The sequence below is a fragment of the Coenobita brevimanus genome, chromosome 71, assembly GCF_032717465.1.
Source record: "Coenobita brevimanus isolate Jiangsu-jjx chromosome 71, ASM3271746v2, whole genome shotgun sequence".
Classification (NCBI taxonomy): Eukaryota; Metazoa; Arthropoda; class Malacostraca; order Decapoda; family Coenobitidae; genus Coenobita; species Coenobita brevimanus.
Genome location: NC_137024.1, coordinates 23265982 through 23338070, shown reverse-complemented (window position 1 = coordinate 23338070; position 72089 = coordinate 23265982).

Here is a 72089-nt window from a genome sequence, read left to right as displayed (position 1 = left end):
GAGGAGGGTACAGGGAGGTGACCCCCACCCCACAAGGAGATGACGGGGAGGCATTTTCACTTGCCGATCCTTCCGAGCGTAAACGACATATCTCCCCCGTGACCCGATGCCCCTCTTCCTCAAAGCCAGACCACCAGGCAGTACGCAGTCTCAGTGCACTACACTCCGACAGAGGAAGCACTTGCCAGAGTCGGGATGGGACTTGTACACACAAAGTCCCAAGCAAGCCCTCGGATGCCGTGTCCACCGGATCGGCCTCCATAAAAGAGAAGGACTCAGGAAGCCCCTCTAGTCTTGCAACACCCCAGGGGAGCAGCGGCACAGTAGCGCCCACTGGGTCTACTGTGGGTGGAGTGACCACCAGTTCTCCATCCTCTGCCACCCACCTTTGTGAGCTGACACGTCGGCACTTCCTACAGACGACCTTTGTTGGGACTCCCCAGGAGGAAGGTGGGCCCAGGGGTAGACTCCACCAGAGTTACCATTTGGGACAGGCTACTGGTCGTCCCCCAAAGCTGACCCAGCCACGACAGACTCCACCGGAGCTGCAGCAGTCACCAGGAGAGCCCACCTGGCCTCCTCTTCCCTTCATTGCCAGGTTCTGCGGCACTTGGAGGAGTTCCCTCAGGTTCTCCCTCCACCTCTGTCCCGAGTAGGAGCTCAGGCAGTGCCCAAAGGGTCTGTCTGGCTGAAGGAACACCCACCGGGTCTCTCTCTCATCCCCCGATCCAGAGTTACAGCAGGACCCATCAGGTCCGCCAAGTCAGGGAGCAGGGCACTGGTCGCTCCCCCTACGTGACCCCAAGAGTTCCTACTGAGGGTGACGCCTCTTGCTCAGCCCACCCTTCCTGTGGCAGAGCGAGGTGCCCCCCCTCCCTCAGAGAGTGGTAACTGCTCCCCCACAGGTACCCCGCCAGAGACCAGCCAGGGCGAGATGATCCCGAGGCCAGGTGTCCTGACGTTGCGGCTCCTCCCTCGCCACCTACGGGTGCTGCTGGACTCCCCCAGAGTGAGAGGCCACAGTCCACCCCTGACAGCCTCCTCCTCCAGGTGAGGGCGCATTCCCCAGAGCAGACAGAGCACCACCGATGCCCACCGTAGCCGCCGGACCTCTCCTGGCATAGGTGGTCACAGCCAGCCCCTAACAGCCACCCCTACCAGACAGGACCGCAGCCCCACTAGGGCGCCACTGTTATGCTGAGTGTTTTTAGGCCGACTCCTCGTACTAGAAACACTAGCTACTGAGCGGGGTCCTCTTTCTGGACCGGAAGTAAAGCACCAACAAAGGAACAGGACATAAAAACTAGGCAGTCCACCTTTAACACATCTATTACCTTAATTCTAACACCGTGACAATATTACATAGAATGATATTCTGGACAGGGGATACAGATATACAAAGTTACGTTAAGATAGCACGGGATGTTCACACACTCTGTAATTACACTTTACAATGGGTTAGGGCTCTATAAGTGGATGTGACTGTCTTTCATTAAAGTCCAAAAGGTCTTAGTGCACTGGTACAATAGGGTTGTATAGGCTTAATGGTCCAGGGGAGGAATATTACTATAAAAGAACAGGGGGAGCAGATCACTATAATTTACTGGCTGGGCTCGGCATGGCGACTCTCGCCCGCACATGCACTGGTAAGGGGGAACTCCTCTATTCTGGGCTGGGGGAACAACACTAGATTCACAGGCCCAGAATTTATAGTCTTTAAGCAAGGGAAAGTAATCACGGGCACTTATAGATGGGATCCCTCTTATTCACTCTGTCGCTATATCACTGTCCCTGTCTCACTTCCTCGGATGTAGGAGGGAATGTCACTAATCCTGCCCGATTTTCTGGGGCGATATCACTCTGTCACTTTAAGGGGACCTCCGGGGGCTCTACCTGTGGCGGGAATCACCGTACCCGCTGGGGGGAGACTCGACCCGGGTCCGATCCACTGAGGCATTGCAGGGAGACCCTCTTGCCTGAGGTCTCGACCTGTTGTAGACACTCCTCTCTGGTCCCGTTGTCACGGTGCAGGGAGACCCTCTTGCCTGGGGTCTCGACCTGATGTAGACCCTCTTCTCAGGGTCCCGTCGTAGTGGTGCAGGGAGGCCCGTCTATGTGGGGCCTCGACGTGTTGTTGTGGCCCTCAGGACTGGAGCCAAACAGGTGGAGCAGTCGTGTCTGGCGTCGGGGGTTCTGCTTCAGGAGGAGAACAGCGTTGGTAGGCTGCTGGGCTCGCCTGGGGGTCCGGGGACTGTGGAGGTCTGTCAGGGGACGCGCCGTCAGGTGTGGGCTGCGGCCTCATCTCCTGCTGGTGCCTGGGGGAGACAAGAATTTCCCGGGAGTGGGAGGTAGGTCCCGACTGGGACTGGGTCTTTGCTCGGGGGACACCTTCGGGGCAACTCTCCTGAGTGGTGTCCAGCTACTCCTGCAGGAGTTGGCTGAATATAGAGGACACACGGAGGCCATGATCTCTCTCTTACACAGGGAGGGTAGCATGGAGGCGACTCTCTTGTCTCTGACACAGCCGTGGCGCCAGGTCGATCGGCCCTGGGACCCACTTTTGGCTTTATACAAGGGGCTCTTATCCTTGGGGTGGCTAGGGGTGTTGGCCCCTTATAGTTCACTATTGGGCCTCTTGCCCTGTTTGTGATAGAGGGTATTTCTCCCTCATGTTCACTAAAGGACCTCCTGTCCTGGTAGTGGCAGAGGGTATTTCTCCCTCGTGGCTCACTGTGGCAGAGGGTACTGGCCCCTCGTGGCTCACCAGAGTAGTGGCAAAGGGTGGTGTTCCCTCGTGGCTCACTGTGGCAGCAGGTGCGAACACCTCGTGCTCACCAAGGGACCTCCTGCCCTTCTGGGGTGAAGCTGTGGTCGTCACCACAATACTACTAGGGACTGATTTTAGATCAGTCCCACGTCACTGCTGTCGATGGTCAACCCGCCGTTGAAGTTGTTGCGGATCTAGGCTCACCTGGCGTTGGGACAGTTGCGGGGAGAAGGGGCATAGGTCAGTGGTGGTTGGGTGACCCTTTTGCCCTGAGTCATTAACCTCCCCGTTATCTCTTCCTTGGGTGGTGGGGTGGTGGTGGCCCGGTGGTGGAGTGGGGGTTGGCGGGGCCTAAGGCCCAGCGGAGGGCATTTTACCACCGTCGTCTTTGAAAAAGTCACGACCCCGTGACTGCAGGTGGTAGGTGATGGAAGTGAACGTCTTGTGGACCGGGGTGAGGTGTTGCAGGAGGTTCGTCCAGTGGTTGGTCATGGTGTCTGGCTCTCGGTGGGGGTTGAAAGAGAGACGGATGGAGGATGGGCGGTTTGTCTGGCGTAGGAGGCGGAGAAGCTGGGGTGTCCGTCGGATCCTGATGGGTGGGCGGTCGTGGAGGCGCCATAGTACGCTCTCAGTTTTCCTCGTTGGTAGTTTCCACGATGCCTGATGAAGGGGGAGGGTAATGGGGGTGGTGTTTGGTGTGTGGGTGGCATGTGTTTGGAAATGGGGAGCAGGATGGGGGGGAGATGGAGGTGTGGGGGTGTATGTAGATGGTGGGCAGAAGGTGCGTCGTGATCTGGTGGTCGTGGTGGTGAGGGTGGGCGTCGGCGGTGATGGTGGTTGGGCACGTGGGGAGTTGGTGGGTGATGTGTTGCGTGGGGCGGTGCGTGGTGGGGTGCGGGTGGGGTGTGGTGGGAGTTGTGGTGGTACGGTGGTGGTGGTTGTTTCCGCGGCGAAGGTGGGAGTTGGTGATGGGTGGTGTGGTGCGGTGTTGGTGGTGGGTGTAGCGGGCGGTGATTGGGAGTGGTGGGTTGGAGGAGGTGGTGCAGCCGGAGGAGATGCAGCCGGAGGTGAGGCTGAGGGGGAGGATGGTGTGATAGGGAAGGCGAATGAGTTGGCTGTGTTGGCGGGGAAAATGAGTGGCGGGGAAGTGATGGTGGTGGGTGGTGCGGGGTGGTAGGTGGGAGGGAGTAGACAGGAGGAGGCGGTTTTGGGAAGTAGGTTAGGGGAAGATGAGGTAAAGGTTCTAGGGGGTCTGTGAAGGGGGAGGCAGGCTTTGTGTTGGGGAGGAATAGGCAGGGGGGAGGCGGTAGTAGTGGAGAAAGTGGTGTGTGAGGTGGGAAGGTTAGGAATAGGGGTAGGAATAGGGGAGGGCAAAATAGAAGAGGCAGTGAGAGGAGAGGAAAAGGAAAGATGATGTTTTTCCCTGTCGTAGACTGGGAGAGATGTGAGGTGGCCCCCGTCATTACGGTGGGGCGCGGGGGCAGTGAGGGGGCGCCTTCTGTGCTTTCCTCATCCCGCTTTCCTGCTGTGAGGCTTGGGGCAATCGGCGCATGGTGGGGAGGCCTGTAGGCGCTCTTGTGTTGCTCTGCTGTGCCGGGCTGCTTTTAGCTGTTCACGAATGTCGTGGATTGGGCACTCCGGGCAGCAAGGAGAAAATTCCCACGGATTTACAGGGATGAGGTCCGTGGGGAATTGTTTGATGTCACCGACGCGCTTGGGGGAGGAGTGGACGGCTAGAAGGCGCCTTATTTGGTTGATTTCTTTATCCAGGTCTCCCGTCGGTTCATGTATTGTGAAGTTGTCTTTAATGAAACCGGGGAGGATCCTGAGGAGTTTGTGGAATATGAGTTGTTCCCAGGTTTTTGCGTCTGTGCCCGGGTACGGAGTGGTGACGAGCCGCCTAGCCTGGATGAAGGTGTCATCGAGGCTTCCGTCGTATGTGAGGGGGTCTAATTGCGATAAAGCTACAACTGTGCCCAGAGATGGCGTCACTGCCTGTTTCACAATTTGCGTGAACTGGTCCCATGACAGTTCTGGGACTACTTTTGGTATGACATTGGTGATAATTTTTCCCAGGTTAGGTAATGTGACTGCAATTTTCTCCTTATCTGAGTCAAACCCTATGTCTAAAAGGGGTTTGATCATATCCAAATAAACATCCATGTCACATTTGTCCGGGTTGAATTTTGGTAACTGAATGTGCGGTTTAGCTGCCATTGTGCAAGTTTCCTTTTATGTTCCTCCGTGCTTTTACTCGGATCCAGAACCACCGCTTGCCACCAGTGTTATGCTGAGTGTTTTTAGGCTGACTCCTCGTACTAGAAACACTAGCTACTGAGCGGGGTCCTCTTTCCGGACCGGAAGTAAAGCACCAACAAAGGAACAGGACATAAAAACTAGGCAGTCCACCTTTAACACATCTATTACCTTAATTCTAACACCGTGACAATATTACATAGAATGATATTCTGGACAGGGGATACAGATATACAAAGTTACGTTAAGATAGCACGGGATGTTCACACACTCTGTAATTACACTTTACAATGGGTTAGGGCTCTATAAATGGATGTGACTGTCTTTCATTAAAGTCCAAAAGGTCTTAGTGCACTGGTACAATAGGGATGTATAGGCTTAATGGTCCAGGGGAGGAATATTACTATAAAAGAACAGGGGGAGCAGATCACTATAATTTACTGGCTGGGCTCGGCATGGCGACTCTCGCCCGCACATGCACTGGTAAGGGGGAACTCCTCTATTCTGGGCTGGGGGAACAACACTAGATTCACAGGCCCAGAATTTATAGTCTTTAATCAAGGGAAAGTAATCACGGGCACTTATAGATGGGATCCCTCTTATTCACTCTGTCACTATATCACTGTCCCTGTCTCACTTCCTCGGATGTAGGAGGGAATGTCACTAATCCTGCCCGATTTTCTGGGGCGATATCACTCTATCACTTTTAAGGGGACCTCCGGGGGCTCTACCCGTGGTGGGAATCACCGTACCCGCTGGGGGGAGACTCGACCCGGGTCCGATCCACTGAGGCATTGCAGGGAGACCCTCTTGCCTGGGCTCTCGACCTGTTGTAGACCCTCCTCTCTGGTCCCGTCGTCACGGTGCAGGGAGACCCTCTTGCCTGGGGTCTCGACCTGTTGTAGACCCTCCTCTCTGGTCCCGTCGTCACGGTGCAGGGAGACCCTCTTGCCTGGGGCCTTGACCTGATGTAGACCCTCTTCTCAGGGTCCCGTCGTAGTGGTGCAGGGAGGCCCGTCTATGTGGGGCCTCGACGTGTTGTTGTGGCCCTCAGGACTGGAGCCAAACAGGTGGAGCAGTCGTGTCTGGCGTCAGGGGTTCTGCGGCAGGAGGAGGACAGCGTTGGTAGGCTGCTGGGCTCGCCTGGGGGTCTGGGGACTGTGGAGGTCTGTCAGGGGATGCGCCGTCAAGTGCAGGCTGCGGCCTCGTCTCCTGCTGGTGCCTGGGGGAGACAAGAATCTCCTGGGAGTGGGAGGTAGGTCCCGACTGGGACTGGGTCTTTGCTCGGGGGACACCTTCGGGGCAACTCTCCAGAGTGGTGTCCAGCTACTCCTGCAGGAGTTGGCTGAATATAGAGGACACACGGAGGCCGTGTTCTCTCTCTTACACAGGGAGGGTAGCACGGAGGCGACTCTCTCTCTTGTCTCCGACACAGCTGTGGCGCCAGGTCGATTGGCCCTGGGACCCACTTTTGGCTTTATACAAGGGGCTCTTACCCTTGGGGTGGCTAGGGGTGTTGGCCCCTTATAGTTCACTATTGGGCCTCTTGCCCTGTTTGTGATAGAGGGTATTTCTCCCTCGTGTTCACTAAAGGACCTCCTGTCCTGGTAGTGGCAGAGGGTATTTCTCCCTCGTGGCTCACTGTGGCAGAGGGTACTGGCCCCTCGTGGCTCACTGTGGCAGAGGGTACTGGCCCCTCGTGGCTCACCAGAGTAGTGGCAAAAGGTGGTGTTCCCTCGTGGCTCACTGTGGCAGCAGATGCGAACACCTCGTGGCTCACCAAGGGACCTCCTGCCCTTCTGGGGTGAAGCTGTGGTCGTCACCACAATACTACTAGGGACTGATTTTAGATCAGTCCCACCCCACTGCTGTCGATGGTCAACCCGCCGTTGAAGTTGTTTTGGATCTAGGCTCACCTGGCGTTGGGGCAGTTGCGGGGAGAAGGGGCACAGGTCAGTGGTGGTTGGGTGACCCTTTTGCCCTGGGTCATTAACCTCCCCGTTATCTCTTCCTCGGGTGGTGGGGTGGTGGTGGCCCGGTGGTGGAGTTGGGGGTGGTGGGGCGGAAGGCCCGGTGGCGGGCATTTTAGCCACCCTCCCCGCAGCCTGCCCTCGGCCTGGGCCTAGTCAGGTCCACCCCTAGGACTCCAACCAGGATGAAGGGCCGGGTTCGTGCTGCGTGCTTCCTGGCCCTAGTCTAGAGGGCCTCACCTCACCCAGGGCCCTACAGAAAGAGGGCCACCCGCCACACCGCCCACCAGCTTCTGTAGGACCTGTGGTGACCTCACAGACGACCTACAGCCAGAATACACTCCTGATGGCCTACCCCCAGTGCTCAGCTGCCACCTGCAGCTACTGGTCTAGGGACCTCTTCCCCAGCATGCCCTAGCGCCCCTCTCCGCCTGCCCTGTAAGTACAAACACCCTGAGGTTGTTGTTTGTCCCCTAGTTACATAAACACATGATCCTCAGTGAACCAGCCCCCCCCAGTGCTACCCTTCCCCCCCTTCCCCCTTGCAGATTTAGTGAACTTGCCATCACAGGGGAAACCCACGTACAGGGTATGAGACAAGAGGCTCTGGGCTGTCCCCCAGTGTAACCCCCCCCCCAGTGCAATACACAACAGACTCTCAGTATCAGTGCCATGCCCCCTGTCCCCATAATTGTTGTATGCCCCCCCCATAGACCAGTCTGACTCCGTGTATGCCGAGGGCATATACGTAAGGTATACTCACTGTGACTCACCCACGTAGAGATACTGTGTAATAATAGCTCTCCTCCGTCCCTGTCACGTGAGTAGACAACAAGCGATATATTCTTCCATTCTCTGTCACACGCACGTAATATCAGGTAGCTAGGATATTGCCCATGTCACGCAGATGTGTATAACCAGCATAAGGTGTCGTCTGTGTCACATGAATGTGTATAGGAATAAAAATATAGTTCCGTCTATTTCACACACTATGTATACTGAAATAGACTGTATTGTGAATTGAAATAACCTCCAGCAGCAGCACAACACCCCCAGGAGGCGACAACGGGGGGTTAGTCAGAGCGAGAGGGACATCCGTGTTATATGGACGCAAGTCCCTAGTAGCCGTGCACCCCTACTCCCAGGAACTGGCCTGATCCAGACACCTCAGCCCAGGCACATTACCCTCTTGCCAGCCCGGCCTGCATCAGGATCAGGGTGAAGCTGAACCTTAAGCCCCATACAGTGCCCCAGAGATGGCCTCCAGCTGCTCACACCAGGAGACAGCCTCCAGCTGCTCCCCCTTAGAGATGGCCTCCAGCCGCTCCACCTGGACCACACACTCCACCTGCAGGGCCTGTGACAGCCTCCAGCTGCACACGGGGAAAGAAGGGTACGTCCCCTTTCCACCTGCAGGAGACACGGAGGACACAACACCGGCGACGGCCTCCTGCTGCGCCTGCAGATGGGAGATGGCCTCCAGCCGCTCCATGCCCACACGTCACCCTTCATACGGGACTCAGGCAATGGCCTCCAGCCCCGCCCCGTCTGCGGTCCCGTCAGGAAGTCGGGCCCCGACGATGGCCTCCTGCCACGCCAACAGGGTTGGGACGGCCTCCAGCCCCCCTCCTCCTGTTGCCCAAGGGACCTCAGCGATGGCCTCCTGCTGCACCAGGGAGAGTAGCTACCAAAGTCCCTCGCCCCCTGTGACTTCACAAAGTCTCTCCCCCTACAACTGTAGCAGAGTCGAGTGGGGCAGCCCCCAAACAGAGAGTGACCCGATCGTGGACTGGTGGCAAGGCCCTGTATTATCCCCGGGGCTATTCTCCCTGCAACCGGTGCCTGAAGACGACCTGCCCCTGATGGATCCCTCCCTGGGACAACGCCGCAGCCCTGCCCTGATGGCGGGACACCAGGAAGAGGACTGCGGTCTCTGGGATCCCAACGGCACCTCCAGTACCCCGGGGTGAGGCCTCCCCAGTTCCCACCCCAAACGATGTCGTTCTCCCACCAGGCATATACGGGAATGCCTGGAGAAGCTGTTTGGCCTGTGTCCTGTGGGCCAGACCTCTGTCCACCGTCCCAAACACGAGGGGCCCCTCACCAAGCCCAACACGAAGGGGACGACCCTCACCCTTGCCCAGGACTAAGTGACTCAGGCGTGTGTATATGAATAAGTGACTTATAGTGCCGTACAGTGCCAAGTGGAAAGATGTGAGAACTCCCATTCAGTGCAATAGTGACAAGCCATCTGTGATCTCTCTCTTTCCCCCTCCCCCCTTGTGATTGTGCCAACCTATCGTCCAACTTAACTCTCCCCCCCACTCCTCCAGTTATCAGACAAACTCGGTAAGACTCTTAGAACAAGTGTTTAACAGTGAATCAAGGAACTCCCACAGAACCAGAGCCACCAAAACGAGAGACTGTGTGCAGGGGAATATCTAGAGCTAACCCTCCCCCAGCATACGGCACTAAGTTAGAGACAGTGAGCTAAGGTATCCCCACACGCACTCACCCTGATATAATAATACCGATTGTGTCTCTCATATCCTGCGCAATATGCTCAAACTGATCAGCAGTCCAAGGATTGATGAAACATAAATATTGTGAGATTGCCGTTCCTGTAATATAAAATTGGTGAATACATGTGTAGGTTGTTGCCCAAAGTTTTTATGCCCTGTTCCTCTTATGTTTGTGTCCTAGCCCCTGTCTAGAAAAGGACCCCACTACACGCCAGGTGTTTCTAGGACGGAAAGCCGACCTAAAAAGACCCAGCATAACAGTGGGTAACTGGGGAAGTGATAAAGTAACCCTGTCAACACCGAGTAGGACCACCCACCACCTTTGCTATCGCCCTGTTCCAGTTGCCCTACAATAACATGTGGTATAGTGACAATATTGAATGTTTTACTAGAGATCTGGTATTTTAGCCTGACTTACCCTGCAGAGTTAAAGGCTATATTCAAACTAATGTATTATAATCCGCAATTGCACTGCATATCTGATTGAATAACATTTAGAAAATAAGGTCTTACTGTGTACTGATCATTAAATGCTTATTTGCCATATCGTTAAACTATCTATCTATCTATCTATTGCCAGACGCCTCAATCCCGTTTGGGGTGGCCACAAACAAATCGCCTCCAAGTCGCCCTGTCCCCCGCCATTTCACTGCCCTGCTCCCAACTCACACCCCTCTCTCTCACATACCTCTCCATCCCATCCCACCATCTCATCCTCGGCCTCCCACTCCCTCTTCCCCCCTCCACCTCACTCACATACACTCTCTTCGTCAGTCTTTCACCCTCCATCCTCTCCACATGGCCAAACCACCTCAGTGTGTTCCTCATAACGCTTCCTATCACATCCACATCAACACCACAACGCTCCTTTATATCCGCATTCGTCAGCCTGTCTCTCCATGTGACTCCACAGGCTCCTCTTAAATAACTCATTTCCACTGCTCTCACTCTTGACTTGTGTCCTTCCAACAACGTCCAAGCTTCACTTCCGTACGTTAGAGTTGGTATCACAATACTGTCATGTAGTAACTTTTTCACTTCCATGCTCACTTCCCTGTTTCTTATCACTGCTTTCAAAGAACCAGCAACCTTTCTTCCCTGCTGTACCCTTTCAAGCACTTCACCGTCCAAACTTCCATCCTTACTCATCACACTACCCAAGTACTTAAACGTACTCACATTTTCCAATTCCTCACCATCCAACCTCGCTATACATTCACTGACTTCACCTCTCTAAGACCATCACTTTACTCTTCCCTACATTCACCTTTAGATTCCGTTTCTTACACACTCTCTCAAACTCATCCACCAAGCCTTGCAGCTCCCCTTCGTCTTCACTCAACAACACAGTATCATCTGCAAACAACAGTACAGGGAGTTTCCAAACACTATCCTCTCTCACCAGGACCACTCCACCATCCACTACCCTACCTTGTACCTCTTTTATTACCCCATCCATGTACAGATTGAACAACCATGGAGACGTGACACATCCCTGTTTCAAACCAACTTTCAAAGAGAAAAATTCACTTAGTTCACCATCCACACGCACTGCAGCCTTCGCACCATCGTACATACTCTTCACAGCATTCAACAACTTCCCATCTACTCCATATATTCTTAACACTTTCCACAATCCTTGTCTATCCACCCTGTCATATGCTTTCTCCAAATCCATGAAAGCCGCATACAACTTCTTTCCCTTCTCTAGAAACTTTTCCACTAAAGATCTAAGAATGAATATCTGATCTACACAACCTCTTCCCGTCCTAAAGCCTCCCTGTTCTTCTCCAACTAATTCCTCTGTTCTTTCTCTAACTCTGTCAATAAGTATCCTACCATACACTTTTCCTATTATACTAAGAAGACAAATGCCCCTATGATTACCACACAGTTCTTTTTCCCCTTTTCCTTTGTACAAGGGAATAATTATACCTGACTTCCAATCCTCCGGGACTCTACCTTCCTCCCAGGCCAATCTGCACATCTTCCACATCCATTCTACTACTATCTCTCCCCCATGCTTCAGCATTTCACCACACACTCCATCAATTCCTGGGGCTTTCCCCACTATCAATATCATTTATATGGTGCAGTTGACAATATTGTAATGCACACTTCATGGTGATAATAAAGACGTGTTTATGAGCATTGGTGGAAAACACACACACACACACACACACACACACACACACACTATCCACCCCGAGCAGAGCCGTCGCCCCCGGGCCCATCTCCCTGTCCCCATGCCCCCACCACAACGTGTGACGGCCAGCTACCCCTCCCCCAACACAGCCCACTACAAACATCTACATGTAGCTTCCGACTGTTTAATGTTACACACTGACTGGAGACAACCGTCAAAATGATAAATTGTATGATTACATACCTCACTATCATACGATTATATTACTATTTTATATCACCCTGTGTTCAGATCGTGGTGTATAGATAACTATACTGGGGAGTAAAACATTGTGTAATGTGTTTTTATTCGTTATGATAACAAAACCATTATTTCCCAAGACGGATGATGAAAGAGTGGTTGAGACAATGTGAGTAGACCTTACTGTCTTGCCCTTGGATGTGGGGAGGGTGGAGGGTAGACGAATGAATGGGAACGAGGCAGGGGAGGTGAAACTGACGGTGCAGCAGTGCCACATATACCAACCTGCTCGTCAGGACCTGGAGCGGTGGCGTCTTCGTCGTGGGTCTACCCCCCAGAGGCTGTCGAAGAGAAGAGGACAGCATGGGGGGCAAACCACCGCAAACCTCCCCAGCCCCTCACGGGGCTCGAGTACCTGGGAGTGGCTTCGGTCACCCGGGCAAGTACTCTCCCGACACAACACACACAACAACACCATTTTTTCTACACTTAGAAATGACTCCCCGGCTGTCATTTCTCGACGACTTCTTCTAGCCGGGGACATTGAGAGCAATCCAGGACCCACCAACAAATACTCGTACATATGTCCAACATGCTCAAAACCTATCACATCGAGCCGACAGACAAAGGGTTCAGTTCAATGCAATTCCTGCAAGAACTGGACCCATTACACCTGCACAACACTTGCATCCAGAAAACATTACACAAACACCTGGACCTGATCCTTATGCTCCTTCCCCACACCCATCAACCCCCCTTCCAATCCTACTCCTACTTCCTTCACACCTCCACAGCCAAACCCACCGACCCTTCCCACACCATCCAGTCCCCCAACTCCTCTCATTCCAACCCATCCTAATCCACCTCAACCCTTACCTCCATCACAGTCTCCTCCTACCCCTTCCCCTCCACCCACACCACCTCCCCCCCGTGCTGCAGCAGCCAACACACATCGTACACACAACATAAACATCCTTCAGTTAAACATAGATGGCATAGACACCAAAAAACATGAACTCACACAATTCATCGAACAATAGAACATACACACTGCCATCTTACAAGAAACAAAACTACACAGAGCACAGAAAACACCGACATTTCATAACTTCACCACCATTCGACAAGACCGGGCCGATGGCGGTGACGGTGGACTCATCGCCCTGGTACACAAATCCATCAACTTTGCAGATACCAGTGCACACATAAAGTCACTCCTCCCCCCACATGACACCACAACAGAAATATAATCAATTAAAATACACACTGGTAACAAATCACACAACAATCGCTAACACATACTAGGCTTCTGAAAAGCCTAGTATTCCGTCAGATGGCTCCACTGTAGCAGTAAACACATTCCCGCAGTTTAAAAGCATAATTTTATTTGTTAAATATTTACACTGTTGTGTGAAATTGTGAATCATGGTAATGTCATATGCCGTAATATAAATGATACAAATAGAACACGTATATATAACATATCATGAATTGTTTATATTTATCATAAACTGAAATTAAAATATCACTAATGGCATGTGATGGCAATCCGCCATTTCAGTTGTCCTATATTATTTAATTTCTGCTACATTTAGTGCAAGTTAGATTCTTAATACATAGTTTCTTCAGAGTGTAAAGTACGCCTAGTGGGTATCTTGACTTATCCAGTCTCTATGTGGGCAGAAATTTAATGTTGAGTAAATACTAGGATTCACCATCATAAATCATCCGGTCTGAGGAACCGTCCCAAAACCAAGATCGTTTACGTGTCATTTTTTGCCCGGTCTCACCGAGGACAGACGACTGTGTAAGGTAAACAAGCCAAGACATCGCCTCAAGTGATCCACAAGATTCACACGGAGTCAAGTTCAGTATTCACGATTATATATATATATATATATATATATATATATATATATATATATATATATATATATATATATATACACGCAAACGTGAGAACACATGAATAAATACTACTGCATCCTCTTAAATGTCTACCCCCAGTGAGATTGCATCCAGGTCAAGAAGACTGGTATGTGCACGAGCTACTGACTCAGTCAGTGGAAGATCTTACGGTAATTTTTTACAAGTGCACAGGGACGTCTTTTTTGGTGAAACCAAGGTATTTCTGATAGTTTTTGATGTGTTTTGAACGAATCTGACCTTCATTTCTGCCGCAAATCAGTATATTTCAAGATATCCCCCACCCCCCCTTCCCCCCACAAGAATGGGGGAGATGGGCGAACCCGGGGTTTTTGGGTGGGGGAAATCACATAATATATTGATCTGCGTTAGAAATGAAGGTCAGAATAATTCACAGCACATCAAAAACCATCAGAAATACATTGGTTTCACCAGCCAGGCCGCTGCGCGCCGGGCCGTCTGGCCTACTCCTCACCGCCTTGCACCAACAATCGCCTGCCCGCTGTCACCAGCAAACCATTATCTCCTAAGCTAAACTAAGCTAAGCCATAAAATTCTATTTTTCCGTGCCAAGAACAATTGGGGACCTGTGGGAAAGCGGGGTTTTGGGTGGGGAAAACACGCAAAAATGACTTATTTCTGACTGAAACTGTTATTAAATTCAAACCGAAAACACTAAAATCCTTCGGAAAAATGGAATTTTAAGCTTCTTAGGGAGTCCGTGTTTGCTAACTGGGGGGCTTCGCCCCCCAGACCCCCCAGCCCTGGCCGTGCTTTCTAACTGGGGGGCTTCGCCCCCCAGACCCCCCCTGACATTAACCAAACCTCATCTAACCTAACCTAACCGGGTTTAAATACGAAATAATGCCTTACTCACCAGTTTACAGCTCCTGAAGTACTTACGGTAAGTTTGCAGGCTTCACAGGTCGTGGCTGGAGACGAACTGACTTTCAAATCCTGCGGGACCCTAGCGTATCTGAAATTCAAATTTGTGCGCCGGTTGTATCAGTTTGAACTTCACGCATGAGCAGATAGTGCGTGACGTAACAGTAGACACATGCTTTAGCCCCACCCATAAGTCACGTGAACCGTGACGTGATGGTAGACACACGCGAGACAGGACCACAACGCATTAGGCACGAGCCACGATGGGTCTCACGTACCGCCAGACTATGTACCGTAGAGAGCAATTTTTCGGAAAATTTTCAAAAATCTTTTTTCGCGTTAATATTCATTTGCGGAAGTTGTTTCTAGGGTTCAAAATGTTCGCAATGGTGAGATTTAGATATCTGTAAGAGTAAAATTGAGATTCCAAATCCCTGTGCACTTGTAAAATAATACCGATCTTACAAACATATGTGTGTGGACAGGTGGCCTGGAGACAGTTCTCACATGACCATACCATTAGGGTCTTGCCAAGAAGGGGCAATGTGTGTGAGATATTGATGATAAGATGACCTTAAGGTATTTATTTGGTAGGCAATTGGTGAAATGTAAAAATTAAAATAACCACTAGTTCTCAACAGAAAAAGACAAAACTTCACTGTAACACTTTATTTACAAAAAGCTACAGTGATAAATATGAATATGACTCACTCATGGTGCAAGGAAGCTGCAGGGGAAGGTCTCTCTCTCTCAGCTCAACAGTCAGGAACTCACATTACTGAAGGGGGGTGCGGTAGCACAGTGGTAGCGCGCTGGACTTGTGATCGGGGGATTGCAAGTTCGAGCCTCGCCCAGGCTGCCGTGCCGGGAGGGGTAGCTCCTTCCTGTAACCCTAGCGGGGCTTAGCTCGGGGGAACTCCATTTTTTTTTTCACATTACTGAACTATGTGTGTTTGTGGGTGTGTCCATTTATGACAGTAATGTAACCAACGTCGGGTACAGGGACATGAGAAATGGGCGTAGCTTAGTTAACAGCTAGAAAGGCAAGATGTGGGAATGACAATTACACAAAGATATCGCTCAGTGAAACACACTGCCTATACATAGTCACTCATGAACCAATGATGAATGTTATGAATATAGCTCATTTCTACTCTGAGTGAATCCGTGACATTACACGCCATCAAAATAAAAATTTTAATGGAAACTTGACATCCCTCGTGAAAAAACTTAAACACGGGACTGTCTTGTTGTGCGCATGCGTGAAGGATGCGAGCAAAATATTGAATGCCAGTATTTACTCAACATTAAATTTCTGCCCACATAGAAACTGGATGAGTCTAGATACACACTAGGCGTACTTTACAGTCTGAACAGACAATGTATTAACCCTTTAACCGCGGGCATTGTTTTGACCCGACTGCCCCCCCCCCCGCGGGGGTTCCAGCAAAAATGTAAACAAACTTTAAACCTTTATAACTCTGCACAGAATAAATCTAGAGCGAAAAATAAGGTACCATTAGAAAGTACTAACCTTCGGCTTTGCAGTTATGTAGGTTTCATGATTTTGTTGACTATCACTGGATGGGCAGTGCCATTAGAAGTGAGCGATCTAAAATCACTATTTTCTGCTCACACACCATTACCAAATGCCAACCTCATTCTGATAATAATACTATAAACATATATGAACACTGCACATATGATAAACACCCACTCTGTGTTCACTGAAGTAGGTAAAAGGCACTGTAATTGCCCGCACTTCACTGCCACATCAGCGCTGTTGTCACTCACAAAGCTGGACAGATACTGATGCGTGTATGGTCAGGGGTGGGATGGGGGGCCCAGGGGGTGGGAGGTGGGGGCCCGGGGGGTGGGAGGAGGAGGTGGGGGTCGGCTGGAGTGAAAGAACTTAATAGCTACTCTCCCTTGAAACAATTGCCGCGCGGAAAAAAACGTGCGGTAATCAAAATATTCACAAACATTCCAGAATGACACCTGCAGTTTGGTCCAGTTTTTGCAATGTCATTCTGGAATGACACCCGCGGTTAAAGGGTTAAGAACCAAATTTGCACTAAATGTAGCAGAAATTAAATAATATAGGGTCACTGGAATGACGGGTTGCCATTACATGCCATCAGTGATATTTTAATTTCCGTTTATGATAAATATAAACATTTCATGATACGTTATATATACGTGTTCTATTTGTATTATTTATATTTCGGCATATGACATTACCATGATTCACATTTTCACTCAACAGTATAGATATATAACAAAGAAAAATATGCTTTTTAAACAGCACGGGGAATGTGTTTACTGCAACAGTAGAGCCATCTAGTGGAATACTAGCTTTGAAAGCACCTCATTACTCTCTACAAATAAACCCCATCGCTAACATACCCAACATCATCCTGGGTGGTGATTTCAAAGGCAAGTCGTCGGCCTGGCATGTCAGCAACCCTGACACAGACAGAGGGCTGGTACTACAATCCCAGACAGATCATCTTTTCATACTAAACAGTCTAGACCAAAATACCCATATCCCACACCAAGCCCTCTTCTTCCCATCATCTCCAGACATCACCTTCTGCTCCCCAAACCTCGCCTCTACTACATCATGGAGAGTGGCGAAAACCCTAGGTTCTGATCACGTCCCAATCATCATCACTACCAAAACCAGAATCAGCCCAGCTGGCCACAAACTCACATACCTTACACTAATTATAAGAGAGCCAACTGGGAGGCCTTTGTAAATGAAACAGAACAACATCACGAAACACTAAATAGTACACCCATCACAAACATCAACACCGCTGTGCACACTTTCAATACAATTATACAAAACGCAGACAAAAGACACATCCCTAGAGGCAACAGAAAGAGACACAACGCCAACTTCACACCAGAAATTCAAGGCCTCATCAGACAACGGGACACACTGCGACACTCCCCAACACCCCATACACAAGACACCGTACAACAATTACAAGAACTCAACACTCAGATAAACAATAAAATATCAAAACAGCAAACACTAAACTGGAAAAATTACCTCTAAACACTTGACCACAAAACAAACATCAGCAAACTATATAAAACACTAAACAGCATCACACTTTCCAACAGCAACACCACACAATCACACGTTGCCATTACAACAACAGACACCATACCCTCAAACAAACAACAAGCAAACAGTCTCATCAATCACTTTTCACAAGTCAGCCATCTAAACCCCCATTCCGAAGACCGACATATCATCCGACGTAAGAGACAGTTCCCCACAGACCCAGACTATGCACCTTTCACTTACAACCAGACGAAGCACATCATTAACAACCTCAAGCACTCATCTGCCTGTGGACCAGACAACATAAGCAACATTCACCTTAAACACCTAGGACCACAAGGCATACAAGCACTCACCAACATATCAAACTACAGCTACTCACACAACATAATACCCAACATCTGGAAGCATGGCAATATCATCACTATCCCTAAACCCTACAAAGACCCCACGTTACCCTCCTCACATCGCCCCATCACACTCCTCTGCACCCCGTCTAAAGTCACTGAACGACTGGTACTAAAACTAGTCACACCTCACATTCCCCTAGCCTAGTCACAACATGTCTTTAGGCCACTACGCTCCACAAACACCCTTCTTACAGACCTTACACAGAGAGTTTTCGATGGCCTGGATTCAGCTAGGCCACCACACAGAACACTCCTAATCACACTAGACATTAGCAAAGCTTTTGATGCCATCCCCCGCCACAACCTCACAAACAAAATACTCAACACAAACATGCCCAATAACACAAAAAGATGGCTGGCAAACTACTTAGCAGGCAGATGTGCTCACGTAACATTTGCCGGTCAGTCTTCTAACATCAGAAATTTCACAAACGGCGTCCCCCAAGGATCTGTTTTGTCCCCTACACTCATTAACCTATACATGCACGACGTACCCTCACCCCACACACCACAGATACACATAGCTTCCTATACAGATGATATAACACTTACATGTATGCACCAAAATGCAAACACAGCTGCACACATCATTCAACCTTACCTCAGTACACTACACGAATGGTTCACCACAAACAGGCTCAAAATAGCCGCAGCCAAATCTACAGTGACCCTTCTCACAAACTGGACAGCAGAACACAGTCACATCCCACACCTCACCATAAACAACACTCCCCTACCACACACACACACACACACACACAAAATCCTTGGTGTAACATACAATACATCAATGTCACTTAAACAACACATCACAAACATTAAAAATAAAATAACACCAAGACTCAATGCTTTGAGGTCACTTGCCCATACAACATTCGGATACAACAAAGAAACCACCACCACAGTATACAAACAATACATACGTTCAGTGATGAATTATGCAAGCCCTGCCTGGGCTCCTAACCTCACCAAAACACACTACAACACTCTACAGACCATACAGAACAAGGCCCTAAAAATAATCACAGGCTGCACAGCTACTACACCCACAGACCACCTACATCAAGAAACCAAAGTCCTCAAAGTCAAGGATCACTTAGACATGCGAGGCACCCAGTTTCTTGCTGCAGCCTCCACAAACCAACAACATCAACTACAGTACATGGCAGCACATCCAGCCACACCAAGGAGCATCAAAACAACACCCAGCACACGATACCATACACAAATACTGTCATCTCTCCCCCCTCGCCCACCTCAGACCAGCTTCCAGAAACATATCCACACTCAGATCACTCGCCGCTCCATTCAGTCACTTAAAGACAACACACAGCTGCATGCACGGCCTCCTGACATCCACCCTTCTGAATCCTATCTTCCTCGTGAGGACAGGGTCCACCTGGCCAGGCTGAGATGTGGGCATCATCCAGCCCTCTTAAGCTACCAGAAGAGGCTGGATGACTCCGTCACTGATGCCTGTCCAGGATGCAACACAGCACCCCATACTATTAAGCACATTATGGAAGACTGCATTGCACACAATCACCTACGCCAACAGCACAACATACCCTCTCTGAGAGCTCTGTGGGAAAGCCCGGTCTCGGCCATGGCCTTCCTAAGGGACTCGCGGCTATTCGGCCAGACTGCCTAGGGAACAACTACTACTACTACTACTACCTGCTCGTCAAGCCGGTAGCTATATTTTTGCTGGAGACTGTACCTCAGCCGGCCTTTCCTGAAGGTGCTTCACAAAGCTTGTGGTGTCTGTAGGCAGCTCTTCACCAGATGGTCTTCCCATTAATAAGTCAACAGGTAAGCGTAACTCATGGCCCAACATCAGTTTTGCATGAGTGTAGCCGGTAGACTTATGGGATGCAGACCGATATGCCATCAGCAATGCAGGTAATTTCTGGTCTCATTCTGTTTGCCCATTGACGCAGTACTTGGCCAGTTCTTGTCCCAGGGTCCAGTTGAATTTCTCCATCATCCCATCTGACTGTGGCCTTAGTGGGGTCGTCCTGGTCTTCTTGATCCCCAATAACTTGCAGCACTCACGGAACACAGCAGACTCGAAGTTTCTACCCTGGCCTGAATATAGCTCTTGTGGCATCCCAAAACGACAGAAAAACTGGTCAACCAACACCTAAGCAACAGTTGCAGCCTCTTGATCGGGGATGGCATTGGCTTCTGGCCGCTTTGTGAAGTAGTCCATGGCGACACACATGTACTGGTTTCCTCTCTCAGCGAGTGGCAAAGGTCCAGCAATGTCCACCGTGACTCTTTCCACCGGTGCACCCACTTGGTACTGCTGGAGAGGGGCACAACCATGTTTCTTGGGTCCCTTCTTGGCACAATACACATCACAGCTCCAACACCCTTCAACATCCTGATGCATGCCAATCCAGTAGAACTTGTGTCGCAGCCGGCTTAGAGTTTTCTTCACTCCTAGGTGCCCACTAGTGATCTGGTTATGGGACTCATCGAAGATCTTGCACCTCCTCTTCTTCGGAACCACCAGTTGCCAATACTTGCTGTGGCCATCAGGCGTCTCCCACTGACGCTCCAGTAGTCTGTCGTTCAAATGAAGACTCCACTGACTCCAGCGGCTCCCAGTCGCAGGGCCTAACCCAGGAACCCCCTCCCAGGATGGTCGCACTGCACTCCGCTGCAGCCATTTCAGCACCGGTTGCAAATCTGCATCCACCCCAGGACTTCATCTGACGCTGGCCCTGTCACTACAGTACAGCAGCGTTTCTTCCTATGATTCCCATTCTTACTACATTGCATGTCGTCTGTTCTTCCATCGTCCCACACACCACTCATCAAGGCACTCTTGCATTTCCTTAGTGGTGGGGCTTCTTGAGAAAATCTGGCTGGTTGTTGCTTCTCGTCACCAGCCTTCACTAGGGACTGATAACTGTTCCTCTCCATCACTGACATGTGGCCCAGAATTTCCATCACAGCACCCTCAAGGCTAGTAGCAAGCTGCACTGCCCTCTGCATATCATCCCACCCATTCTGATCATCACATAACTCAAACTGTGCACGGACAGCTTCCCAAGATACTCGACCATCAAATTCCTGAGGTTTCTTTTTAATTGGACCCCCATAATAGCCAAGCACTTCACTAGTTTAGGGCCTAAATATTGGGTCATCATATTTAAGGCCAGGACTTAAAACTTCTGCATTCTGATTATTCAACCCTGTAATGCTACCTTTAGATGCCTGGGATCCATCAAGCTTCACCATACACTGTCCATTACTTTCATATGCTCCCTGTACACTAACCTGGGGGTCAGCAGTGCAATATTTTTCTACAGCCTTCATTTTCTCACTGATTATCTTCACATGGTCGACTACATGCTTCAACTGGCTATCTACATGCTGTCTGCACTCCATCACTATTTCCTCATTAATTGTCTTCAAGTGGTCGTCTACATGTTGTTTGCACTCTGTCGCTATTTCCTCACTTATTGACTTCAACTGGTCGTCTACATGCCGTTTACACTCCATCACATTAATGCATACCTCATAAATCTGGTGCTCTAGCATGGCATCTACTTCCTCCTTAACCTGTTGCTGTTCTTCCTTCATTTCTCCCATGAATGCATCTAGCTGTCCTTGCACCCTCAGTTGTACTTCCGTCTGTTCCTCCTCTGATGCCTCTTGAAGTTGTTCACTTCGTTCTTTTTGTTCTCCACGTTGTGCCTCTAGTCGTTCACTCTGTGGCTTCAACTGTAGCCAATGTGCCTGTTTTAGTTCATTGAGTTCTTTAGTTTATTCCTGTATTAACTTCGCAATTGTCGCCAGGGTTATTTCCTCCTCCTTTCCAGCTCGAGACCTAGTCTGCACACCTTCTGCTTCCATGTCGAAAGGTTAGACTCACTGCAGCTCTGGAATTATCCCACACTCCTGACATCAGTGTTACGTCCTCACCTCACACTGCCACAAACTCCAAAAGCAGTAGTTCAGTACAGGAAGGACGTTGCCCAGTGAGTTCTTCCTATGGTCAGCCTTTAGGTGTACAGTACACAAGATCAGCTGAGGCAGAAATAAACACTGGCTCCTTAAAGTTCACTGCCTTTATTTTCCAAGTAATTCAACTTAATGCTTTCCAACATCACCTCACTGTTCTCACAAGGACTGGAGCTATACAAACTGTACTAACTGCTATTACATTTAATGCTTGACAACACTTCAGTGTTATTACAAGTTCTGATGATATACTGAAATACACACCGCCGCCGCCGGACCAACCACCCCACCATCCCCCACCCTACCACCGAGCCCCCACCTCACCACCACCCCAGGAGCGCCATCCCCCACCCTACCACCGAGCAACCGCCTCACCACCACCCCAGGAGGACACCATGGCAGGCCGGGTCATTGGGAGACTGACCCGGAGCGAGAAGGGCGCCAGGGCTCCCCTGTCTTAAGTCCCTCTTCCACCCAACCAGTTCGACAGCGACCACGCAGGAGAAAGACATGACCCTGCGGGCGGAGCAGCCTTCACCAGGTTCGGGGTGGGACTGAGCCAGATTCAGTCCCAGACAACACTGCGGGAAAGGCCACTGTACGTGCCGGGGAGGGAGCGGCCACTGTACGCCCCTCAGTTGTTTTCCCCTGTATCGCTGCCACAATGGCCACTGTACGTGTGGGGGAAGGAGCGGCCACTGTATGCCCTTCAGCTACAGCCACATCTGGAGACGGCCTCGGAGTGTTAGCTATTGAGCGCAATCCGACTGGCAAAGGAAGGAGTGGAACCGCGATAACGGCCACTGTACGTGTCGGGGAGGGAGCGGCCACTGTACGCCCCTCATCCACTACCTCCTCCTCCTACGGGAGTAACACCGTGGTAACGGCCACTGTACGTGCTGGGGAAGGAGCAGCCACTGTCCGCCCTTCAGTTACTTCCCGTTGGGCAGGCAGACCCGCGGTAACGGCCACTGTACGTGCCGGGGAGGGAGCGGCCACTGTACGCCCCTCATTTGCCTCTTCCTTCTTCGGGAGCAGCACCACCACAACGGCCACTGTACATGTGGGGGAAGGAGCGGCCACTGTACGCCCTTCAGCTGTGGACCTTAGGAATTGCGGAACCGCCACAACAGCCATTGTACATGTGGGGGAAGGAGCGGCCACTGTACGCCCTTCATCCGTGATTCCTGGGGTCCTCCTGGAGAAGGAGATCCCTTGCACGGACGGCCTTTCACCTCTTGGCTGCGTGGGACGCCCTTTACTTACTCCCTCCAGGTGTGGTTCCCCGGAGGTGCTGCCGGAGTGGTGGTGCAGCCCTGTGTCAGTCCTGCCACTATCCCTGGTCGGTCCCGGTCCCAGACGGATGCCAGACAGAAGAGGTGCCGCAGTCTGCCCCTGACGGCGCCCCTCCCTACAGGCGACCGCAGTACCCGGGCTCCCAGACCAGACCGGCGGGCCCCAGAGCCAAGCCGCTTGGACTCCACTCCCCCACGGCTCCCTGCCCAGAGTAAGAGGCGACAGGCCCGCCTCCTGCAGCTGTTTGGCCCCAGCCCCGAGGGCCGCCCTTCAGGTCGAGGCCCCCAGGTCGGAGAGCCTCCCTGCACCCCACTGACGAGGCTCCAGCATGAGGGCCTCTCAGGTCGAGGGCCCCAGACGGGAGAGCCTCCCTGCACCCCCCTGATGAAGATGGCCCGGGCAGTGACACCCCTGTGGGTGGTGCACTGTCTCCTGCAGGAGGGCTCCCCAGTAGAGCCCCCTTTCACGCCTGGGCGCCTCCTTTGTTAAGCCCAGGAAACAAGGGCAAGTAGTGACTTTAACGCATCTCGTGTGTCTTGAAAAACCACAGAGACGGGAGTGAACAGTGACAGTGAAAGAGTAAGGCCAGAATGATAAAAGTGACACACAGTGAGACTAATACCCAGGCAGAACAGAAAAGACTAGAAAACACGGGCACAGAGATCTACAGAAATAGTGGGGTGCGAGGAAAAACCATAAACTTGTGAACAGTGTCTCCGCGACTAAGTAACTATTCCAAGTGTCAGGACTCGCGCTCTGACAAGTTATAATAATTTTCACTCTCTCGGCCCCTGGTCCTCTTTACCCCTAGCGCATCTGGTTTAGACTATTAAATGCTAGTTCTGCCTTTGGACATAATACGGGCATCGAGAAATTGTAACGCACCATCGATGTATAACTAAAGATCTCCACTGTCTGCCTGTGCTGTGTGTGATACAATATATTGAGAAGCTAACTCTGTAAACCTATCTCCATCATATCCTGTAACTCTTTGTGTTTATATTGTAACAGTTTATTGGATTAAGACAATAGATGTGTTAAGGTGTGCTGTCTAGTTTTTATGCCATGTTCCTTTGTAGGTGCTTTATTTCCGGTCCGGAAAGAGGACCCTGCTCTGTCGCAGGCGTTTTTAGGACGAGGAGTCGGACTAAAAACATCCCGCATAACATATACAAACTTCAATAAACACTTCATTGGTTTCACAAGTACCAAAAATAATCTTCACCAACTGTAATTACACTTAATGCTTGCCAGCAACACTTCACAAACTTCACTAACACGTCACCGTTTGCCACTGCTGGAATGTGCTGGTTTTACATCAGCCCCTGGCATCAAAACATGCCAGAGCTTTCCTACATTACATAACATTCTAAATCATTTACCATAGGAACTTAAACTACATGATTTAAGAAGCAATCACTTAAATGTAATATTATTGAGAAAAAAGCACAAAAATTAATGCATAACTCACAAAACACCTATGCTCACAAACAACAGCCAAACTGGCAACTCTGACTCGTACCGATACTGGAACTATCGCACACGAAACGCCGAAAAGCTTCTCGAGCACCTAGCTGGCAAATCTCACTTCTTAACAGTATAATGTATCACCCTCCATTCGGCAAAAGCGACCATGCAGTATTAATAAAATGCCGCCGGTAACAACACAAGCCGCCACCACACCCCCAGGAGAAGGACATGGAGGACTGGATGGCACAAGGATTGTGCCCAGGGCAACAAGGCCATAAGATCATCCAGGTCGCGCGCCCCTATTCCCAGGAACTCTATCGCCGCCATCACCTTAGTCAAAGTGCACTACCGTCCAGGTGAGCTGATCACCGACAGGATCAGGGTGGAATTGGCCTAACAGTTCAGAGCAGCACCTCAGCCACGGCCTATAGCCGGGCACCCGAGACAGCCGATAGCCGCTCAGTTTTTAAAGAGACTGTCTATAGCTGCTCCCAAAATGAAAGGCCATGGCCTATAGCTGGGCACCACAGATGGCCTATAGCCGCTCACAAAAAAGGTCACGGCCTATAGCCGGACCATCAATTAGGAGACGGTTTATAGCCGCTCCGCCCAGTGCTGCTCACACCCCCTGCAGAAACCAGCAATGGCCGATAGTCGCGCTGGGGAGAGACAGGTATGTCCCCTCTCCTTCTGTAGTTGCCTCGGAGGGCACGCCACCAGTGACGGCCGATAACCGTGCCTGTAGGGAGGAGACGGCCTATAGCTGCTCCTCTCCTACATGCCGCCCTCCTTGAGGGACCTCAGTGATGGCTGATAGCCACACCAGCAGGCAGGTGAAGGCCCATAGCCTCACCCCATCTGAGTGCCCATTAGGGAGTCGGGCCCCAGCAACAGCCAATAGCCGTGCCGCCAGCGAAGGGACGGCCTGTAGCCGCCCTCCATCTGTTGCCCAAGGGAACCTAGCAATGGCCAATAGCCATGCCAGGGAGAATCACCAAAGTCTCTCGCCCCCTGTGACTCCACAACGAAACGGTGAGCTGTGCTCAGTCCTGCCCTCCAGCAGCAGCACAGGTTACCAGTCTGTCCACCCAGACCGAGGCAACCCCCAGGAGGAGGACCACTACTTGGAAGATTGGTGGAAAGGCCCAGTACTGTCCCCGAGGTTGTTTTCCCTCCGGCCAGAGGAAGAGGACACCTACCTGAAGGACTCCAGCCATGAGTGATGCCGCAGCCCAGCCCTGACGGCGAAGCCCCCAGCAGAAGACCACAGCTGGCGCCCCTCCGAGGACGTCCCCCGGACCCCTGGGCGGGCCCACTCCCCACCCCGACGAAGGCGACGCCCGTCCTCCACCAGGCACTTGAGTGGGCGCCTCCAACGCCTGTTCAGCCCCAGTCCCAAGGGCCAGACCCCAGTACCCAGCTCCGACAGTGAGGGGCCTTTTGCTACCCACAGCCAGAGCCCAAGCAGAGAGACAACGCCCCTGAGAGTGGTCCTGTGGCCACGGGACAAAGGGACTCCCACAGGGCCTCTGCCCACCCCAGGCTGAGAGTTGTGAGCCCTGGACTTTCCCTTCCCCCAGTGAAACCAAGTGTGCACGAAAAGACAGTGAACTTATAGTGAACAGCGACATCGGCACTAAGAGTGTAAAAGTGGGTTTACAGTATATACAGTGAAATGCGTGAGTTAGAGTTTAGTGCCCCCAAGAAACCACCGACACCCTTAGAGTTTAGTGCCACCGAGAAACCACCGACACCCTTAGAGTTTAGTGCCCCCGAGAAACCACTGATACCCTTAGAGTTTAGTGCCCCCGAGAAACCACCGATACCCTCACATGGACCCCATGGAGTAGCTGCAGCCGAACACCGAACGTCCAGGCAACAATGACACAAGTCAGCCCGGGCTGTGCGCCCCTATAACACCCAGCCGCCCCACCACAATCCTAGCAGGAAAAAGACACGACCTTCGAGGAGTGGGGTCGCCAAGCCAGCCCGGGGTGGAGCTGAGATTTCAGCTCCTGACAGCACCCCTCTGGAAACGGCCAATTGACGCTCCCGCCTTCATCAGTTGGCTCAGCGTCATACTGAAGGTGCTTTTTCTGAGACGGCCTACTGCCACTCTACTCTTCTGTAGGAGACAGCCTACTGCCGCTCCTCCCCCCTGCTGAAGGAGACACCCTACTGCCGCTCTGAAGGCGCTGCCCCTGAGATGGCCTACTGCCGAAGGAGATGGCCTACTGCCACTCTGAAGGCGCTGCCCCTGAGACGGCCTACTGCTGCTCCCTCTCCAGCTGAAGGAGACGGCCTACTGCCGCTCTGAAGGCGCTGCCCCTGAGATGGCCTACCGCCGCTCCTCCCTCCTGCCGAAGGAGACGGCCTACTGCTGCTCTGAAGGCGCTACTCCTTAGACGGCTGATTGCCGCTCCTCCCTCCTGCCGAAGGAGACGGCCTACCGCCGCTCTAGAGGCGCTGCCCTGAAGATGGCCTACTGCCGCTCTAGAGGCGCTGCCCCAGAGATGGCCTACTGCTGCTCTAGAGGCGCTGCCCCAGAGACGGCCAACTGCCGCTCTTCCCTCCTGCCAAAGGAGATGGCCTACAGCCGCTCTTCCCTCCTGCCGAAGGAGACGGCCTACTGCCACTCTAGAGGCGCTGCCTCAGAGACGGCCTACTGCCGCTCTGCTCTCCTGCCGAAGGAGACGACCTACTGCCGCTCTGCCCTCCTGCCGAAGGAGACGGCCTACTGCCGCTCCTCCCTCCTGCAGAAGAAGACGGTTCACTGCCGCTCAGGAAGTGACCCGAGGCGTCCTGACCCCTTTGCGCAGGCCACGGCCAGTTGCTGGGCCTTGACACAGACTGGTTGCGCCCTTGGGCAGCCATGGCCGATTGCCAGGCTCCACGACCTGCAAGTGTCACCCACATCACTGCCCCAGTGTGAGGCGAGAGTCGGGCCCTCCAGCCCCCAAGAACCCCTGTCAGGCCCCACGGCCTCCCCTGGTCTCCGTTCCCTACGCCTGGCCCTGGAGCAGACGCACCTGACAGACCCTAGTCCGGACTTGTGCCGCAGCCCTCCCCTGACGGCGTCCCACGACGCTAGGGACCGCAGCCCGCTGTCCCTCCAGGCCCTCCCCAGACGCCCGGGTACGACCTCTCCACGCCCCCTAGATGGTCTAAGGCCTCCACCTCAGGCCGGGACCTACACCAGCGGTTCCTGGAGTTATTTGGCCCCAGTCCTGAGGGCCATGCTCCCGAGCCCAGTCCGGAGACTGTCGGCTTTTACCCCCCCTGCAGCCCTGGATGTGAGAGGACACTCCTGCGCACAGTCCCGTGCCCTCTCGGCACGGCCTCTTTTGACGGTGCCCTCTCCCCGGCCTAATTCACGCTGGCGTACCACCCTGTCGCCCACCACAGATAAGTGAACTGTGTAATGTGTTGCCCTCAGTATAAGTGAAGTGACTCAGGTTAAGTAGACAGTGCCCTCAGACAAGTGATATAGTGACTGGGAATAAGTGATGTCAGACAATTGAGATCATGGGTAAATACTTACGGGCAGATACAGAGACTAAGTAAAATCACGAGTGACGCCCTTATAGAAAACAGCCAGAGTGTTACCCTACAAATCGTCCCATTGAGAAACTGGGAAATATCATTCATTGTGAGGGAACAGTGAAGAGGTAGTGTTTAGAATACTCCTGTACAAATATTACTCCCAGTGTGTCTCCCCCCCCCCTTCCTTGTCCAGGCCTCCCTTCAGGAATCTCCTCCCCGACAGCCTGTGTGAATATAATGACTCAAGTAAGAAATATAGTCAATCGCCAAAACCCTTGTACTGTCAGGAAGTAGTAAACCTGCAACAGTAATACCCTCCCTCTCTCGATATTACCATAAATACATTCTAGCTCTACGTGCGTCATCCCTTGCCCCCCCCCCGCTCTCTCTCTCTCTCTCCCCCGTAATACCTCCTCCGCGCGCCCCAGTCCTGTATTCCCTTGTACATTGGATCATTGCTTATTGTGTTGGCATTGATATCGTTAAGCCAGTATCCTGCTAGATACTAACATCCTAGTTAAGGTATTATTTTGTCACATACTGTGTTGTATTATCTGCTGAATTTGTCCTGTGTCTGACTGTGGTAATATACGTGTAAAGGTTATTGCCTGGAGTTTTTGTGCCCTACCTCTCTTTATTGCATCACGCCCCGGTCTTGAAAGGGAACCGCGCTACACGTTAGGTGTTCGAGGACCGAGAAGTCGGGCCTTTTTCACCTAGCATTACACTGGTGGCCAGTGGTGGTTCTTGACCCGAGCGTAGAAGAGAGGTAGCAGGGAAATATTTGACAAGATGGCAACTAAACCACACGTACAATTACCCAAGTTTGACCCCGACCAGTACGATATACATACGTATCTGGCAATAATCAAGCCCTTACTGGATATTGGCTTTGAAAATGACTAGCAAAGAATTGCCGTCACACTTCCACTATTGGGCAAAGCAGCGGCGAGCATAGCACCAAAAATCACCCCGGAGCTCACCTGGCTGAATTTCACAAAGTTCGTGATTCAAGCCATCACCCCATCATTAGGGAGAGTGGTGGCTCTATCCCAATTGGATAGCTTCTCATTCGACGGGGATTTGGATAATACCTTGATACAGGCTAGACGCCTAGTTACTACTACATACCCGGAGGTAGATGAAGAAACCCAGGATCAGCATACATTTAACACTGCTTAGAGTGCTTCCGAGCATTGTCAAACAACACTTCACTATCCATGACCCAGCTGGGGACATGGATAGAGATGTCCTGCTCATACGGTGCCTCCTGACCGCCTGCCCTACTCTCCAACAAATAAACGTGGTAAAGAAATTTCCCACTCAACCCCCGGCTCCCCCAGCCATGCCACGTCCGCCTCTGCTTCGCACCAGCCCTACCCCGGCACCCAGCCCACCTAGGGCACACCCCTCCCGTCGACTCCCCGCCCCACGAGAAAACCCGAACCTAATCTTGGTGAATCTGTGGGAATTCACCGCCTGCAGCTCCCGCTGTCCCCTACATGACATATGGGATCAACTTAAAGCTGCCCGCCGCAGAACCACGGCCCCGGGCTCACGCAAGGTATCCTCCTTAGAAGGCGAAGCCCCTGAGAACGAACTGGCACCCCCGGACGAGCCCCCACCGGGAGAACAGGAGCAGGAACAGAATGAAAGCCCTAGGCAGCTGGATTTTTAGGCCTGCACCTGCACCAACCCACGGTGGCGGGGGCCATTACCCCTCAGTATCGCCCCCCAGTGTACCACAAGATGAAATTAAATGGCGTGAAGGCCAGACTGCTAGTCGATACGGGAGCTGCCAGATCCTGCCTTTACAGCCACTATTTCTCCCGTCACAAATCGACCTTTGGCCCACTCCGCCCCACTGCCACTCACCTTGTGGGCGCGGGGGATGGCCCCCTGCCCACCCATGGGGAAACTCGGGCCCTATGGGTCGACACTCACCAGCCAGTGTCCACCCAACACAAATTTATTATTTTCGACTTCTCCTGCCGGAGCTACGACGGGTACTTGGAACTAGATTTGCTCCAAAAACTCGGAGCTATGATCGACTGTCGCTACCGGCAGCTCCAGTTCCACCCTCCACCTCGCCCCACTCAGGCCATCTGCACTTGCACGCCACGGCCACGACCGGAAGATTCACCCCCTTCTCCCGACCCGTATTCCTCTCCTCCCCCTCCTCCCGACCCGTATTCCTCTCCTCCCCCTCCTCCCGACCCGTATTCCTCTCCTCCCCCTCCTCCGCCCTCTCCCCCTTTTCCTCCAGTGCCCCTCCCTTGTGCCACCCCTCCCCCTTCCCTCCCCGCTACTGCCTCCGCCGCTGTTACCATTCCCTCTCACCACGAGACCTGGGTGCCTCTTAACCAGCCCTCTGGCCCCTCTGTCTTGTTCTCCCCCCTCCTCCCATCTGGGCCCCTTTCTGCCTGCCTCTTATCTCTCACTTTCCTCCGCCGTCCGCATAGCCAACCTCGCCCCTTCCCACCTGACCCTCCCCAAAGGGCTTGTTATTGGAGAGATGGAAGAAACTGAGCCCTGTTCCCCACCCTCCTCCCACTTCCCCGCCCCTCTACCCCCCATTCCCGACCATCTCTCCGCCCAACAGTCAGACACCCTACGTCACCTTCTCCTAGATTTCCAGGACCTGTTTGCGACTGGACCAGCAGACATAGGGCGTACCACGTACCTGTCCCATGAAATTCATATGACAGGCCCACTTATCAGACAAACTTCCCGACGGAAGAACCCCTGACAAAGGGAGGAAGAGGACCACCAGGTACAAAAAATGATAGAGGCGGGCGTTATTTTCCCTTCTACCAGCCCTTGGTCCTCCCCCATCGTTCTCGTAAAAAAGAAGGATGGCACGATGCGATTTTGCATCGACTACCACCGACTGAACGACGTCACCATCAAGGATGCCACCCCCCTCCCACGAATTGACAATTCCTTAGACTCCCTCCACTGGGCGTCTTGGTTTTCTACCCTCGACCTCCAGTCTGGATACTGGCAGGTCCCCATCCATCCAGACCATCGAGGCAAGACGGCCTTTTCCACCAATAATGGCAAGCATTACGAATTTAATGTTCTGCCATTCGGCCTCTGCAATGCCCCTGCCACTTTCTCCAGGCTAATGGAATCTGTTCTGAGCGGCCTCACTTGGGAAATATGTTTGGCCTATCTGGATGACGTCATCGTTTTCAGCCAGACCTGGGCCAATCACTTACAGCGCCACCGCCGAGTCTTCACTAGGATTTGCCAGGCAGGCCTCAAGCTCCATCCCTCTAAACGCGTCCTGGCCGCCAGGACTGTCGCGTTCCTGGGGCATGTGATATCTCAAGCAGGGATCTCTCCGGAACCTGACAAACTCCGCGCCATAGTGGACATACTGCCACCACAGGACGTCCATGGTATCCGTGCTTTCCTAGGGCTCACATCCTACTATTGTCGCTTCGTAAAAGGGTTCGCCGAAATTGCAAAGCCTCTTCACGATCTGACCCAGAAGGGGGAGCCGTTTGTCTGGACTGAAGAAAGGTGAGCTGCCTTCCAACAACTGAAAGACAAACTTGTCTCGGCTCCTATAGTGGCATTTCCTGATTATGCCCTCCCCTTTCACCTCTACACAGATGTTTCCTTCACTGCTATCGGCGCCATGCTAGCCCAGGTACAAGCCGGTCAGGAACACATCATCGCCTGCGCCAGCCGCACTCTAAATCCGGCTGAGAAAAATTATGCCGCAACTAAGCAAAAATGGCTCGGCATAATATGGGCCCTCCAGCATTTTAGGGCTTACCTTTCCGGGACCCAGGTCTCAATTATCACTGATCACCAATCACTTCAGTGGTTACGCCAATCTAACTCACACAATGCACAACTCGTCAGGTGGCACGAGACCCTGGAAGAGTTTCAATATGAAATCTCCTACAGGCCCGGGAAACTCCACACTATTGCCGATGCCCTCTCCTGCCTCCCCATCCATGCAGTACAGCCAGACCCCGACCTCCTACGACTCTGGCACCTGAAGGAATGGCCCCCCTGGATTCCCACCCACCTCTTCCCTAAACTCTGCCGGCAAGGTGATCGCCTCCTAACCCCGTCTGGGCATATCCTCCTGACCCCCGACACAGCGCGTGACACCTTGTGCCACCTTCATGCCCATAACGGCATCCACCTGAGCACCAAGAAATAATTACAGGTGTTTAATGACACCTACTGCTTGCCCAACCCCTCCACCCTTGCCAAGGAAATCATTCAAGCTTGCCGCGCCTGCGCCCTGGGGAAAGATGTCACCCGGACTGCCAGACCCTCCGGCCACATTACCGCCCACAAGCCCTGGCAGCTCCTGGGGATAGACGTAATAGGCCCCCTCCCTCCCAAATCTGGATACAAATATGTGATCACTTTTGTAGACACCTATTCAAAATTTGTAGTAGCCTGTCCAGCTAAAGAGCATCATGCCGTCGCCGTCGCTGATGCCCTCCTCCGACACGTATTCCAGTACTTTGGCATCCCTCAAGCCATCCATTCCGATAATGCCCCAGAATTCTCCGGAAAAGTCTGGGAGGAGCTAGCCAGAATTTTCGGGTTTAAGATCTCCCACTCCTCTCCGTACTGGCCACAGGGAAATGCAGTATGTGAACGTAGCCATTGTACCCTCATGAACCAGCTATGTACATGCATTGAGGCTACGAAAAACGATGACTGGCCTGCTCACGTGAAGATCGTCCAGTGGGGCATAAATTCTTGCCCCCGAGAAGACGGAGTTTCTCCACAAGAAAGGGTATTCGGTGAAACCCCCCTTTTGCTGCCACTATGCCAACACCTGCAGCCACTGACCCCCACTCTCACTACGGACCCGCCGATTACACCACCTACAAAAAACCTTAGACCTCAGCCCCGACACAGCCACCAACCCTTTCCGACCGGGCAACACCGTTGTTATTGCCCAACTCCCTACCCCTCACAAACTCGTCCCCTGCTTCACGGAGCCCCACACTATCACCCGCATCCCCAACCCGTACCAGGTCACCGTGGATTACTACGGCACCCCCCGCACCCTCAGAAACCGCCATGTGCCCCCTTTCCGTGCACCCGCCCCGGCTACCCCACCCCCACACCCCAAACCCCCCCTGCTCCTGCACTGCCTTCCACTTCCACATACAAGTGTTACATTTCCTCCTTGCTTTCCCTTTCTACCCCCCCTTCTGCCTCCGCCTCCCCGGCCGCCATCACCCCCTACACCATACCTGATACCTCACCTGCCACACCAAGCTCCCCCCACTCACCCTCCCCCACCCCCTCTGCCGCCCTGTCCTCGCCACCCAACCCCACATGTCCCACCCACGCTGACCCACCCTCACCCTGACCCACTTCCACTGCCCACCGCCCACTCCCTTGTGTACGCCCACTCCAACAACCTCGCCCCCAACCACACACCCCACTCGCATGACAGCCCGCACTGCCAGACCCCGCCCACCATGCCCACCCACTTCCCCACCCACCCCACCCTCAAAACCACCACCACCCACTCAGGCTGCCTCTCACGCCCACCCGCCCGATACACCCATTCTCCTACACCACCCACCTCCCCGCAACTTCACACTATCATGCTACATCAGGCCCAAATCCCCTCCACCCACATTCCCCAGTGACTCAATGCCACATTACCATGGCACAAAACCCGACCCCAACCCTCGGTCTCCAGCATACTGCACCCTACCACAGCAGCAACAACAACAGCCAGCATGAAGGTCCGACGAGCCGTACTTATGGCCACCCTTGGCAAGGACCGCTGACTCCAAGGGCCACACCACCTGCTAACCCTCCTCCGACCCTGCCCCACAACCTCCACGCTCTTCCTGACCTACGATGCAGAGCAAGAAGAGGACTGATACACCACTGCATGGCAGGCCCTACTGAAACACCTCCAGCCGGTATACGCCACGCATGACACTCATGTATACCACCTCCAGCCACGGGGACGTGACTTTTTCCAAGAGGAGGGTGGTGAAATGCGTGAGTTAGAGTTTAGTGCCCCTGAGAAACTACCGACACTCTTTGAGTTTAGTGCCCCCGAGAAACCACCGACACCCTTAGAGTTTAGTGCCCCCGAGAAACCACCGACACCCCCACACGGACCCCACGGTGTAGCTGCACCCGAACACCGAACATCTAGGCAACAACGACACAAGTCAGCCTGGGCTGTGCGCCCCTATAACACCCAGCCGCCTCACCGCCATCCTAGCAGGAAAAAGATACGACCTTCGAGGAGTGGGGTCGCCAAGCCAGCCCGGGGCAGAGGTGAGATTTCAGCTCCTGACAGCGCCCCTCTGGAGACGGCCGATTGCCGCTCCCGCCTTTGTCGGTCGGCCCAGCATCGTACTGAAGGTGCTTCTTCTGAGACGGCCTACTGCTGGTCTACTCTTCTGCAGGAGACGGCCTACTGCTGCTCCTCCCCCCTGCCGAAGGAGACTGCCTACTGCCGCTCTGAAGGTGCTGCCCCTGAGATGGCCTACTGCCGCTCCCTCCTCCTACTGAAGGAGACAGCCTACTGCCGCTCTGAAGGGGCTGCCCCTGAGACGGCCTACTACCGCTCCTCCTTCCTGCCGAAGGAGATGGCCTACTGCCGCTCCCTCCTCCTGCTGAAGGAGACAGCCTACTGCCACTCTGAAAGCGCTGCCCCTGAGACAGCCTACTGCCGCTCCTCCCTCCTGCCGAAGGAGACGGCCTACTGCCGCTCTGAAGGTGCTGCCCCTGAGACAGCCGATTGCCACTCCTCCCTCCTGCCGAAGGAGATGGCCTACTGCCGCTCTAGAGGCGCTGCCCTAGAGACGGCCTACTGCTGCTCTTCCCTCCTGCTGAAGGAGATGGCCTACTGCTGCTCTAGAGGCACTGCCCCTGAGACGGCCGGTTGCCGCTCCTCCCTCCTACAGAAAAAGACGGTTCACTGCCACTCAGGAAGTGACCCGAGGCATCCTGACCCCCTTGCACAGGCCATGGCCAGTTGCCGGGCCTTGACACAGACTGGTCACGCCCTTGGGCAGCCACGGCCGATTGCCGGGCCCCACGACCTGCGGGAGGTATCACCCACATCACCGCCCCAGTGTGAGGCGAGAGTCGGGCCCTCCAGCCCCCGAGAACCCTGTCAGGCCCCACGGCCTCCCCTGGTCTCCATTCCCTGCGCCTGGCCCTGGAGCAGACGCACCTGACGGACCCTAGTCCGGACTTGTGCCGCAGCCCTCCCCTGACAGCGTCCCTCGACACTAGGGACTGCAGCCCGCTGTCCCTCCAGGCCCTCCCCAGGACGCCCAGGCGCGACCTCTCCACGCCCCCTAGATGGTCTAAGGCCTCCACCTCGGGCCGGGATCTACACCAGCGGTTCCTGGAGTTATTTGGCCTCAGTCATGAGGGCCATACTCCCAAGCCCAGTCCGGAGACCGCCGGCTCTTCCGCCCTCTGCAGCCCTGGATGTGAGAGGACACCCCTGCGCACAGTCCCGTGCCCTCTCAGCACGCCCTCTCTTGACGGTGCCCTCTTGCCAGCCTAATTCACGCCGGCGTACCGCCCTGTCGCCCACCACAGATAAGTGAACTGTGTAATGTGTTGCCCTCAGTATAAGTGAAGTGACTTAGGTTAAGTAGACAGTGCCCTCAGACAAGTGATATGGTGACTGGGAATAAGTGATGTCGTACAAGTTAGATCACGGGCAAATACTTATGGGCAGATACAGAGACTAAGTAAAATCACGAGTGACGCCCTTATAGAAAACAGCCAGAGTGTTACCCTACAAATCGTCCCATTGAGAAACTGGTAAATATCATTTATTGTGAGGGAACAGTGAAGAGATAGTGTTTAGAATACTCCTGTACAAATATTACTCCCAGTGTGTCTCCCTCCCCCTTCCTTGTCCGGGCTTCCCTTCAGGAATCTCCTCCCCGACAGCCTGTGTGAATATAATAACTCGAGTAAAACCCTTGCACTGTCAGGAAGTAGTAAACCTGCAACAGTAATACCTTCCCCCTCTCAATATTACCATAAATACATTCTAGCTCTACGCGCGTCATCCCTTGCTCCCCCCCCCCCGCTCTCTCTTTCCCCCGCAATACTCACCTCCTCCGCGCATCCCAGTCCTGTATTCCTTTGTACAGCGGATCATTGCTAATTGTGTTGGCATTGATATCGTTAAGCCAGTATCCTGCGAGATACTAACATCCTAGTTAAGGTATTATTTTGTCACATACTGTGTTGTATTATCTGCTGAATTTGTCCTGTGTCTGACTGTGATAATATACGTGTTATGCTGGGTGTTTTTAGTCCGACCTCTCGTCCTAAGAACATCAGCGACTGAGCGGGGCCCTCTTTCCGGACCGGAAGTAAAGCACCCACAAAGGAACAGGACATAAAAACCAGGTAGTACACCTTAACACATCTATTGTCTTAATTCTTACACCGTGACAATATACACAAAGAGATATTGGATATGTATAGAGACAGGAAACATAGAATTAGCCTTTAATACAAATGGGTAGGGTTACATGCACAATAGGTCACTCTTCACTTGTACATGGATATTTGATACTAATATTACATTACCCAGATACTGTTTCTAGGAAGAGATGGTGTTTGATATACTAAGTCCATTTCACTAGGGGAGGACGTGACCAAGAGTGGGGGGAATGAATATTACCATAAGTGGGTAGGATGTGGGTCGCGACACTCGTGGGAGTCACTTAGTCGCAGTAGCCCTAGTTCACAAGTTTCTAATGAATCCTGCACGCCTCTGACTTTAACCCACGATTTCTATAAGTCCTCCCGTATGTAGTTATTGGTCTTTTCTGTTCTGCCAGGTACTGAGTCACTGTGCACTATGTGTAACTCTAGTCACTTATGTATCGCTTGGCCCTTTACTCTGTTATTTGTCACTGTACACTGCTGTGTTGATTGTTCACTGTACTAGCATTATTAGTGTCACTATGTACCCGTATTTTCCTTGGGTATCACCTGCTGCGTGTCCTGGGTGTGAGAGAGGGGCCCTACGGGGAGCCCTCCTGCAGGGGGCAACGCACTGTCCGTAGGGGCATCACTGCCCTCCGGGGAACTGCACCTCCGGGGAACTGCTCCTGTTGGGAGACAAAGGGAGTCCCACGCAGCCGAGAGGAAAGGGGTCAGCCACACAAGGGACCTCCTACTCCGGGAGGGCCTTCAGAGTCACGAATGAGGGGCATACGGTGGCCACTCTCTCCCCGTCACGTACGGTGGCCGTGAATGCTTTTTTGTGACTCCTAGGACTTGCAGCTGAAGGGCGTAAGGTGGCCGCTCCTTCCCCCGCACGTACTAAGACACTGCTGGCGGTGCTGCTCCCGAAGGAGGAAAAGGCAGGAGAGGGGTGCATGGGGGCAGCACCCTCTCCGGTGTACGCTGAGGCCGTAGCTGAGGGTCTACTTACCCTTGCACACACTGTGGCCGTAGCCGTGCACCCACCCACCTGCCGGGAAGTAACAGAAGGGCGTACAGTGGCCGCTCCTTCCCCGTCACGTACGGTGGCCGTGAACACGGTGTTACTCCCGCAGGAGGAAAAGGCAGGAGAGAGGTGCACAGGGGCAGCGCCCTCTCTGGTACGTACTGAGGCCGTAGCCGAGGGTCTATCTACCCTTGTACGTACTAAGGCCGTAGCCGTGGGCCTGCCTGCCCTTCGGGAAGTAACTGAGGCGTTACTCCCGTAATAGGAGGTAATAGTCGATGAGGGGCGTACGGTGGCCACTCCCTCCTTGTCATGTACGGTGGCCGTGATCGCGGTTCCACTATTCCTCTCTCTGCCAGTCGGGGCTCGTTCAATAACTAACGCCCCGAGGCCGTCCCCAGAGGTGGCTGTGACTGAGGGGCGTACGGTGGCCACTCCCTCCCCCTTCACATACGGTGGCCGTGATGGCCGTGTCACAGGGGGAAACAACCGAAGGGCGAACAGTGACCGCTCCTTCCCTGGTACATACTGTGGCCATACCGTGTGTTGCCTGGGACTGACTCTGGATCAGTCCCACCCCGAACCTGGTGAAGGCTGCCCCGCCTGCAGGGTCGTTGCCTCTTCCCGCTCACCTGGTGTTGTGACAGTTGCGGGGAAGAGGGACTCTAGACAGAGGTGTCCTGGTGACCCTCTTGTCCTGGGTCACTAACCCCGCCATGGTGTCCTTCTGGGGTGGTGGTGTGGTGGTGGCTTTGTGGTGGGGTGGGGGGTGGCGGGATGAGTGGTCCGGCGGCAGAGGGTATTTTTATATGTGTAAAAGTTATTGCCTGGAGTTTTTGTGCCCTACCTCTCTTTATTGCACCACGCCCCAGTCTTGAGAGGGAACCCCACTACACGTTAGGTGTTCGAGGACCGAGAAGTCGGGCCTTTTTCACCTAGCTTTACATACAGTGAGGCCAGATAAGACCGAGACAAATGAATAAGGAAGAACATGCACCCTAGTGAATTCCAGTATGCGGTGGTCCAAGTAAGACTCTAGAACATAGAAACATAGACAGTGAATATTACCAACGGTGATATTACCCTTGCCCCCTTGTGATGACACTTGTAACTATTCCCCTCCCTTGTGCAAGTCAGTAACACCCCCCCCCCCAGTATTCAGCTTATGAACTCAGTGTCAGAGCAGTGAACGCCTCACGACAGTGCCTCACCACCACAAACAGTGTAATAGTGCCTTTGCCCTCTTGAACCAGACTTAGACTTCTGTGTATGCAGTATCCTGTGCGATACTAGACCCATTAATGTCAGCTTATGTATTGATTGTTGTCTATGAAACTGTATCAGATTGTCTACTCGTTCCACATAAGTAGAACTTGCCAATATACATGTAAAGTTGTTGCCCTGTGTTTTCATGCCCTGGCCCTCTCTTGTTTGTCTAAGCTCCGGTCTAGAAAGAGAACCCACCTGCACTCTAGGCGTTCTAGGGACGGAAAGCCGCCCCTTAAACACCTAGTATAACAATTAAATTGCAACTTCAGGATTGCATATGACATACTTACCAGTAATGAGAGTTACAAAAAGTCTAAACTACAAAATGGGCAACTATCATGACCTGAAGAAGTATTTCTTAAAAATAGATTGGGGAAAGGAGCTTAGAGGATAAAATGTAAATGTTATATGTAGAAAATTCTGTGATTTTTGTGAAATTGGAGTCCAGAGTTACATCCCTCATCACAAAGAAACAGAAATGAAATTAAAAAATGATTTAATACATGAAATACACACCTCTGCCGCCGCCGGACTGACCACCCCGCCACCCCCCACCCTACCACCGAGCCACCGCCTCACCACCACCCCAGGAGGACACTACGGCAGGCCGGGTCATTGGGAGACTAACCTGGAGCGAGAAGGGTGCTGGGGCTTCCCTGTCCTAAGTCCCTCTTCCACCCAACCGGTCCGACAGCGACCACGCAGGAGAAAGACACGACCCTGCGGGCAGAGCAGCCTTCACCAGGTTCGGGGTGGGACTGAGCCAGATTCAGTCCCAGACAATACTGCGGTAACGGCCACTGTACGTGCCGGGGAGGGAGTTGCCACTGTACGCCCCTCAGTTGTTTCCCCCTGTAGCACCGCCACAACAGCCACTGTACGTGTGGGGGAAGAAGCGGCCACTGTACGCCCTTCAGCTACAGCCACATCTTGAGACGGCCTCGGAGCGTTAGCTATTGAGTGCGCTCCGATTGGCAAAGGAAGGAGGAGTGGAACCGCGATAACAGCCACTGTATGTGTCAGGGAGGGAGCAGCCACTGTACGCCCCTCATCCACTACCTCCTCCTCCTACGGGAGTAACACCGCGGTAATGGCCACTGTACATGCCGGGGAAGGAGCAGCCACTGTATGCCCTTCAGTTACTTCCTGCTGGGCAGGCAGAACCACGGTAACGCCCACTGTACGTGCCAGGGAGGGAGCAGCCACTGTATGCCCCTCATCTGCCTCTTCCTCCTTCGGGAGCAGCACTGCCACAACGGCCACTGTACGTGTGGGGGAATGAGTGGCCATTGTACGCCCTTCGTCTGTGATTCCTGGGGTCCTCCCGGAGAAGGAGGTCCCTTGCGCGGCCGACCTATCACCTCTCGGCTGCTGGGACGCCCTTTGTTTTCTCCTTCCAGATGTGGTTCCCTGGAGGTACTGCCGGAGTGGCGGCATGGTCCTGTCTCTGTCCTGCCGCCTACCCCTGGACGGTCCTGGCCCCTGACGGACGCCCAACGGAAGAGGTGCCGCAGTCTACTCCTGACGGCGCCCCACCCTATAGGCGGCCAGAGTACCCGGACTCCCACGCCCGACCAGCAGGCTCCAGAGCAGGGCCGCTTGGGCTCCACTTCCCTACAGCCCTCCGCCCGGAGTAAGAGGCAATAGGCCTGCCTCCTGCAGCTATTCGGCCCCAGCCCCGAGGGCCGCCCTTCAGGTCGAGGCCCCCAGACCGGAGGGCTTCCCTGCACCCCACCGATGAGGCTCCAGCACGAGGGCCTCCTATCAAGTCGAGGCCCCCAGGAGGGAGAGCCTCCCTACACCCCTCTGACGAAGAAGGCCTGAGGAGTAGACTGTAGCACCAGTCGAGCAGGGCAGTACTCCCGAGGTGGATGGAAAGCTGATGACAGGGAGTGCTGGAACTCCCGTTTCATCAGCCCTCAGGACTAGTTCCTGACCATCCCCCTTTGCTGAACTTTTTCAGTGTCTCAGTTACACAGAGAGTAGGCCAGCATGCTCTCCAGTACAAATTTCTCTAACTATCTACACCAAACTACATGCACAGTACACACTACACTTCCTTTTTCAAAAGTCAAAAATTATGGCGTCTCATCACCAAGCCTCGGAGTCCCCAGGGGGGGGACCATAAATGCCCCCACCATCCGCCCCTCTCCCGGTGACGACTCGAGGTGCCTGGAACCACTGTCTGACTCGTCTTCTACATTTCTGCAACATTCGCGGCCTTTCCTCTAACTTTCGCTCTGTTGAGCACCACCTCTCCTCTAAACCTCAACTTCTTTTTCTAACTGAGACCCAGCTGTCTCAGGCAACTGAGAGCAAACCCTTTTCTGTATCCTCCTACTTTCTCTATACTCATTTCAAAGCCAAAGGTGGCTGTTGTGTATATATACGCAATGACTTATCTTGCTCTCGTGTTCCTGCACTTGATTCTTCTGAATTCTCTACACTCTGGCTTCGGCTTTCCTGTCATTCTCTGACTAAATATATCTGTGCTGTTTACTTATCCCCTAATTCTAGTGACTATCAAAAATTCTTCGACTATCTTACTTCTACGATGGAACACATTCTATCCATTTCTCCTTTCTCTGAAATCTCCATTCTAGGAGATTTCAATGTTCACCACCACCTTTGGCTCTCCTCTCCTTTCACTGATCCACCTGGTGAACAAGCCTAGATCTTTTCTATCCTTAATGACCTAGAGCAGCTTGTAAAGCACCCTACCCGTATCCCTGACCGCCTTGGAGAGAGCTCCAACATACTTGACCTCTTCCTCACAACTAATTCTTCTGCTTACTCTGTTAATCTTTTCTCTCCATTGGGCTCCTCCGATCACAACCTTATTACCTTAACCTGTTCTATCACTCTGGTACGGCCTGTGGACCCTCCAGGGAAACGTCGTCTGTGGCATTTTGGGGCCGCGGACTGGGAGGCCCTCAGGCAGTACTTCTTTGATTTTCCCTGGAATGATTATTGCTTCCATGGCCGTAAGCCATCTGAGTGTGCCTTGCGCATTACGGAGGTTATTCTCTCGGGCATGGAAGCATACATTCCTTTCTCATATCCTTTGACTAACGCAAGAAAGCCTCGGTTTAATCACGCTTGTTCTAATGCTGTCCGCAACAAGGAGAGGGCCTACAAAGGGTACCGGAGCCAACCCACCCCTGAATCACAATATCTTTACGTTTCTGCCCGGAATCGTGCTAAGTCTGTTCTACGCTCTACTAAAAATATTTTCATTCATACTAAATGCTCTCAACTCTCCAAATCGAATTCTTTCCACTCCTTCTGGCACCTTGCCAAAAATCTTTCTAACAACTTTACCTCATCATCCTTCCCTCCTCTTTTCTACTCTGATGGTTCTGTAGCTATTTCTTCTACTGATAAAGCAGATCTCTTCACACAGACTTTCTCCTCCAATTCCACCTTAGACGATTCCGGTGCTATTCCTCCATCACTTCCCCCCTCTGACTTCCTCATGGCTGACATTAAAATTTCTTCAGCTGATGTATTTTCTGCCATCACTGGCCTCAGTACTAACAAGGCATATGGGCCTGATGGGGTCCCTCCTGTTGTTCTCAAGAACTGTGCTTCTGTGCTTACACCATGCCTAAGCAAACTCTTTCGCCTTTGTCTGTCAACTTGTACCTTTCCTTCTTGCTGGAAGTTTGCTCTCATTCAGCCAGTCCCAAAGAAGGGTGACCACTCCCAACCCTCCAACTATCATCCAATTGCTTTAACATCCTGTATCAGAAGTTTTCGAGTCAATTCTCAATAGAAAAATTTTAAGGGATCTTTCCTATCACAACCTTCTTTCCAATCGTCAGTACGGGTTCCGTCAGGGACTCTCCACTGGCGATCTTCTCATCTACCTTTCAGACTCCTGGTCATCCTCCTTTCGGGACTTTGGCGAAAGCTTTGCCATTGCACTTGACATCTCAAGGGCTTTCGATCGAGTCTGGCATAAATCTTTAATTTCCAAACTGCCCTCCTACGGTTTCTATCCTTCTATCTGTGCCTTCATCGCTAGCTTCCTTTCTGGTCGTTCTATAGCCGCTGTTGTAGACGGCCATCGTTCTTCTCCTAGATCTATCAACAGTGGCGTTCCTCAGGGCTCTGTCCTATCACCAACTCTCTTCCTCTAATTCATCAATGATCTTCTAAGCAGTACATCTAACCCTATCCACTCATACGCTGATGACTCCACCCTTCACCTTTCCATTCGGTTCCCGCAACGCCCATCTCAACAGTTACTTCAACAAACAAGGGATGAGGTTATGGCACACCTAATGTCTGACTTGGCTCGAATCTCTGACTAGGGTAAAAATAATATGGTTGTTTTTAATGCATCTAAGACTCAGTTTTTACACCTATCAACCCGACAAAATCTTCCACAGGTATACCCACTAATGTTTAATAATATTCAGCTTAATCCTGCATCATCCTTGAACATGCTTGAGGTTTATCTTGGAAAGATCATATTACATCTCTTGTAAAATCTGCTTCCAAGAGATTGGGTGTGCTAAGCCGACTCCGCTCTTTCTTTACCCCTGCACAATTGTTGACTCTATACAGGGGTTTTATCTTCCCCTGTGTGGAGTACAACTCTCATGTGTGGGGAGGCTCCCCACATACAGCTCTTTTCAATAGGGTGGAGTCAAAGAGTCAAAGGCTTTTCGTCTCATTAACTCTCCTCTTACTGACTCCCTTCAACCTCTGTCTCTTCGCCACACTGTTGCATCTTTATCTCTTTTCTATCGCTACTTTAATGGTCACTGCTCCTCTGAACTGTCTGCTTGCATTCCTCCACCTCTACGACGGGCGCGTAGCACCCGTCTGGCAGCAAACTCTCATCTCTTTTCTGTCCAACTCTCTAATGCAAGAGTTAACCGTTACTCCCAGTCTTTCATTTATGCAACAGGTCAACTCTGGAACTGTCTCCCTCTGTCTGTATTTCCTGCTGCCTATGATCTCCAGTCTTTCAAACGCAGTGTGTTCAGGCATCTCAAAATGATCGGATCTTGAATTTGGCTCTCTATTGTATTTTCTTTTTCTCTTGGAGGGAACTGTTACTGCGGGCTCATGGCCTTTGCTTCCTTCTTCCTCGCATAAAAAAAAAAAAAGTGACGCCCCTGCGGGCGGTGCACTGCCTCCTACAGGAGGGTTCCCCAGTTGGGACCCCTCCCACGCCTGGGAGCCTCCTCTGTTAAGCCCAGGAAACAAGGGCGAGTAGTGATTTCAACGCATCTCTTGTGTCTTAAACTGCAGAAACGGGAGTGAACACTGACAGTGAAAGAGTGAGGCCAGAACAATACAAGTGACACACAGTGAGACGAATATCCAGGCAGAACAGAAAAGACAAGTGAACAAGGGCATAGAGACGTACAGAAACAGTGGGTCAGAACTAAGGGTGCGCCAAGAAAAACCAAAAGCCTGTGAACAGTGTCACCGCGACTGACTATTCCGAGTGTCGCGACTCACACTCTGACAAGGTATAGTAACATTCACTCTGTCGACCCCCGGCCCTTTCTATTTCTAGTGCATCTGGTTTAGAATATTAAATGTCAGTTCTGCCTATAACCATAATACGGGTATTGTGTATTTGTAACTCACCATCTGTGTATATCTGAAAAACCCCGCATTCGGCCCTTGATGTATGTGTGCACATTGTATTGAGAAGTTAACACTGTAAACCTGTCTAAATCATATCCTGTAACTCTTTGTTTCTATATTGTAACGATATTGTAACGGTGTGTTGAACTAAGACAACAGATGTGTTAAGGTGTACTGCCTAGTTTTTATGCCCTGTTCCTTTGTGGGTGCTTTATTTCCGGTCCGGAAAGAGGACCCCGCTCAGTCGCGGGCGTTTTTAGGACGAGGAGTCGGACTAAAAACATCCCGCATAACACTGGTAGCCAGCGGTGGTTCTGGATCCGAGTAAAGCACAGAGGAACACAAAAAGGGAGACTTGCACAATGGCAGCCAAACCTCACATCCAATTGCCAAAGTTCAACCCTGAATAATATGACATTGATGTTTACTTGGATATGGTAAAACCCCTCCTAGACATTGGGTTTGACACCGACAGAGAGAAAATAGCAGTCACACTACCCAGCCTGGGCAAAATAATTGCCACTATCGCCTCAAAACTCGTCCCTGAACTAAAAGGGGACCAATTCTTACACATTGTGAAGCAGGCTGTCACGCCTTCCCTGGGCAAAGTTGTCGCCCTTTCACAACTCGATGCCCTCACCTACGACGGCAGCCTAGAGACGACACTTTCGTCCAGGCACGGCGACTCGTCACCGCTGCGTACCCGGACACAGACGCAAAAATCCGGGAACAACTTATATTCCACAAACTCCTCAGGATCTTCCCCGGTTTCATCAAAGAATATTTTATAATACATGAACCGATGGGAGACCTGGATAAAGAAATCAATCTAATAAGGCGCCTTCTAGCCGTCCACTCCACCCCTCAACGCATCGGCAAAATCATTCAATTCCCCACGGATCTCATCGCTGCAAACCCGTGGGAATTTTTTCCTTGTTGCAAGCCCGGAGCAGCACGACGACACAGGGGCGACTAGAAACCTCCCCACCACACGCCGATTGCCCCGAGCGTATCTATCTATCTATCTATAGCCCGACGCCCTAATCCCGCAAAGGGTGGCAGCAGACAAAACGCCTCCAAGTCGCTGTCACCCACCATTTGACCACCCTCCCTCCAACTCACTCCCCCCTCCCTCATATACCTCTCAACTCCATCCCTCCACCTCATCCTCGGTCTACCCTTCCCTCTCCCTCCCTCCACCTCACCTACATACACCCTCTTAGTCAGTCGTTCATTCTCCATTCTCTCCACATGCCCAAACCACCTCAGTGTATTTCTCCTAATCTTCTCAACCACATCCACATCCACCCCACAACGTTCCTTCACTTCTTCATTCGTCAACCTGTCCCTCCATGTCACTCCAAATGCTCCTCTCAAGTAACTCATTTCCACTGCTCTCACTCTTGACTTGTTCCCCTCTTGCATGGTCCACGCCTCGCTTCCATACGTCAGGGTAGGGATCACAATACTATCATGCAGTGACTTCTTAACTTCCATACTCACCTCCCTATTTCTCATCACTGCTTTCAGTGAACCAACAACCTTCCTTCCCTGCTGTACCCTTTCATGCATTTCATCCCCCAAAGTTCCATCCTTACCCATCACACTACTCAAGTACTTGAATGCACTCACATTCTCCATATTCTCACCATCCAACCTCACTGTACATTCTGTGACTTCATTCCTCTCAAACACCATAACGTTACTCTTGTTTACATTAACTTTCAGATTCCTCCTCCTACACAGTGTCCCAAATTCATTCACCAAACCTTGCAACTCCCATTCATCTTCACTCAACAATACTGTATCATCAGCAAACAGCAACACCGGAATCTTCCAAATCTCACCCTCATTCATTAGAGCCACTCCCACATCCACTGCCCTACCTTGCACCTCCTTTACAACCCCATCCATGTATATATTAAACAGCCATGGAGACATCACACAACCCTGTTCAGTCCTACATTGAGATCAAAGAACTCACTCAGCTCACCATCCACTCGCACCGTAGCCCTAGCTCCTTGGTACATACTCTTCACAGCACTCAACAATTTCCCCTCCACTCCATATATTCTTAATACCTTCCACATACCTTGCCTATCTATTCTGTCATAAGCTTTCTCCAAGTCCATGAAGGCAGCATACACTTTCTTTCCCTTCTCTAGATACTTCTCCACTAAACATCTTAGAACAAATATCTGATCTACACACCCTTTTCCCCTTCCTAAATCCCCCTTGTTCTTCTTCAACTAGCTCCTCTGTCATATGCCTAACCCTATCAATGAGTATTCTACCATATATTTTACCAGTCATATTAAGAAGGCAAACACTCCTATGGTTACCACATACTTCTCTCTCCCCTTTTCCTTTGTATAAAAAAACAATTATACCTGATTTCCAGTTCTCAGGAACCCTTCCCTCTTCCCAAGCCAATCTACACAACTTCCATATCCACTCCACAACAGTCTCACCCCAATATCTCAGCATTTCACCACCACTCCGTCAATTCCTAGGGCCTTTCCCAACTTGATCTTCTTCATTGCTTCCACTACTTCCACCCTACTGATCTCTTCCTCCCTCCTCTCATCTCTTCTTCTCTCAACCATTCCCCAGCCACTTATACTCGCACTACTCTCACTTTCTACATTCAACAAATCCTCAAAGTGCTCCTTCCATCTCCTCACTTTCTCTCTCTTCTCCACCAACAATCTATTATTCCTATCTTTCACTCCCCTACTATTTCCCGTTTCACACTGCCTTACTTTCTTTACCTCCTTCCAAAACAATTTCTTACTCTCCCTCCATTTCACACTCAGATTCCTCCCAAACTCTTCATCCACTTTCTTCTTACTCTCCTTCACCAGTCTCTTCACCTCCCTTCTCCTGCTTACATATACCTCTCTCTTCTCTCTCCCGAGTCTACTGTAAGTGAAGGAAAATGCCACGGAAAAGGCACAGAAGGCGCCCCCCCACTGCCCCCGCATCCCACCGTAATGACAGGGGCCACCTCACATCTCCCCCAGTCTACGACAAGGGGAAACGTCATGTTTCCTTTTCCTCTCCTCTCACTATCTCTTCTATTTTGCCTTCCCCTATTCCTATTCCTAACCTTCCCACCTCACACACCACTTTCTCCACTACTATCGCCTCCTCCCTTCCTATTTCTCCCCAACACAAAGCCTGCCTCCCCCTTCACAGGCCTCCTAGAACCCTTGCCTCATCTTCCCCTAACCTACTTCCCAAAACCGCCTCCTCCTGTCTACTGCCTTCCACCTATCACCCCGCACCACCCACCACCATCACTTCCCCACCACTCATCTTCCCTGCCAACACGGCCAACTCAATCGCCTGCCCTATCACACCCTCCTCCTCCTCACTCTCACCCGCCTCTCTTTCCTCGCTCACCTCCCCCACCCCACCATCAACCTCACCATACCCACGAACCACCTCCCCCACTTCACCTTCACCTGACCCACCACCACCTTCCTCCGATTATGATCCTTCACCAACCTCACCTCTGCCTGCATCTCCTACGGCTACCCCACCTCCTCCAACCCACCACTCTCAATCACCGCCCGCTACGCCCACCACCAACACCGCACTACACCATCCAGCACCAACTCCCACCTTCACCGCCGTGGAAACAACCACCACCACTGTACCACCACAACTCCCACCACACCCCACCCGCACCCCACCATGCACCGTCCCACGCAACACATCACCTACCAACCCCCCATGTCCACCAACCCCACCTGCCACCCACTCCACCCACTCATCCACTCCTGACCACCCATTACCCACCGACCATGTCCACTACACAAGACACCCCACACCACCACCATCAACCGCCCACAACCATGATGGGAAGCCCATGCCACCACGTGCCTCCCCACCTTCACCACCAACACAAATTCTCACTACCACTATCACAAGATCAGGATGCCTCTCCCGCTATCCGGCCCACCAGACATCGACCACCAGCGCATACCACCTCCAGTCACGGGGCCGTGACTTTTTGACCGCGGAAGGTGGTGAAATACACACCTCCGCCGCCGCCAGACCGACCACCCCGCCACCCCCCACCCTACCAACGAGCCACCACCTCAACACCACCCCAGGAGGACACCATGGCAGGCCGGGTCATTGGGAGACTGACCCAGAGAGAGAAGGGCGCCGGGGCTCCCCTGTCCTGTCCCTCTTCCACCCAACCGGTCCGACAGCGACCACGCAGGAGAAAGACACAACCCTGCGGGCAGAGCAGCCTTCACCAGGTTCGGGGTGCAACTGAGCCAGATTCAGTCCCAGACAACACCACAGTAATGGCCATTGTAAGTGCCAGGGAGGGTGCAGCCACTGTACGCCCCTCAGTTGTTTCCCCCTGTAGCACCGCCACAACGGCCACTGTACATGTGGTGGAAGGAGCGGCCACTGTATGCCCTTCAGCTACAGCCACATCTTGAGACGGCCTCGGAGTGTTAGCTATTGAGCGCGCTCCGACTGGCAAAGGAAGGAGGAATAGAACTGTGATAATGGCCACTGTACTTGTCGGGGAGGGAGTGGCCACTGTACGCCCCTCATCCACTACCTCCTTCTCCTACGGGAGTAACACTGCGGTAACGGCCACTGTACGTGCCAGGGATGGAGCGGCCACTGTATGCCCTCAGTTACTTCTCGCTGGGCAGGCAGAACTGTGGTAACGGCCACTGTACGTGCTGGGGATGGAGCGGCCACTGTACGCCCCTCATTTGCCTCTTCCTCCTTTGGGAGCAGCACCACCACAACGGCCACTGTACATGTGGGGGAAGGAGCGGCCACTGTATGCCCTTCAGCTGTGGACCTTAGGAATTGCGGAACCGCCACAACGGCCACTGTATGTGTGGGGGAAGGAGCGGCCACTGTACACCCTTCATCTGCGATTCCTGGGGTCCTCCCAGAGAAGGAGGTCCCTTGCGAGGCTGACCTTTCACCTCTCGGCTGCGTGGGACGCCCTTTGCTTTCTCCCTCTAGGTGTGGTTCCCTGGAGGTGCTGCCGGAGTGGTGGCGTGGTCCTGTCTCTGTCCTGCTGCCTACCCCTGGACGGTCCTGGCCCCTGACGGACGCCCAACGGAAGAGGTGCCACAGTCTACTCCTGACGGCGCCTCACCCTACAGGCGGCCGCAGCACCCTGACTCCCAGGCCCGACCAGCAGGCTCCAGAGCAAGGCCGCTTGGGCTCCACTCCCCCACGGCCCTCCGCCCGGAGTAAGAGGCGACAGGCCCGCCTCCTGCAGCTGTTCGGCCCCAGCCCCAAGGGCCACCCTTCAGATCAAGGCCCCCAGGCCAGAGGGCCTCCCTGCACCCCACCGACGAGGATCCAGCACGAGGGTCTCCTATCAGGTCGGGGCCCTCAGATGGGAGAGATTCCCTGCACCCCCCTGACGAAGAAGGCCAGGGCAGTGACGCCCCTGAGGGCGGTGCACTGCCTCCTAAAGGAGGGCTCCCCAGTAGGGCCCCCTTCCACGTCCGGGAGCCTCCTCTGTTAAGCCCTGGAAACAAGGGCGAGTAGTGATTTCAATGCATCTCTTGTGTCTTAAACTGCAGAGACGGGAGTGAACAGTGACAGTGAAAGAGTGAGGCCAGAACAATACAAGTGACTCACAGTGAGACGAATATCCAGGCAGAACAGAAAAGACCAATGAACACGGGCATAGAGATTACAGAAACAGAGTCAGAACTAGGGGTGTGCCAAGAAAAACCAAAAGCCTGTGAACAGTGTCACCGCGACTAAGTGACTATCCCGAGTGTCGCCACTCGCACTCTGACAAGTTATGGTATGGTTACATTCACTCTGTCGACCCCTGGCCCTTTCTACTCCTAGTGCGTCTGGTTTAAAATATTAAATGTCAGTTTTCCCTATAACCATAATACGGGTATTGTGTATTTGTAACTCACCATCTATGTATATCTGAAAAGCCCCGCGTTCGGCCCTTGATGTATGTGTGCAAATTGTATTGAGAAGTTAACTCTGTAAACCTAAATCATATCCTGTAACTCTTTGTTTCTATATTGTAATGGTGTGTTGAACTAAGACAACAGATGTGTTAAGGTGTACTGCCTAGTTTTTATGCCCTGTTCCTTTATGGGTGCTTTATTTCCGGTCCGGAAAGAGGACCCCGCTCAGTCGCGGGCGTTTTCAGGACGAGGAGTCCGACTAAAAACCTCCTGCATAACAATACAGAATGTAAAAATCAAAAGAAAAAGAGATCTGCTTGGAACATATACAGAAGACACAATAGTGAGAGGGCATATAACAATTATAAACATTCAAGAAATGATTATACAAAGATAAGTAGGGAGTCTCATAGTTTGAGGATGACATTATAAATAAAAGTAGTGATCAACCTAAGCCATTTTACAGCAACATTCGAAGGAAAACCAAAGTTAAAGCTGAAATATAGACCATTACAGATGAGGGGATCATCTATGCACAATAGAAAGATATTTGTGAAGCACTAAATAAAATTTTCCAATCAGTTTTTATAGAAGAAAATAATTTTCAAAGAGATGATATGGAACACGCATGCCCTCACATATTCCCAGATATACAAATATCAGAAAAAGTAGTACAGGAAGAGTTAAGTAAATTAGACAAAGGAAAAGCATATGGTCCTGACGAAATTTCAGGTTGGGTGCTACATGAATGTGCAGGAGAGTTAAACAGACCATTATATTCAAAATTCAAGGAATCCTTCGGTCAAGGTAAACTACTTGATATTTAGAAGAAAAACATTGCTCCCCTTTTCAAGAAGGGGAATAGAATCCACTCAACTACCGACCAGTATCACTGACTAGTTTATGCGGGATGTTTTTAGTCCGACTCCTCGTCCTAAAAACGCCCGCGACAGAGCGGAGTCCTCTTTCCGGACCGGAAATAAAGCACCCACAAAGGAACAGGGCATAAAAACTAGGCAGTACACCTTAACACATCTATTGTCTTAATCCATTACACTGTTACAATATAAACACAAAGAGTTACAGGATATGATGGACACAGGCTTACAGCTTCTCAATATATTGTATCACACACAGCACAGGCAGAGAGTGGAGATCTTCAGTTATACATCGATGGTCAGTTACAATTTCTCGATACCCGTATTATGTCCATACACAGAACTAGCATTTATTAGTCTAAACCAGATGCGCTAAGGGTAAAGAGGACCAGGGGCCGTGAGAGTGAATATTACTATAACTTGTCAGAGCGCGAGTCGCGACACTCGGAATAGTTATTTAGTCGAGAAGACACTGTTAACAGTAGAACTGGGCAAGAACCGTTAAAATTGGAGCCGAGGTTTTCGATCTCATTGCTAAAGGAATCGTTAGAACCGGTTCTGGAACCGGTTCCTAAGAGCAGCTGACATAATTGCTTTCTATTGTAAAGCCTTGTTTGCCAGCTGGAAAAGACAGCATATAATGTAAGCGCATTAAATAATAAATAGTTATATTTTTACTCTTTATTTTGTGGGAAGAGAAAACCTTATTTACCAAAACAGTTTTATCAACATTAATGATGCCAACCATTGGGGAATATTAAATAAACATATGCTTCTCCTTACCAAAAATAATGATGTCAAACAATAAACCATTGGGATTTATTAAATAAACATATATGCTTCTCTTAGTCTTTATCAAAAATAATAATGCTAACAACTGGGAAAATACTGAATAAACATGATCCTCTTTATCAAAAATATTAATGCCAACCATTGATAAACATTAAATATAAGTGCTTTTCATAATTCACTACCAGTGACAGACTACAGTTAACAAAACATAACAAAATATAATTTCCTTATTAAAAACACGTACACAATCATTTTGGAAATAAATCTGATTCACCACTAGGGCTATAATGAAATAAAATTACCGATGTCTAACTTGTTAACTGAACACACTAATTTGTAAGTAAAAAATATTTCTCACTTGGCAATTATTTCGTATTCTTGTTGAGGAATAATATCATGTTTAGTGTTGGTGGAGCCGCTTCTTGGGAACCGGTTCCGAAGTTGGGAATCGATTCTGAATTTACCTTATCAGAAGCGCTAGAACCGTTCTGGAGCCGGTTCTTGCCCAGCCCTAGTTCACAGGTTTTTGGTTTTTCCTCGCGCCCCACTATTTCCGAAGGTCTCTGTGCCCGTGTTTACTAGTCTTTTCTGTTCTGCCTGGGTATGAGTCTCACTGTGTGTCACTTATATTATTCTGGCCTTACTCTTTCTCTGTCACTGTTCACTCCCGTCTCTGTGGTTTATCAAGACACACAAGATGCGTTAAAATCACTACTTGCCTTTATTTCCTGGGCTTAACAGAGGAGGCGCCCGGGCGTGAAAGGGGGCTCTACTGGGGAGCCCTCCTGCAGGAGACAGTTCACCACCCGCAGGGATGTCACTGTCTGGGCCCTGTTCGTCAGGGGGTGCAGGGAGGCTCTCCCGTCTGGGGGCCTCGACCTGAGAGGCCCTCGTGCTGGAGCCTCGTCAGTGGGGTGCAGGGAGGCCCTCCGACCTGGGGGCCTTGACCTGAAGGTCGGCCCTCGGGGCTGGGGCCCAACAGCTGCAGGAGGCTCTTACTCTGGGCAGGGAGCCTTGGGGGAGTGGAGCCCAAGCGGCTTGGCTCTGGGGCCCGCTGGTCCGGTCTGGGAGCCCGGGTACTGCGGTCGTCTGTCGGGAGGGGCGCCGTCAGGGGCAGACTGCGGCACCTCTTCTGTCTGGCATCAATCAGGGACCGGGACTGACCAGGGGTAGGCGGCAGGACCGACACAGGGCCGCGCCACCGCTCCAGCAGCACCTTCGGGGAACCACACCTGGAGGGAGTAAGTAAAGGGTGTCCCACGCAGCCAAGAGGTGAAAGGCTGGCCGCGCAAGGGACCTCCTTCTCCGGGAGGACCCCAGGAATCATGGATGAAGGGCGTACAGTGCTCCTTCCCCCACACGTACAGTGGCCATTGTGGAGGTTCTGCAATTCCTAAAGTCCACAGCTAAAGGCCGTACAGTGGCCGCTCCTTCCCCCACATGTACAGTGGCCGTTGTGGTGGTGCTGCTCCTGAAGGAGGAAGAGGCAGATAAGGGGCGTACAGTGGCCGCTCCCTCCCCGGCACGTACAGTGGCCGTTACTGCGGGTCTGCCTGCCTGACAGGAAGTAACTGAAGGGTGTACAGTGGCCACTTCTTCCCCAGCACCTACAGTGGCTGTTACCACGGTGTTACTCCCGTAGGAGGAGGAGGTAGTGGATGAGGGGCATACAGTGGCCACTCCCTCCCCGACAAGTACAGTGGCCGTTATCATGGTTCTAGTCCTCCTTCCTTTGCCAGTCGGAGTGCGCTCAATAGCTAACACTCCAAGGCTGTCTCAAGATGTGACTGTAGCTGAAGGGCGTACAGTGGCCGCTCCCTCCCCGGCACGTACAGTGGCCATTACCGTGGTGTTGTCTGGGACTGAATCTGACTCAGTCCCACCCCGAACCTGGTGAAGGCTGCCCCGCCTGCAGGGTCGTGTCTTTTGCCGGTGTAGCTTCTGTCAGACCGGTTGGGTGAGAGAGGGACTTAGGGCAGGGGAGCACCGGCGCCCTTCTTGCCCCGGTTCGACCTCTCGGTGATCCGGCTCTCTGTGGTGTCCTCCTGGGATGGTGGTGAGGCGGCGGCTCAATGGTAGGGTGGGGGGTGACGGGGTGGTCGGTCTGGCGGAAGCAGGTATTTTAAAGATCCTAGAAAAGCTGATAAGAAAAGTTTGGGTAAACGATCTAGAAGAACACAGTATAATATCAGAAAGGCGGGTCGTTTTTAGAAAGGGGAAATCATGTGTTACTAATCTATTAAGCTACTATGATAAAGTTGCAGAAACATTACAGAAAAGAAAAAGGACGGGTGGACAGTATCTATTTAGATTTCAAGAAAGCATTTGACAGAGTGCCTCGCCAAAGACTTCTATGGAAACCTACCATCAAGGACGTATCCAAAGCAACCTGTGCTGTTGGATGCAAGATTTTCTCAGAAAAAGGGAAATGAGAACAGTACTAAGGGAAACTTACTCATCATGGAGGGAAGTGGCTAGCGGAGTTCCACAGGGCTCAGTGCTGGCACCAATTATGTTTTTAGTACATATAAATGACACAGTAACACTGAAAATGGAAGTTGTCTATATATATTTGCGGATGATGCAAAAACACAGAGGAAAATTACTAACACTTCTTGCAGAGAGGTAATAAGAAGAATTAAATAAGCTTCATCAATGGACCAATGAATGGCAAATGGAATTTAATGTGGACAAGTGTCATGTAATTAAGTTTGGTAAAAGTGAAAAAAGACCAGACTGGGATTATAAGTTAGAAAGATCAACTCAACCATATCAGAAAGGGAGAAGGACCTAAGAGTATTTATCAAGAACAGACTATCTCCGCCTGATCACATTAGTGACATGTTATGTAACATGTATACACTGCTTGCTAATATGAAAACACCATTCATTTATAAAATACCCGCTGCTGCCGGACCGACCACACCGCCACTCCCCACCCCACCATCAAGCCACCACCGGACCGTCCACACCGCCACCCCCCACCCCACCATCAAGCCAGCACCACACCACCACCCCAGGAGGACACCACGGCGGGGCTATTGACCCAGAACAAGAAGGTCACCGGGGCACCCTTGTCATGAGTCCCTCTTCCCCGCAACTTACCATTCACAAGGTACGCAGGAAGAAGCAACGACCCTGCGAGCGGGGCAGCCTTCACCAGGTTCAGGGTGGGACTGATCCAGAGTCAGTCCCAAGCAACAAAGCGGTACGGCCACTGTACGTGCCAGAGAAGAGGCAGCCACTGTACTCCCTTCGGTCACAGCCACCTCTGGGGACGGCCTCGGAGCATTAGTTATTGAACGCTCTCTGACTGGCAAAGCCAGGAGTAATGGAGCCGCGCTCACGGCCAGTGTACATGACGGGGAGGGAACGGCTATTGTGCACCCCTCATCCACTAACTCCTCCTTCTAAGGGAGTAACACCGCACTCACGGGCTCTGTACGTGACGGGGAAGGAGCAGCCACTGTGTGCCCTTCAGTTACTTCCCAAAGGGCAGGCAGGCCCATGGCTACGGCCGTTGTATGTACCAGGGAGGGCACGGCCACTGTGCACCCCTCAGCTGCTTTTTCCTCCTTTGGGAGCAGCACCGCCAACACGGCCACTATATGTGTGGGGGAAGAGGCGGCCACCGTACGCCCTTCAGCTGCAGGCCCTAGGAGTCACGGAACCGCGCTCACGGCCATTGTACATGTGGAGGAAGGCGCGGCCACTGTACGCCCTTCATTCGTGACTCCGATGGTCCTCCCGAAGCAGGAGGTCCCTTGTGCGACCGACCCTTTACCTCTCGGTTGCATGGGACGCCCTTTGTTGTCTCCCTCCAGGAGTGGTTCCCCAGAGGTGCTGCCAGAGTGGTGGTGTGGCCCGATCTCGGCTCTACCACATACCTCTGGGAGGTCCCTGCCCCTGACAGACATCCGACGGAGAAGGCGCCGCAGCCCACCCCTGACGGCGTCCCACCCTGCAGACGGCCGCAGCCCCCGGACCCCCAGGTCTGACCAGTGGACTCCAGACCCGGGCAACTCGGGCTCCCCCTCTCCCCGGAGTCAGAGGCAACAGGCCCGCCTCCCACAGCTGTTCGGCCCTAGCCCCGAGGGCCACCTCCCAGGTCAAGGCCCCTAGACTGGAGAGCCTCCCTGCTCCCCACCGACGAGGCTCCAGTAGGAGGGCCTCCTCCCAGGTCGAGGCCCCCAGACAGGAGGGCCTCCCTGTACATCCACGACGACGAAAGCCCGGGCGGTGACGCCCCTATGGGCAGTGCATTGCCCCCCTACAGGAGGGCTCCCCAATAAAGCCTCCTCCCACGCCCGGGCGCCACATCAACTTAGACCCAGGAAACAAGGGTATGTAGTGATCTCAACACCTCTTGTGCCGTGAACCGCCGAGACGGGAGTGTATAGTGACAGTAATAGAGTGAGGGCCAGAATAGTATAGGTGGCTAAGTTATAAGTGACATACTGAGCAATGATACCCTGGCAGAGCAGAAAATACTAATGAATACAGACAGAGTAACATATAGAAATAGTGGGTCAAGACCTGTGGTGCGCAGGAAAACCAAAGACCTAGAACAAGTGTTGCTGCGACTAAGTGACTTTCCCGAGTGTCGCAGTTCGCACTCTGAACACTTACAGTAATATTCACTCCCCTGACCCTTGGCCCTTTCAACCTCTAGTGCAACAGACTTAATTTATAAAATATCAATTCTGCTTATAAACAGAATACGGGTGTCGTGTATTCATTATTTATTATTCATGTGTAAGTGAAGAATACTACATCCTTAGTGTTACCGTGTACATTTATATTGAAGGCTAACTCTGTGTCCCTATCCAAAGCATATCCAGTGTCTCTCTGTTCCATATTGTAAAGGTGTATGAATTAAGACAATAGATGTGTCAAGGTGTACTGCCTGGTTTTTATGTCCTGTTCCTTTGTGGGTGCTTTACTTCCGGTCCGGAAAGAGGAGTCCGCTCAGTTGCGGGCATTTTTAGGACGAGAGGTCGGACTAAAAACACCCAGCATAACACTGGTGGCCAGTAGTGGTTTTGGATCTAATTAAAGCATGGAGGAACAATAAGGGAAACTTGCACAATGGCAGCCAAACCTCACATCCAATTGCCAAGGTTCAACCCAGAGCAATATGACATTGACGTATACTTGGATATGGTCAAACCCTTCCTAGACATTGGGTTCGACACCGATAGAGAAAAAATAGCTGTCACACTACCCAACCTGGGCAAAATAATTGCCACTCTCACAAAAAAAATTGTCCCAGGATTAACATGGACCAATTTTCACACATTGTGAAACAGGCTGTCATGCCTTCTCTAGGCAGAGTTGTCGCCCTCTCACAGCTCGACGCCCTCACCTACGACAGCAACATAGACGACACTTTCGTCCAGGCATGGTGCCTCGTCAGCGCCGCCTATCCCGAGGCAACCACAAACACTCCGGATCAACACACTCTTAACGCCCTGCTGAGAGTTCTTCCAAGCACAGTCAGGGAGCACTTCACTATCTATGACCCCTCTGGGAACATGGATTGTGACCTACAACTCGTCTGACGCCTCCTTGCCACCCGTCCCATGCCACAACCTATCCATGCGGTGAGCAAATTCCCTACCACCAAGACTCTGCCACCAAAAACAAAGCTGCCACCTCACTAGCCCACTATGGAGCCGTCAACTACCGTTCCCAGGGCCCACCCACAGAAAAAAAGCCCGAACCCCAGGGACCAGGGCAACCTCATCTCAATTGACCCATGGGAATTTATGGCCTGTAGTCGCACCTGCCCCCTGCATGACATCAGGGAGCAGCTCAAGGCAAGCAGACGCAGGACCATCACACATGGGCGCAGAAAGGTATCCTCCCTGGAGGACGACACTCCACAAGACGACGTTCCATCCCTAGTCTACCCTGGACCAGACGACGAGGAACACGACGAAGAAGACAATACTCAGCAGATGGATTTTTAGGTCCGCCCCCGCACCTCCCCACTTCACATAAGTACAGACCCCCAGTCTACGACAAAATACGCCTGAATGGGGTCAAGGCTAGACTACTGGTGGATACGGGAGCTGCCAGGTCATGCCTGAACTCACACGTTTACTCCCACCACAGTTCCGCTTTCGGCCCCCTTCTCCCCACCTCAGCCAACCTCATAGACGCGGGGGATGGCCCCCTGCCCATTCGTGGGGAAACATGGGCCCTGCGGACCGACACTCACCAACAAGCATCCACCAATCACCCCTTCATCATATTCAACTCCACATGCCGTCAGTATGACGGATACCTAGGCCTGGACCTCTTACAAAAACTTCACACCACTATCGACTGTCACCAACGCCACCTCCACTTCAGTCCAAAACCCACCAACCAAAAAAACAACAACAACAACAACAACACCACCCATACACCTCCCCCCCGACACTCATCCTCCCTAACCCATCTGCACATGCCACCCCGCTCCAACTTCACCCAACACCTCATTTCCTCACTCTCCACGATCATATTCCTCCCCACCTATATCAGCCACCTCTCCATCTTTCCCGGCCACTATCGCCTCCACTGTCACCATCCCACCGATACCTCCGTCCTCTTCTCCCCCTTCTTACCAGCCGGACCCCTCTCATCATGTTTAGTATCCCCCATTTTCCTCCTCCCCCAGGCCCAAGCAATCCATATCGCGAACCTCACCGCAACACCATTGACCTTACCACAAGGACTTATCGTAGGCGACACGGAAGAAACCGAGCCTTGGCAAGCACCACCCTCTAACCACCCCACTCTACCTATCCTACCTCCACACCTATCCCCCTCCCAAACTAACAGCCTCCAACAGTTACTCCTGGACTTTCATGACCTTTTTTCATCCGGCCCAGTAGACCTCGGCCACACCACCTATCTCAGCCACGAGATACACACAACCGGACCATCCATTCGCCAACCATCACGCCGCAAAAACCCTAAGCAACGTGCGGGAGAAGACCGGCAGGTCCAGGACATGCTCAATGCCTGTGTCATTTCCAACTCCACCAGCCCGTGGTCCGCCCCCATTGTGCTCGCGAGAAAAAAAGATGGAACCATGCGATTCTGCGTTGACTACTACAGAGTCAGTGATGTCACCATCAAGGATGCCACACCCCTGCCCAGAACCGACGACTCCCTCGACTCCCTGCACGGCACAACATGGTTCTCTACCCTAGACCTGCAATCAGGATACTGGCAGGTCCCCGTTCATCCAGATGACAAACAAAAGACAGCCTTCTCAACCTCAAACGGAAAACACTACAAGTTTAACGTCCTCCCCTTTGGACTCTGCAATGCCCCAGCTACATTCTCCTGCCTCATGGAATCCGTCCTGAGCAGTCTTACCTGGGAAATTTGCTTGGCCTACCTAGACGACGTCATAGTCTTCAGTCACACCTGGGCCGACCACCTGCACCGCCTCAAACAAGATTTCCTATGCATACGCCAGGCTGGGCTTAAACTCAAACCTTCGAAATGCGTCCTAGCCGAGTGGTTCATCTCCTTCTTAGGACACGTGATCGGAGCCGAGGGCATCTCACCTGACCCCGATAAACTACGTGCAATAGCCGACATCCCTCTACCTAAAGATGTCCACGAAACCAGGGCCTTCCTAGGCTTAACCTCATACTACAGACGTTTTGTTAAAGGCTTCGCTGACATTGCCAAACTACTCCATGACCTCACAAAAAAGGGCGAACCATTTGTGTGGACAGAACCAAGGAAAGCTGCATTCAACAACCTCAAATCAAAGCTTATCTCAGCCCCCATTGTAGCTTTCCCAGACTACAACCTTCCATTTCGTTTGTACACCGATGTCTCCCTCATAGCCATAGGGGCTGTTCTCGCTCAAGTGCAACACGGCCGTGAACATATCATTGACTGCGCCAGCTGCACTCTAAATCAAGCTGAACGGAAGTACGCGGCCACCAAATGCAAGCGCCTCGGAATCATCTGGGCTCTAGAATATTTCCGTTCATATATCTCAGGCACCCACATAGTCATCATCACGGACCACCAATCACTCCAGAGGCTACGCCAGTCCAACACCACCAACGCCCAACTCATCCAGTGGCGGGAAGCACTAGAAGAATTTGACTTTGAAATATCATATCGATCAGGGAAGTTACACACCAACGCCGACGCCCTTTCCCGCCGGCCCATAAATACCATCTGCCCAAAACCAGACCTCATTCAAATGTGGAGGGATAAACAACGCCCCACCTGGATCCCGCAGCGCACGTTCGCCAAACTCCACCAACACAGCAATCACCTGTTCATTTCAGATGGCCACATCGTCCTCGACTCTACCACCGCACACGATGTCATGTTACACCTTCACACCAACAATAGCATCCACCTCGGGACGAAAAAACTTCTGCAAGTTTTCAACAATATTTATTGGACAGCAAATCCATCCACCATTGCTAAAAATATTATCCAATCATGCCGTGCCTGTGCCTTAGATAAAGACATCACTCGCACACCCGGCCCATCAGGCAAACTAACTGCACAAAAACCGTGGCAGTTGCTCTTTCTCGACGTCGTCGGCCCCCTCACACCTAAATCAGGATACAAATACATCATCACATTCGTGGATGTTTACTCTAAATTCATTATCACCTGCCCGGCCAAAGACCACAACGCCGTATCAGTCGCCGACACCCTGACCTGCCACGTATTTCCCTACTTTGGAATTCCCCAAGCCCTGCACTCGGATAATGCCCTGGGATTTACTGGCAAAATATGGGAAGAACTCGCAAAAATATTCGGCTACCACATCTCCCACTCATCCCCATACTGGCCACAAGGAAACAGCATATGCGAGAGAAGCCATCGATCCCTCCTAAATCAAGTTGGAACTAGAATCATGCAAACGGGAAATGACGATTGGCCCGCTCACGTCAAAATTGTACAATGGGGCCTCAACACATGCCCCAGAGACCACGGCATGACCCCCCACGAGCGAGTTTTCGAGGAAGAACCACTCCTCCTACCCCTCCACCACCACTTCCAACCTCCCACCCTTCCCTCCACCACTGACCCCCTACACCACCTCAAACAGCGTCTCCACCACCTCCAATCACAACAAGACCTGCAACCAGACATTAACCACTCCAACCCCTACAAACCAGGAGATTCCTTCGTTGTGGCGCGTCTACCTACCCTCTCCAAGACCTCCCCCCGATTTGACGGTCCCTTCACAATCATCAAAGTCCATAACCCTTACCAAGTCACCATTGATCACCAGGGACACCCAAGCACATACCGCAACAGACACGTGCGTCCATTACACCCCTCTAACAATGACCATGCACACACCTGCACACCCCGCACCTCCTGCCGCGCACCTACTACCTTGGCGTCTTCTGAGAATTACCCCCCAGACTCCTCTTCTTACTCCTTCTCACCTCCCCCCTCCAACTCACCCACAATCACGCCACCTCCCACCTCACCGACCCTCAGCACATTGCCCCTTCTCTCCAACCCCAATCCCCAACCCCCCACACCTCCCCATGACCACCCTACCTCCGCACCACCATCTCCTCCACCCCATGCTTCATCACTGCCCTCGCCGCTCACTACCCAGCCCCCGGCCCACCAGCTAACCCACCCCCCACCCGACACCGCCACACCATCACAACCCACCCCTCACCCCCCACACACAACCCCACCCACCACACCACCCTCCATCCCACCACGTGCATCCACTCCACCGCAAGCACACACCGCCCATCCAACTCCACCGCAAGCACACACCGCCCATCCAACCACTCCTCCCCCCCCCCTTACCCCACGACCATTCTCACTACACACAACGCACCACACCCCCACCCACGATCGCCCCCAACAACAGCAGCACTCCCTCACCACCACGTGCTCAACCACCCTCACCACCGACGCCCAACCTCACCACCACCACCACCAGATCAGGACGCCTCTCATGCCCACCAGCTAGATACACCCCAACACCACTGCCCACCACCCACACAGCTCACCATTCCCCACCACATACCACGCACACCCCAAACACCTCCCCCATCACCCTCCCTCTCCACCAGGCAAGGTGGAAACTCCCCAATTCCCAATTCCCCAAAGGACAACACTCCTCCCACCAACCCATCCCCCATAAAAGCCCCAAGCTTCCCTCACTCGCCAGCATCCTGCCCCTGCCCCTACAGCAAGCAACACCACCGGAGATGAAGATCAAGAGACTCCAGTGGTAACCTCATGACCACCCCAATGTCAGGATCAGGGCAACACACCAGCTTCTCCGGCTCCTATGCCGGACCAACCACCCTTCGATCTTACGGCTCACCCACAACCACCATCAAGAGCTGAACCCCACCACCCACCACTGGACCAACCTCCTACAACACCTCAACCCGGCCCACCAGACATCCACCACCACAACATACCACCTCCAGTCACGGGGCCGTGACTTCTTGACCACGGAGGGTGGTAAATACCCGCCGCCGCCAGACCGACCACACCGCCATCCCCCAACCCACCATCAAGCCACCACCACACCACCACCACAGGAGGACACCACAGCGGGGCTATTGACCCACAACAAGAAGGTCACTGGGGCACCCCTGTCATGAGTCCCTCTTCCCCGCAACTTACCATTCACAAGTTACGCAGGAAGATGCAACGACCCTGCGAGCGGGGCAGCCTTCACCAGGTTCGGGGTGGAACTGATCCAGAGTCAGTCCCAAGCAACACAGCGGTACAGCCACTGTACGTGCCGGGGAAGAGGCAGCCACTGTATGCCCTTCAGTTGTCTCCCCCCTGTGACTCCGCCATCATGGCCACTATACGTGAGGGGGAAGAGGCGGCCACTGTACACCCTTCGGTCACTGACACCTCTGGGGACAGCTTCAGAGCATTAGTTATTGAACACGCTCCAACTGGCAAAGCCAGGAGTAGTGGAGCCGCTCTCACGGCCACTGTACATGACGGGAAGGGAGCGGCTATTGTGCGCCCCTCATCCACTAACTCCTCCTTCTACGGGAGTAACACCGCACTCACGGCCACTGTATGTGATGGGGAAGGAGCGGCCACTGTGCGCCCTTCAGTTACTTCCCAAAGGGCAGGCAGGCCCACGGCTACAGGCGTTGTACGTACCAGGGAGGGCACAGCCTCTGTGCACCCCTCACCTGCATTTTCCTCCTTCGGGAGCAGCACCGCCAGCATGGCCACTGTACGTGCGGGGGAAGAGGTGGCCACTGTACGCCCTTCAGCTGTGGGCCCTAGGAGTCCCGGAACAGCGCTCACGGCCACTGTACGTGTGGGGGAAGGTGCGGCCACTGTACGCCCTTCATTCGTGAATCCGATGGTCCTCCCGAAACAGGAGGTCCCTTGCGCGACCAACCCTTTACCTCTCGGTTGTGTGGGATGCCCTTTGTTGTCTCCCTCCAGGAATGGTTCCCCGGAGGTGCTGCCGGAGTGGTGACATGGCCGATCCTAGCTCTACCACCTACCCCTGGGAGGTCCCTGCCCCTGACAGACGTCCGACGGAGAAGGCGTCACAGCCCACCCCTGACGGTGCCCCACTCTGCAGACGGCTGCAGCCCTCAGACCCCCAGGCCTGAACAGTGGACTCCAGACCCGGGCAACTCGGGCTCCCCCTCTCCCCGGAGTCAGAGGCGACAGGCCCGCCTCCTGCAGCTGTTCGGCCCTAGTTCCGAGGGCCACCTCCCAAGTCGAGGCCCCCAGACCGGAGGGCCTCCCTGCACCCCACCGACGAGGCTCCAGTACGAGGGCCTCCTCCCATCGAGGCCCCCAGATGGGAGGGCCTCCCTGTACATCCACGACGACGAAGGTCCGGGCGGTGACGCCCCTATGGGCAGTGCTTTGCCCCCCTACAGGAGGGCTCCCCAATAAAGCCTCCTTCCACGCCCGGGCGCCACATCAACTTAGACCCAGGAAACAAGGGTATGTAGTGATCGCAACACCTCTTGTGCCGTGAACCGCTGAGACAGGAGTGTATAGTGACAGTAACAGAGTGAGGGCCAGAATAATATAGGTGACTAAGTTATAAGTGACATACTGAGCAATGATACCCCAGCAGAGCAGAAAATACTAATGAATATAGACAGAGTAACATATAGAAATAGTGGGTCAAGACCTGTGGTGCGCGGGAAAACCAAAGTCATAGAACAGGTGTTGCTGTGACTAAGTGACTTTCCCGAGTGTCGCGGCTCGCACCCTGAACACTTATAGTAATATTCACTCCCCTGACCCTTGGCCCTTTCCACCCCTAGTGCATCAGACTTATATAATATATAAAATATCAATTCTGCCTATAAACAGAATACAGGTATCGTGTATTCATTATTTATTATTCATGTGTAAGTAAAGAATACTACATCCTGAGTGTAGCTGTGTACATTTATATTGAAGGCTAACTCTGTGTGCCTATCCAAAGTAAAATACCCGCCGCCGCCGGACCATCCACCCCTCCACCCCCCACCCCACCACCAAGCCGCTACCACACCACCACCCCAGGAAGACACCACGCCGGGGCTATTGACCCAGAACAAGAGGGTCACCGGGACACTACTGTCCTGACTCCCTCTTCCCCGCAACTATCTTAACACCAGGTAAGCGGGAAGAGACAACGACCCTGCGAGCAGGGCAGCCGTCACCAGAATTGGGGTGGGACTGAACTAGAGTCAGTCCCAGGTAACACCGCGTTCATGGCCACTGTACATGACAGGGAAGGAATGGCCACTGTACGCCCTTCAGTTACCTCCCGAAGGGCAGGCAGGCCCAATGCTACGGCCAAAGTACGTACCATGGTAGACAGACCCATGGCTATGGCCCCTGTATGTACCGGAGAGGGCGCGGCCTCTGTGCACCCCTCTCCTTCCTTTCTCTCCTATGGGAGCAACACCGTGTTCACGGCCACTGTACGTGACGGGGAAGGAGCGGCCACTGTACGCCCTTTAGTTGCTTCTCAAAGGGCGGATAGGCCCACAGTTACGGTCGCTGTACATACCAGGGTAGATAGACCCACGGCTACGGCCTCTGTACGTACTGGAGAGGGTGCGGACTCCGTGAACCCTTCTTCTGCCTTTTCCTCCTTCGGGAGCAGCACCGCCAGCACGGCCACTGTACGTGCAGGGGAAGGAGCGGCCACTGTACGCCCTTCAGCTGCGAGCCCTAGGAGTCATGAAACCGCGCTCATGGCCACTGTACGTGACGGGGAAAGAGCGGCCACTGTATGCCCTTCATTCATGGTTCCGAAGGCCCTCCCGATGCAGGAAGTCCCTTGCGCGGCCAATCCCTTTCCTCTTGGCTGCATGGGACGCCCTTTGTCCCCTTCCAGGAGTGTTTCCCCGGAGGTGCTGCCAGAGTGGTGGCATGGCCCAATCCAGGTCATACCACCTATCCCTGGGAGGTCCCTGCCCATGCCGGACACCCGACGGAGACGGTGCCGCAGCTCACCCCTGTCGGCACTTACCCCTACAGGCGGCCGCAGCCCCAGGACCCCCAGGCCCGACCAGCAGCCCCCAGGCCCGGGCAACCCAGGCTCTCTCTCTCCCCGGAGCCAGAGGCGACGGGCCCGTCTCCTACAGCTGTTTGGCCCTAGTCCCGAGGGCCACCTCTCAGGTCAAGGCCCCCAGACCGGAGGGCCTCCCTGCACCCTACCGACGAGGCTCCAGTACGAGGGCCTCCTCTCAGGTCGAGGCCCCCAGACAGCAGGGCCTCCCTGCACTCCACCGACGACTGAGACCCGGGCAGTGACGCCCCTGCGGGCTGTGCATTGCCCTCTGCAGGAAGGCTCCTCATAGGGCCTCCCCCTCACGCCCGGACACTGTAGCAGATTATACCTAGGAACCATGGGTAAATAGTGACATTAACGCCTCGTGTCATGAACAGTCGAGACGGGAATATAATAGTGACCAGTGACAAAGTGAGGGCCAGAACAATACAAGTGACAAAGTTACCAATAACCTACTAAGGCCCGATACCCGGCAGAATAGGAAATATCCTAAATTCCAGACAAAAGAACTTATAGAAATCGTGGGCAAAGACCAGGGTGCGCCGGAGAATCAAAAGCCTGTGAATAAGTGTCGTCGCGACTGACTCCATCAAGTGTCGCGACCCGCACCCTGTCCATTTATAGTAATATTCACCCCACTAACTCTTGGCCCTGTCCACCCCTAGTGCATCGGACTCAATATATATAATACCAATTCTGCTTATAAACGAAATACAGGTATCACGATATTGTAATTTATTATCTAAGTGTAAATGAAGAATACTGTGTCTTAAGTGTAACTGTAAACCTAGGTGTTAAAGGCTAACTCTGTGTCCCTGTCCACAGCATATCCAATACCTCTCTGTTTTATATTGTAACGGTGTAGGAATTAAAACAATAGATGTGTTAAGGTGTACTGCCTGGTTTTTATGTCCTGTTCCTCTATGGGTGCTTTACTTCCGGTCCAGAAAGAGGACCCCGCTCAGTCGCTGGTGTTCTTATGACGAAAAGTCGGACTAAAAACACCCACCATAACACAAAGCATATCCAGTGTCTCTCTGTTCCATATTGTAAAGGTGTATGAATTAAGACAATAGATGTGTTAAGGTGTACTGCCTGGTTTTTATGTCCTGTTCCTTTGTGGGTGCTTTACTTCCGGTCCGGAAAGAGGATCCCGCTCAGTCGCGGGCGTTTTTAGGACGAGAGGTCGGACTAAAAACACCCAGCATAACAATTTATATGAATGAAGACATGCTGAGAAAGATAATAACATCATTCATCAGACCGACCCTGGAGTATGCGTCAGTAATCTGGAATCCTCATTTCAGAAAACACATAGATAAGAGTGAAAAAGTACAAAGGGCAGCTACAAGATGGGTACCAAGTTTAAGGGATCTAAGCTACAAAGAAAGACCAGAAAAACTGACTCTACCAACACTACAGGTGAGGAGGAAAAGAGGAGACATGATTATACTATATAAATGCAATTCAGGGAAAGAGAAAATACATAAATGAATATAATAACCTAAGTGGAAGCATCAGCAAGAGGACACTGCAAAAAACTACATAAAAAGTGAGGCGATAAATACGCAAGGAAATTCAGTTTCCCAAATAGAGCAGTTGATCAATGGAATGCACTACGGAATGAAATAGTGTGTGCCAAAACTATTCATAGATTTAAGGATATGACAAAAAATGGCTTAATACATGGGACAGTACGAGCTTGATTCATTCCTGTAAAGATACAGTTAGGTAAGAACACACACGCACACACACACACACACAGAGGCTGGCAAAAACATTATCGCTCCGCCTTATAAGGCGGGTGATAACAAACGCCAATATTACATATTTGACCGTCCCAAGACGGCAGAGGCGCAGACACATCACCGCTGCTCTGACGAATGGGCGATGCAGCATTTACGCTTATTTATATCTTTGATTAAAAATCCCCTCTGTTATGCAGCGTAGTCTGACCCCGACTCCTTGGGTTCTTTGTTCTCGACTGGGCCAGAGTATGCAGGTAAGGAGGGGAAGCCCAAACACCAACTGATCAAAGGTACACGTGTATTAAGCACAGAAAAAGATACAATGATTAGTACAACGATGTACACAACAGTACATGAACAAACCTAAAATACCCGCCACCGGACCCCCCCCCCCGCCACCCCCCACCCCATCACCGAGCCGCTACCACACCACCACCCCAGGAGGACACAACGGTGGGGCTAATGACCCAGGTCAAGAGGGTCACCTGGACACTACTATCCTGAGTCCTTTTTCCCCACAACTACCCCAACACCAGGTGACCGGAAAAAGGCAACGACCTTTCGGGCGGGACAGCCGTCACCAGAATTGGGGTGGGACTGAACAAGCTTCAGTCCCAGGTAACACCGTATCGACGGCTATTGTTACCACCTCAAGGGCAGGAGGCCCAAGGCTATGGCCAGAAGTGTGCACCAGGGTAAGGGGACCCTTAGCCACTCCAAGGGCAGGAAGCCCAAGGCTACAGCCAGAAGTGTCACCAGGGTAAGGGGACCCTTAGCCACTCCAAGGGGAGGAAGCCCAAGGCTACGGCCAGAAGTGTGCACCAGGGTAAGGGGACCCTTAGCCACGGCCTTAGTATACACCGAAGGTGCCGCCAGAGTGGTGGCAAGGCCCGAAACCGGACCTACCTCCCACGCCTGGGAAATCTCTGTTCCTGCCAGACACCAGACGGAAACAATGCCGCAGCCCAACCCTGTCGGCGCCTCTCACAATAGGCAACCGCAGTCCCAGGCCCGACCAGCAGACTCCAGACGAGGGCAACCCAGGCTCCCTCACCCCACGGAGCCAGAAACTACAGACCTGCCTCCTCCAGCTGTTTAGCCCCAGTCCTGAGGGCCGCCTCTCAGGTCGAGGCCTCCAGACAGGAGGGCCTCCCTGCATCCCACCAACGAGGCTCCAATACGAGGGCCTCCTCTCAGGTCGAGGCCCCCAGACAGGAGGGCCTCCCTGCACCTCACCGACGACCAGGACCCGGGCAGTGACTCCCCTGCGGGTAGTGTATTGCCCCTTGCAGGCAGGGTCCCCCTAGGGCCCACTCCTCACGCCCATACGACAGAGTGAACCCCACCCAGGAAACACGGGTAAATAGTGACGCCCCTTGTACCGAGAACAAACCAGGGGGAATAACAGTGACCAAGTGAAGACCAGTGTAAAGCCAGTGACAGTTACTATTAGTCTATAAGAACTTGATACCCGGCAGAACAGAAAATAATTTAAACCCTCAGTAAGAGAACTTATAGTAATTGTGTGAGTCCCCAAGTAAAAGAACTTTCAGTAACTGTGAACGGAGACTAGGGTGCGCGGGCGAGTTAAAAGTCTGTGTGTAAGTGCCGCCGCGACTAAGTGACTACTCGTACATCAAGTGTCGCGATCTGCACCCTGTCTTATTTATAGTAGCATTTCCCCCACGGACTCTTAATCTTGTTTATTCCCCTTGCTTCCAACTAAATATATATTCTGCCTAAAGATGAAATACGGGTATCAATACATATAGTTCATGACATTAGTGTACATGCATTATACCGTGTGTTAAGTGTGACTGTGCATTGTGGTGTCAGAGGCTAACTCTGTGTCCCTGTCTCCTGTATATCAAATATCACTCTGTGTTGTATTGTAACGGTGTAGAATTAAGGCAATAGATGTGTTAAGGTATACTGCCTGGTTTTTATGTCCTGTTCCTTTGTGGGTGCTTTACTTTTGGTCCGGAAAGAGGACCCCGCTCAGTCGCTAGTGCTTTTAGGACGAGAAGTCGACCTAAAAACACTCAGCATAACAAAACCTATTCAGTACAAATCTATTAACCAATACAGAAGAATACAGTTCACACATACATTAAATATTTCCACTATACAATACACATATGGCACTTATAACACACTGGATATGTTCCACTTGAACACACAAAGAGGTGAGGACACAATAGCATCTCTATCACAGTCTATCTCGATGTACATACATGCGCGCGACAGGGACAGGGATATTACCTTACTCCACAACACACTCACATGACATAGACGTAACTTTATATTACCTATAACATATCCACGTGACTTAGACGAGATATAGGCTGTCTTATGTTTCACTTGCGTGACATGGGACGTAGGGATATATCACTTATTATACACTCACGTGACATGGACGGGAGGTGACACTATTCCAATATTCTCGCGTGACATGGACGCACAGAGTATTACCCTTAGCACACCCACTTGACACAGATGGGATACCACTATAAGGTACGTATTTTATACAACAACTCAGGAGGCAGAGACACAACACTTATACGTCTATACTAGGGTTAACTGTGTATTACATGAGGGGGGGGGGGAAGGAACACACACGTGAGACGGCCGGGGCCTAGCACCCTTGTACCAATACTGGCACTCAATATGGGTTCTCTACTGGGTTCACAATTCACCGGATATTGGGGCCGGAATATCACTATGGTCCGTCTATTTTATGAAGAGCGTTTGGGCATTGTCCCCCTTGGGGAGTCCCCGTCCCACAGTGCTGCCATACTTTGTAATGGGCAACTTAATCGGATTAGAAACAAAGCGTAAATGACAACTCTCCCTCCCAGCACACCACTCTCTCTCTCTGTCTCTCTCTCTGTATATAGAAATTGCATTTTTTGTAGATTTATTTCTATAAAAAGTCTATACGGTTTTTGAATTATTAGAATTTGAGGAAAAGTCTCCTGACTGACTGTCTCTCTCTCTCTCTAACATTTTTTATTGTGACTGTGATTTTCTCCTTAAAGTATGATGTTTTATTTGTGGTTTATAATATCGATTTATTTTCCACACCACCTCTGAGGTTGAGGAAAAGCCTCCTGACTGTCTTCTTGCGCTCCTATTCAATTTCCACCACATTCCCTCCCTCCCTCCCTTCCTCCGTCTTGCCTTTTCTCCCTTATCTCCGGCCTCTCCAACCTCCCTCCCTTGCTGTCCGTCTATCCCCCTTATCTCCACTCCCTTTCCCTCCTCTCTCTCTCTCTCTCTCTCTCTCTGTTACTGTCTGTCTGTCGACATTATGTTTTTCTTATGAATGTGATACTTTCCTTAAACTATGATGTTTTATTTGTTCTCTATAATTTCGACTTTTTTTCCACACCACCTTTGAGGTAAAAGTAAGGCGCGTTTTTTTTTAATAGATGTTTTCCCCAGGAGGCCTAATCAACAGCTTTTGAGGGAACAATTATAGGTCCTCTGTTTGCCATCTCTTCTAAAAAAATACTTATTTACGTTGTAAATAAGTTCTTTTTCTCTACTGTGGAGCACATGAGAGCGAGTAGCAGGAGTAAGAGCATCCATCTCAGGTGGCGGCCAGAGTGGAAATGACCTGGATTAACACGGTCACTCTACCCTTACAAGCGTGGCAACGTTGGAAAGCAATCCTGCCAAGTGTTGTGGTATTTATAAAAAGTCATTGTTATTATCAGAAAAAAAAAGACATTTATAACACACTATAGCCTTATTAGGGAATTAAATATATATATATATATATATATATATATATATATATATATATATATATATATATATATATATATATATATATATATATATATATATATATATATATATATATATATATATATATATATATATATATATATATATATATATATATATATATATATATATATATATATATATATATATATATATATATATATATATACTATAAATAAACTTCATTTAGAAGTAGTAAATAGCTGACATGGGACAGAGAGGTGTACACGTTTGGCAGAGAGGCAGCCGAGGAAAATCCCAAGAGGGACAATGCCTAAACGCGCTTCATAAAATAGACAGACCATAGGGACACTGGGGGAATTTACTTCATACAGGGTCGTATTCTATCACGCAAAAGAGGGGGGGAACACTGATGAGGGATGTAAGGATAGCCTAGAGTACTTCTACTCACAGGTACAAGCGTGAGTGGCGCTAAGGCGCACCTGGGCCCATTATGCTAGCAGCTGCAGATGGCGGCTGGGTGTGGGGGGCAGGCCGTCAGAAGTGCGCTCCCAGTGGAAGTCACTGTCGGGATTGCCAGGTGTCCTTGTTGAGCTGAAGGGCGGAGTGGTGGACAGCCCTTTCCTAGCGGGAGGC